Here is a 72,089-nt window from a genome sequence, read left to right on the forward strand (position 1 = left end):
ATATACGTGGGCAGTGTTATATACTGCGTGGCCTGTGTTATATACTATGTGGGCTGTGTTATATACTACGTGGGCTGTGCTATATACTACGTGGGCTGTGCTATATACTACGTGGGCTGTGCTATATACTACGTGGGCTGTGCTATATATTACGTGGGCTGTGTTATATACTGCCTGGCTGCTATATACTATGTGGGCAGTGTTATATACTACATGGCCTGTGTTATATACTGTGTGGGCTGTGCTATATATTACGTGGGCTGTGCTATATACTAAGTGGCTGCTATATACTACATTGCTGTGCTATATACTACGTGGCTGGCTGTGTTACGTGGGCTGTGCTATATACTATGTGACTGCTATATACTATGTGGCTGTGCTATATACTGCGTGGCTGTGCTATATACTACGTGGCTGTGCTATAAACTACGTGGCTGTGGTATATACTACGTGGCTGTGGTATATACTACGTGGCTGTATGTGTTATATACTACGTGGCTGTGCTATATACTACATGGCTGTGCTAAGCACGACGTACATACATATATACATACATATTCTAGAATACCTGATGCGTGTTATATACTACGTGGGCTATGCTATATATTACGTGGGCTGTGTTGTATACTGCCTGGCTGCTATATACTACGTGGGCAGTGTTATATACTGCGTGGGCTGTGTTATATACTACGTGGCCTGTTATATACTGCGTGGGCTGTGCTATATATTACGTGGGCTGTGCTATATACTATGTGGCTGCTATATACTATGTGGCTGCTATATACTATGTGGCTGTACTATATACTATGTGGCTGTGCTATATACTGTGTGGCTGTGCTATATACTGTGTGGCTGTGCTATATACTGTGTGGCTGTGCTATATACTGTGTGGCTGTGCTATATACTGTGTGGCTGTGCTATATACTATGTGGCTGTGCTATATACTATGTGGCTGTGCTAAGTGCGACGTACATACATACATACATATTCTAGAATACCCGATGCGTGTTATATACTACGTGGGCTGTGTTTATATACTGCCTGGCTGCTATATACTATGTGGGCAGTGTTATATACTGCGTGGGCTGTGCTATATATTATGTGGGCTGTGCTATATATTACGTGGGCTGCGCTATATACTATGTGGCTGTTCTATATACTATGTGGCTGTCTGTGGTATATACTACGTGGCTGTGCTATATACTACGTGGCTGTGCTAAGTGCGACGTACATACATACATACTCTAGAATACCGATGCGTTAGAATCGGGCCACCATCTAGTGTGCAGATAAAGCTATATTGAGGACCATGGGGGATGTATTATACTGTATATACAATGGGGGGATGCTTTGTACATGAGGGCGGATGCTTTACACTGTTTGGACAATGGGGGGATGCTTTATATTGTATGGACCATGGGGGGATGTTTTATACTGTATGGACCATGGGGGGGATGTATTATACTGTATGGACCATGGGGGATGCCATATACAGTATGGCCTATGTGGGGGATGTATTATACTTATGGACCAAGGAGGGGGATGTATTATACTGTATGAACCATGGGGGGGGATGCTTTATACTATATGGACCATGGGGGGGGGATGTATTATACTGTAAATACAATAGGGGATGCTTTATACTGTATGGACCATGGGGAGTTGTATTCTGCTGTATGGACCATGGGGGGGATGCATTATACTGTATGGATCATGTGGGGATGCATTATGCTGTATGAACCATGGGGGGATGCATTGTGCTGTGAGGACCAGAGGGGATGCATTATGCTGTATGGACCATGGGGGGAATGCATTATGCTGTATGAACCATGTGGGGATGCATTATGCTGTATGGACCATGTGGGGATGTATTATGCTGTATGGACCATGGGGGGATGCATTATGCTGTATGGACCATGAGGGGATGCATTATGCGGTATGGACCATGTGGGGATGTATTATGCTGTATGGACCATGGGGGGATGCATTATGCTGTATGGACCATGGGGGGGATGCATTATGTTTTGAGGACCAAGGGGGATGCACAATACTGTGTAGACCATGGGCGATGCATTATGCTGTATGGACAATGTGGGGATGCATTATGCTGTGAGGACCAATGGGATTCATTATGCTGTATAGACCATGTGGAGATGCATTATCCTGTGAGGACCGGGGGGGCTCATTATACTGTGTGGACACATTATACTGTATGGACCATGGGGGGATGCATTATACTGTATGGGACACAGGGTGCATTATGCTGTATGGAGGACTACGTAGGGCTATTAAAATTTTGGAGGCTTGCATGGGAGTCTTAAACTGTATGCAAACTATCATACAGTGTGAAAGTTTGTGCCTTGTCCATCATACTGTATGGGAGCAATATACAGTGTGAGGCCATTATACTACATGGAGGGATGTGTGGAGGTCACAGTCGAGCGATCATACTGTGTTCGGGTCACCATACTTTTCCGGGACAGTTGCGGGGTGGGGTACAGTAGCATCATCATGCTGAGTGTGTGGAGGGTACTGTGGAGGAATTCACTATGGGGGTATCTTAGTGTTTGTGGGGCCCTTTTGTTGCCATCTTACTTTACAAGTGCAATGAAAGGGAAATCTAGGACTTCAGTGGGAGGAAAATTAGAGGGCGCACAGTACCACACAGTCAGTGCAGGGACAAATATGGCAGCAGTGGCTCAGTATGGAGGTATCTGCAGGATGAGGAGTTTGTGGACAAATGGAGACAGAGCAGGAAATGTGAGAAGTCAGATGTGTCTTTGTTTTATTCTCTGCAGATGAGTCCTGGCTGGAGAAGTTGTCATGTCGGACTGGGCCAGATGGAAAAGATAGGAGAAGTGAACGACTCCATTAGAAAGAACGTCAGCGGTAAGTCATTATCTGTAACTGTGCTGTGATCTTTTATATGTTCTGTAGGGCTGGTATCTACCACTGACCATATGGCGGTAATATCCATGTTTGTCTTTATATAGAGATTATTTTCAGTAACAGCGCGGTCATCTGCTGAGGTTCTCCTCCAGTATTAGGGCGCTCCACCATAGCTGTAATCAGGGTTACATGGTTAGGGGCCCACTCAGAAGCTTCGGCCCCCTGAGCCAAACCCCTAGCTACGCCTCTGCTGGAATGAGATTAAATGCCCTTAATGCCAGTGTCCAAGTCTCTCTGTGACTCTGATTTACCAGTGTCCAGTTCTCTCAGTGCCAGGGTAGAGATCAAATGGAAGGTTCTGAATGCCAGTGATACATTATGCCCTGCATGCCAATATCCTTTTTTTCGGTGCCAATGTCCAGCTGAAACAAGATACTTTGATTTGTAAATGGTTAGTTTTCAGCTGAGAAGTGATGTCCTAAATGTCATTTCCCACTTCTCTCACTGCCAATGTCCATCAGGGAAGTGATGCCTTGAATTCCAGGGTCCAATTCCTTCAGTGCCAGGGTCCAGTACTTTTAGTGCCAGGGTCCAGTTCTATTGGTGACAGGGTCCAGTTCTATTGGTGCCAGGGTCCAGTTCTATTGGTGCCAGGGTCCAGTACTCTCAGGGCCAGGGTCCAGTTCTATTGGTGATAGGGTCCAGCATTCTCAGCGACAGGGTCCAGTAGTATTGGTGACAGGGTCCAGTCCTCAGTGCCAGGGTCCAGTTCTATTGGTGACAGGGTCCAGTTCTATTGGTGACAGGGTCCAGTACTCTTAGTGACAGGGTCCAGTTTTATTGGTGACAGGGTCCAGTACTCTCAGTGACAGCGTCCAGTTCTATTGGTGACAGAGACCAGCACTATTGGTACCAGTGTCCAGTACTCTCAGTGCCAGGGTCCAGTACTCAGTGCCAGGGTCCAGTTCTATTGGTGACAGGGTCCAGTTCTATTGGTGACAGGGTCCAGCACTCTCAGTGCCAGGGTCCAGTATTCTCAGTGACAGGGTCCAGTTCTATTGGTGACAGGGTCCAGTTCTATTGGTGACAGGGTCCAGTACTCTCAGTGCCAGCGTCCAGTTCTATTGGTGACAGAGACCAGCACTATTGGTACCAGTGTCCAGTACGCTCAGTGCCAGGGTCCAGTTCTATTGGTGACAGAGTCCCGTACTCTCAGTGCGAGGGTCCAGTTCTATTGGTGACAGGGTCCCGTACTCTCAGTGCCAAGGTCCAGTTCTATTGGTGACAGGGTCCCGTACTTTGTGATAGGGTCCAGCACTCTCAGTGCCAGGGTCCAGTTGTATTGGTGCCAGGGTCCAGTACTCTCAGTGACAGGGTCCAGTTCTATTGGTGACAGGGTCAGTACTCTCAGTGACAGGGTCCAGTTGTTTTGGTGCCAGGGTCAGTACTCTCAGTGCCAGAGTCCAGTTCTCTCAGTGCCAGAGTCCAGTTGTTTTGGTGCCAGGGTCAGTACTCTCAGTGCCAGGGTCCAGTTGTTTTGGTGCCAGGGTCAGTACTCTCAGTGCCAGAGTCCAGTTCTCTCAGTGCCAGAGTCCAGTTGTTTTGGTGCCAGGGTCAGTACTCTCAGTGACAGGGTCCAGTAGTTTTGGTGCCAGGGTCAGTACTCTCGGTGCCAGAGTCCAGTTGTTTTGGTGCCAGGGTCAGTACTCTCAGTGACAGGGTCCAGTAGTTTTGGTGCCAGGGTCCAGCACTCTCCGCACCATTGGTCATCCTGGATATGATGCCCACCTTGCCAGTGTCCAGCTGAGAGATGATGCCCTCAGTTCCCGAGTCTAGTCTATTTCCAGCGTCCATGTCTGTAGGTGCCAGTGCCCGGACCAGCTGTGACACGCCGAATACCAGAGTTGATGTCGCCCAGTGCCGGCGCCCGATGACAGCTGATGCCCAGAGCGGCAGCGCCCGGCGGAGAGGTGATGCCCGGGTGTCAGAACCGGTTCCGATGAGTCCAGGTGAGGTGTCAGATGCTGCGACCTCTCACTACTTTCTGACAGCTTCTACAGGAAACTCGATCCCTTTGGAACGTTGCGCGGCGGTCCCTCTGTCAGCGACCAATCACCGCCTTGTAAAGTGTCCCCGCCCCCTCTAAGGGGGAAGCCGCCAGCCTATCAGAAGTTTTGCAGTCAGTAAACCTCCCTCTCAATCACAGCCAAGCTCAAAAAGCGAGAAAAGCCGACTAAACCCGTTTGTGCGGCGCCCGGGCTCCCGTCCCCAGCGACAGATCTGTCCCAACTAGAAAGTCCAGTTCCACCGACACGGGCGACAGCATGACACAAGACTACGACAAGTAAGTGATCCGGGGCTGTGTGTGCCATGTGCTGTGCCAGCTGTGCGGTGCGCCCTCACCGGTGTCCGGCTGGCCGAATACCCGGCTGTAGGGATGGACCGGTGCACCTGCTGCATCCTCCACAGCACAGGCTGCTGTCCAATGGCGTCCGAGCAAGCGGGGATCCCGAAGATCGCCTAGATCCCTGCAGTCTCCTCCACGACAGTGGATGGGTGAGGAGGACTGCTGGTGGTGTGATCGGTGCAGGGTCAATTATTATTATTATTTATTATATATATTTTTTTATTTGTGATTTTTTTTTTCCTCTTGATCTCTTCTAATGTGTTACTTAGCTTTATAGATCTGTGTGTCCCCATAGTCCTGTGAGATGTGATCTATTATGCAGTAGATCTAACATATGTCTCAGGTCTGTACAAATTCTGTATGCTGTCTCCTCTCTGTAGTAAAGACTGTGGCTCTTTGGTCTATACTGATCTGTAGGACATGTCTGACCTCTATACTAATACCTGCACTAGGAGATCTATGCTGGTAGGTGGGATCTGTTGTATGGATCTATCTAGAAAAAAAAAAGAAAACTAGAAGCCGCAGCAGCCAAAAGAGACCAAAACCTCTAATATATAAAATAAGAAACTGGAGGCAGCCGCCTTGTAAATAAACTTGTGCTTTTATCCATCTTCCAACCCTTTCCTAGACCTTCCTGCCCATCTCCTCTGCCCGGGCCATATAACTGGCACCTGTAGTAAAGGGAAAGATTACTAGAACATATGTCAAACAGGTGAATTCCCTATAAAAGGAAACTCCATAACAGCCGCTATTGTGCAGAGGTCGCTCTACCTGCCGTCCTATGAGCAGTAAAACCACAGAAGACAATATTGTGAGCTCATCTGTGGGTATAGCAGGTGACGAGCTCGCGGATCTGTAGCGTGTTTTTTTTTTTTTTTTGCGTCTGTTTATTTACATAAAGTGCACGCCACATTAGTGATGTTTTACCAACCGAAGGCTCCCATGCGGAGCGGCACATCTGTGGTCGAAGGGACGTGGGGGGCACAGTCGTGAATCACAGATCAGAGACGCAGGATCCCCTTCCCCTTGTGAAAGTGTCTTCAAGGTTGGTAAAATTGGATGAAACCTGAGCCCTGCAAGGCGTTGGTCGCAGAAGAATAATAGTAAAACAATTAGTGTCTGCCATCAGTTCTTAGTCCCCCAAATCCGTAGAAACTGATACAAACAAAGACTTGGAGGGCGGCGTGTTTGTTTGTTTTTTTTTTTTAAATATATGATTTCCATGTAAGATCTTCCTCCACTTCTCTTGTTTGTTCTGCTTTCTAGTCAAGGATCTAATGCCGAAGAGGTGGATCCCAGTTCTCCTCCTAAAATCAAAGGCTTCCATAAAATTGTGTGAAATAGTCCTGAAGCTACACCCCCCGACTTATATTCCTCCCTGTCTATTTCATGAGTCACGGTTTAGGATTTATACTTAATAGGTTGCGTCAAATATGATAAATGATGACTTCTAGTAATGACTGTGAAACCTAATTTAATGGCAATTACAGCAGCTCAGGATAACAAATGTTATGTCATCCTCAAAACAGGAAGCTACGGTACTTTATAGTAAAAAATATATTTTTTGCGCGTGCAGGTAAATGTACACACATCTAAGGAAGAAAAAAATAAAATATAAATATATAAAAATATATATATATATATATATATATATATATATATATATATATATATATATATATATATATATATAGTATAATACAAATATGTATAAAAAAATAAAAGTGCAATACAAACAAATAATGTAATAATTAGTAAAACCCGTGAAAAATATAATATTTCACAAATGTGTAATATAAAATGTCCGCATTCTATTTTAGAGACTTTATTCTACATGGTTTGTTTTTGATCTGGATAAGTAAATTTTATCTTGATTTTTTTTTTTTATATAGCTGTTTTAGTAATCTATTCTTCAAGCCCATTAGTAGGTTACTGTTGCTTACAAAAATGTAAGGAAAAAAACTGACCGACCGTTTTCTTTTTGGATTTCTGTAATTTGGAGGAATTTAATGGATTACAGGAAAAATCGTTTGCGGTTCTTCCCATATTAATATCAGATGTGCCCCATGGACAAGAGTGGAGCTGTTTAGGAAGGAACAATTACTTTTATTTATTTATATATTTTTTTATAAAAGCATTCTAATCTCTGATTGTAATCCGTACCTATGTAGGGAGCACTGACCATACACAAGCAGAGTCCGCAAGTTTAACCACACAATATTTCATGTCAGTGCAGCTCCTGTTTTATGATTTTGTTTCATAAGCTTTTCTGCAAATGTGTGTGGGAAAGGACTTTCTGGCAAGTCCTCGCTATTGAAGTGATCATTCAGGCTTGGTGTACACCTTTTTAAGACAGCAGATTACCTCCAAGGCATTTTGGCGTTTCAACTGAATGTTGAAATGGGAGGGTGCGCAAGACAAAAACACCTGTTGTTGTTTTTTTTTTTTTTTCTTTTCTCATCAATATCTAGTTATCCCTTTCTCTTGCATTGTGCTGTTCTAAGGACTTGTGTATTGTAGGACTAGTAGATCTGATGGTTCTCTGCTACTAGTTTAAGTGGTATGTGAATTCCTGTAGGTTGGCACTTGTCATCTGTAAAAGAAAAACACTTTTTATTTTAAATCTACGCTAAAAGTAAATTTTTCATTTTTGTGGAGCCAGCAGGATGGATATAGACAGTGGTGTCCGAGGGGCCTCGAGGCAAAATTTGGACCTGCTCTTCCCCCCCACCTGCATATTGGTCAGATGTATGGGACCGTGTAGCATTCTATATCATATAAAGACATGTGTGTGTGAGTCCCTCATGTATTAATGTCCCCATTCTGGCTCCTTCCTGTTATATTCTTCCTCATCCTAGGCCCCAAGATATAACATTTTCCCCCATCCTGGTGTAATGTTCCCCATCCTGGGCCAATTCTATTTTTCTGCAGCCCATTTGAAAAAGAAACAAACAATTCAGCTCGCCTTCCTCCACTTCCATGACGTGCGGCATCCTCTTCCATAGCTGTCGCAGGAGCCGTGAGCTGACTTGTGTGCCGGTACGGGCAGTACATGAGATCACTGGCAAGCCGACATCTGCTGCTGCCCTCTGATTGGTTAACGGCATGTCTGGCAGCGCAGGGACCCGGTGGACACAAGGAATGTGACACTTGTAGCCCATGTCCTGGATACGTCTGTGTGTGGTGGCTCTTGAAGCAATGACTCCAGCAGAATGACCAGAATGACCTTTTCTTAGCAATCCTTTCAAGGCAGTGGTTATCCCGGTTGCTTGTGCACCTTTTTCTACCGCACTTTATCCTTCCACTCAACTTCCCATTAATATGCTTGGATACAGCACTCTGTGAACAGCCAGCTTCTTTAGCAATGACCTTTTGTGGCTTACCCTCCTTGTGGAGTGTGTCAGTGACTGCCTTCTGGGCATCTGTCAAGTCAGTAGTCTTTCCCATGATTGTGGATCCTACTGAAACAGACTAAGGGACCTTTTTAAACGCCTTTGCAGGTTTTGGTAATTATTCTAATTTACTGAGAAAATGACTTTTGGGTTTTCATTGTCTGTAAGCCATAATCATCAGCATTAACAGAAATAAATACGTGAAATAGATCACTCTGTGTGTAATGACTCCATATAATGATTTTCACTTTTTGTATTGAAGAACTGAAGTAAATTAACTTTTTGATGATATTCTAATTTAGTGAGAAGCACCTGTATATCTATCTCTCGGTATCTTTTAAGTAGTGATGACTGTGTAACATTAATCTATGGGTTTCCTGACCCCGGTTGTGTAGGATTCAGGGATTGCTCCCTTTGTAATGCTGATCTCGGTACAGTAGACCATGTGAATCGCTGCCTCTATTGTAAGACGAAATATTAAGTTTTCACTAGAAAAACTTAATTACATCAACATTGCCCAAGGTCATATCTCAAAACCCAGAATCCGAGCAGCATGGCATATTTAGACGGGGGATCACTTTACTTCACATGTAAGGTAAGCCAGCAGCTCCTAGCGGCATTCAATCTGCACTGTATTGTGTTGCTATTCTAGTCTTAGGGCTTGAATGCAGCATGTAGTGCAGGCTCCAGGACGGTGCGGGCGCAGGGTGCGCTCCTGTGGAATGGGGATACGCTAGTACCCCAATTTTCTGCCATAAATACCACAATCCACTTCTGATGGCATGGCTCATCCTGACTTTGCTGGTTTGGGATAATGAATTGTGTGTGGGAGGATCGGATTTGAAATTTTTAGGACACTCGGGGTCAGTACAAAGATTGGCAATCACTATGAGCGCTATAAGGGTATCGAGGTGGCCAACTTAACCTGTCCAGAGAAAATGTGTGTGTGTGTGTGTGTGTGTGTGTGTGTATATATAATAAAAAAAAAAAAAGTAATCAGAAAATCACAGGCAGATAATATTTTATAGACACATTGGAAAACAATAATAAATAATTATGATTACAAGTGATCCACGTCTACAGCCCATAATTCTGATATGAAGACATCAACTGCATTCACTGCAAACTATAAAATTGTGATAATACAAACAATTTTTGGCTTTGATTTTTTTTGAAGCTGAAAAAAAAAAAAAAATAGATGCCTCAAATCTTTTTTACGGATAGGACAATAAAAGTGCCTTAATTTTACAGACTTTCCTCTGATTTCAGACTGGTATGTCCACGTATAATGAAATTGACGTGTATTTTTGCAGGTTACAGTAAGTAGCAGGCTAGTGCATGAAAGTTCACAAATCTCATAGTATGCTGTAGACGACTTCTGCTTGGAAGTTGCCATGACATGTTGAATAGTTTTAAACAGTGGCGTATCCAGGGGGGGGCAGCCGGGGCATGTGCCCCGGGCGCAGCCCACAGGGGGGCGCCAGCGGGGCCGCCTGAATCCTGATGATGCGGCATTGCATTGCGGCGGTCACGGTATCCAAGCTGAGGCTCCTCGGCGCGGCGCCGCCCCCACAGTGACAGACTCAGTCTGACATAATCCCGACCCGGGCTGTTTGTTCTCTGAGCCGGCTGAAATTGACAGCCGGCTCTGAGACAGTGCAGCTTCTGCACGTCGCTACGGCGCGCCGCTACCAGACAGGTTTGACTTGGCCCCGCCCGCCGCAGCCACTTGCCTTGTTGTGAGACAGACGAGGAGTCCGTGTCCCTTCCCTTCTGCACCTGCTCCCTGCCCTGACAACCGCTGTCCACTGAGAGGCGCTGACCGCCGCTGGCACTTCCGCATCGGGGAAGCACCAGCAGCGGGTGACATCACTCGCTGAGCGAGCGTGTGACAGGCTGCTTCGTTGCGCCAGTGTGCTGTGCGGCCGGGTGTTCGGTGTTGTACTCGGACGGTGACGTCGGGCGGGGTGCGTGCCGGTGGTAAGTGCTCCAGACCGCGGCCGCGGGGACCCTGGTAATGGAGCTGAAGTCATCATGAAATGAGCCTGCCGGGCTGGCGCCTGCATGCATGGGGGGGGGGGGGGGGCGATGTAGCAGCGGCCAGCCCAGCCCAGCCAGGGGCAACGCAAAAATGGATATGTGTCACCACTTGACTTGTGAGTGAGTCTGAGGACTCAGGACTGTGAAGCAAAGCCTTAGCCAGGGCCCCAGGGGGCAGCAGGAGGCCCTGGATGAAAGGCTGAACATATCATGATATGGGGTGGATGCGGATGGGGGCAGCAGCACAAATCAGGACATTATGGGGGGCACAATTATCAGGACAGTATGGGGGCAGGGCACAAATGAGATCTGGACATTACGGGGACACAAATCAGGCACAAAGGAGATCTGGACATTAAATATGGGGGGCCCGAGCTGATCCTTTGCCCCGGGTGGAGGAAAGGCTAGATACGCCTCTGGTTTTAAATCCGTAGGATGTCAAGAAAAAAAAAAACTACTTTTTTTTATTTCCCCCCCCCCCCCCCCCCCGATTATTACTATAAATTTAGTCTTTTGCATGGGGGTAAAATTTCCAAGTATCGCAGCAAAACCATTGTACCCAATGAAAGAGGAATTGAGGATTATCAGTCGGTGGCACTCTAGTTTGCTGTGAAACTACAACTCCTAGCATGCCCCACGATCCGCAGGCTGTCGAGGCGTGCTAAGAGTAGCCGTTTCACATCGGGTTGGTGGTCCCCGGTCTACGACGTTCAGTAATCATCCAGTTGAAATGGATCTAGCATCAATCTTAGCAGGACCGTTGTGAAAACTCGCCAATTTTTGTCTGGCTGAAATAGAAATAATTTCAACTGGACCCTTCTTTTAATTTTTTTTTTTCTTTAAACATTGAGTTTTTTTTGGAAAATGGATCCATTAAATAACAATTCATTTTTCTTCCACTTGAAACTGATCCGTATTCTATAGTTTTCTTGTCTTGTTTCAAATGGATGATCATTAGACATGTGAACTTCACCTTAGACATGGCTTCACCCTCAAAGCTGTGAGTCTTGTGAATGGTCTGGCGGTTCCTGATCTTTGACTCTTTTTATATAAACTATTGTTGTACAGTTGGTATTCCACTTTTTTTTTTTTTTTTTGATAGCCCCATGATTCCAGTTAATATTTTGCAGTGACCTGTGGATAACCATACCTGACATTTGTAACTGTGGGACTGGTAACCAGTGAGGATTGCATGTTAATGTCCCTATCTTAGTTCAGCATCTTTCAGCTGGCTGCATTTTATTACTATGTTTTTGATGTGCAAATGACCTAAACCTCAAATGAACAGTAAACTGTGGCCACAGAGGAACATTACTAAAGTGAATGTACAATAAAGGCTCCGTACACAGCCCTGTACACCCATTCTATGAGTGCAGTCTGGAAACTCCAGGTTGCCCGACCATACAATGGCCACTATTGTCAATCGCCAGTTTACATGTTTTAGATTATCTTCTAAATGCTCTTGGTGACCTTCTAATTCCATCATGGCTACATCTGCATTGGGCGTTCATTGAATCTCCTATCTGGGCTTTAAAGTTTGGTGGAAGTTTTTACATTTTGTGTAAGTGGAATGAAACTTTTTATGCTGATTGTTATCAGTCCTTTGTTGGACCAACCCAAAACAATCCACCATTCTATGCAAATACAAGTCCTGGCATCTCAATGAACGCATTATTGGTGGCCACAGACTTTGGGGGGCCGTGCTTAGAGGCCTTTTGTAATGGGCAGGAGCTGAGTTTCACTGGTCATTGTTTTTCTCTTAAATATGTATAATTTGGCAGATGTTATGAAAAGGGACGCAACCAATTATGTTTTTTACATTCTAGGATAAGATACAGGTGGCGGGGAGGAGGTTAATTAATGTGGGACGCCGAACAATATTTATTTTAATATCTTTCCTGGAGCAAAGATGGCCACCTGTGCTGCCACTAATCTGATAACAGATTCTAGTTCTTTTAGAACAAAACAATATTATCAGACTATGTAAATGGTTGATGCATTTGCGATCCATCCACTGATCACTTCCGTAACCATTGATCATGGGCACAGTGTCATGTTGGCTCAGTGGTTAGCACTGGGGTACTGGTTCAAATCCCACCAAGGACAACATCTGCAAGGAGTTTTTTTCCCCGCATTTGCATGGGTTTCCTTCCACACTCCAAAGGGAAGTTAGATTGTGAGCCCCAATGGGGACCATGTTTGTAAAGTGCTGTGGAATATGATGGTGCTTAGTAAGCAAGCAAAATAAATACAAATTTGATGGCATGCTGATGTTGAATGTATTTCTTTAAACATTAGGTGGTTATCGCGTGTCGTCAAGTATTTCAGGTTTTGCTGGCTTGATTTGATCAGAGCAAACAAGACGGCGGTTTCTGGGGGTTTTTATGCTTTCACTATAACTCATTTCAGGACAGGTCATTCCCTTTTCAGAACTTTACATGTGTAAAATAACAATCGTAAGCGGTGCACGATTTGTACTTAGGTATAGCTGGTAACGGTATGTTCCCTATCCTTCCAGTAAACGGCCCGTGTTGGTGCTCCAGAATGACTCCCTGTATCAGCAGAGAGGTGGGTACAACAACAGCGAGGACGAGGCCTGGAAGAGTTTCCTGCAGAATCCCCTGACGGCAGCCACCAAGGCCATGATGAGCCTCAATGGAGATGAAGATAGTGCTGCCGCCCTTGGTCTTCTCTATGACTACTATAAGGTACTTCTATCACGATGCAGGGTTCTCTTTGTATATCCCTATAACCTATCTTGGAATATCTTTGTACATTATGTAGTCAATTATACGGTGCAAAAGATTAATCTACCATCATTACATGAAGTGTTTGCACCATTTTATCACCACCTTCATTTATTATCGAGCCATCATGGTTTTATGGAATAGTTGTAATATCTAGGTCTACAGACTCAATGGCTACAGCTAAGCTAGTTCTTTTCTTGGCCGTACACACTCAATATCTGTGGAGCAAACACTTGGTGGCCAACAGCTAGCGCGACCTACCCTCTCCTCATATAAATGCACTCTTGATTGAGCATGTGTTTATTCTCAATGAAGAAAGGGTTTTCCAGATGCCTCTGGTGGCAGCTCTTCTTCACAGATTAGGCATGTTGTAATTCAACCTGCTCAACCCCTGCTTGATATCTGCCGTAAGAGGAAGCATCAGGAGATCCCCATTTGTTGGTCGGTCACTTGCATAGAGATTGGCGGCTATGGCAGATGTTCATCTAATGTGTATGACCAACGTAAAAGGGTTTTCTTATGTCTTGAGGAGTGAACCACTCCTCATCATCCTAGCTTCTTATTTGCTGGGGGTGTCAGGCGCTCCTGATTGACAGTTTGGACCGTTGGCATGGTCGTGCTGCTGGCCTGAAATGTGTCCTCTCTAAGGTGAGTCTGCCACATCGAAGGAGCATCAGGGCACTGAAGCTGGCAAAAAAACAGCAATCTAACCAGCTTAAGAGCAGCACGTACAAGCTCTATAGCAGGGGTCCCCAACTTGTAGCTTGCGGGCCCATGATGTGTGTCTCGTGGTTGTATGCCAGCTTGGTGTATTAGCACCAGATGTAGCAAACACCTTTTATGTTGTTGCACTCAAAACACCAAATGCAAGACGCCTTTGTCATTGATTTCTGCAGACCTTACAGCAAGGAACAGTAGTGTTACAGCATGAAATGGGCTGAATTTTTTTATGTATTATTATAGTTGTCTCTTATTAACTATTTAACCCTGTATAAGATCGGTGGATATATTTTTGAGCCCCCATTAGATCTAGTAACGTTAGTGATGTGTGATTGACTCTTCGTGCAGCTATTCATAAAGGTCCGTGTCTATCTTACAGGTTCCCAGAGACCGGAGACATTCCTCGACCAAACAAGACCATGAACACACAGAGGCAGACCATAATAAAAGGTTGGTTAGGAAACTGGTCATGCTTTTACATTGTCTCTTTACAACAACCCCCATAGGCTTTCCCGTTCAATTTGGCCATGCTATTCAATAGGAACGTCCTATCTGCTGTGGAAATGTTGAGCGGTTGTCTGATAAATCATAACCATGCCTATAAGTTTGGCTAGGTTGGTGCTAGCTGGGGCACATATAGCACCTTTATCTGGTGGACCCCACACATCCGTGCTTCTCCTGGAATTCCTCACCCTGTTGTTACCTTTGGTGACCATTTGCTGCTCTGGAACGTCAAGACATAAAATTTATATATATTTTGTTTCCCTTTTCCCCAGGAATGGTCTGCCTCAAGTGAATGACTCCTCTTTGATTTGCAACGGTGAAAACAGAGTGCAAGTCTTGAAGACCAGCGTGCCATTTAATATCTTACTTCCTGTGACCAATCACCTGGACAAAAGAGGTCACCTGGCTCCAGACACCACTGCCACAGTCTCCATTACATCAATGCCAACTCATGCCATCAAAACAGAAATCCACAGCCATGGCTTCACAGTGGGCATGCCACCAAATGCGTACCATTCTGAGGCTGTGGAACGCATTGTGTCTTTCGATCGAAACGTCCCTTCCGACCACTATAACCCCAGCAACCAAGCACCCAACTCTCAGAGGAGGACTCCTGACTCCACATTCTCTGAAACCTTCAAAGAAGATGTTCAGGAGGTAAAGGGAGTCTTATTACCAATGAGTTTTGACTTATGAGCTTAAAACTTCTATAAAGGTAGACTTTTAAAGGTTTATTCCAGCCAGAATAATTTTTCACCTATCCGATGTGCTTGGCTATTACCATCAATACTATAGAGTTTTAATAGTGTGGACCTGCGCATGCTTTACTGGCACACCAGTCACGCTACTCCCTGCCATACGATACCTCCCCGTAGAATTGGGGTCCCCCATTATTGCAAATGAGCCCACCCAACCAACTACTTCTCACGGTTCCATTGGCTAAGTGATAAAAGCTTCTGGTTGAATTAATTGTCTATCATTTCCTGTATTATCTAAAGAAGTCTTCTCCTGACGGTAAAACAAGTAATGTTGTTTCTTAATGTGATTTTTATGTTTTGGGGCTTTCTTTGTGTGCTTTTTTTAACTGTTGCATTGCCTTTAATTTTATTTTTTCTTTATATTCAAGGTATTCTTTCCATCCGATCTTAACTTACGGATGGGCAGCGTGAGCTCCGACGATTATGTTTTTGATCCTGTTGCTGGGTGAGTTCAAGATTGGTAAAAAAAAAAAAAAATCTATATTGCTATGAGGACTATATAAATGTTTGTGTCAAAATATATATATATATTATATTATATTCTCTTTTTTTTGGGGGGGGGGGGGGTCAGAAACAGAAAAATCCAATAGCATTGATAATTGTATTATCAATTGCTCACCTCTCAAGTCAAACCCTTCCGGTCTCCATTACCTGTTCCCTAGTAATATACAGGAAATAACTGCGCAGCCAATCACTGTTTAGAGTGATGATGTGCTTTAGCCACTGATTGGCTGGGTGGTCATTTTGTGTGAATTGAGAGGGCCAGTAAGTAGAGACCAGCATGGCCTCCGGAAACTATAGAAGAGTTGCGTATCGTATATATAAATTGTTTTTCTTATTACTGTTTTATATTTTAATACAGGAATAATTTTGAATATACACTTGAAGCCTCAAAGTCTCTCCGACCGAAGCCGGGAGACAGCACTATGACCTATTTGAACAAGGGTCAGTTTTATCCAATCACATTGAAGGAAATTGGGAGTAACAAAGGGATCCACCATCCGATTAGCAAAGTCCGGGTAAGGTTATTATTGGGGCAAAGAAGAATGATATGCAAAAAGCTTATATAATTGCTTGCATCATTAATCTGTGTATGTAGAGGTAAATGTTACTGCATATATCGAATGTCAGATGGACAAGATGGCCATCTCCTTCACCCCCTTCCATAAAACATACGCTCTTCGCTCCGCATGAGATGCCTATGTGTTTCAATGGGGAGAAGGAGACAAATTGCTGCCAATCGCTCATTACAACATCTTCTCTTTTGGCATAGAGAAGGGTTGAGCAATTTGAACAGCACTTTAAAAGACTGTAGTCTCTAAGATACAAGAGGAGGGGTTCAGGTTCAATGTATTTTTCCAAAAAACAAAGACATTCTCGTCTATGGCCAGTTTCAGGTATTGTAGCTTTCCATTTAGGTGAAGGGAACAGAACTTTAATACTAGGCACCACCATGGGCTTTGTGTTTTGTTTGTTTTTGTTTTTTAATTAAAAAAACAAAAGACCACTTTTGTAATCCTAGAACACCTCTTTAGTTATTTGGGATGTATGTCTGTGTTAAGGCTTGAACTTATTATGGGTTCTGCTTGGGGGCATGCATAGAAATCTGAGGGGCCTCAAAGCAAAGGTTTAAATTGGGGACTCCTAGCTGCCATTAAAAAAAAAAAAAACTGTTTCGGTTCCTGTGATTGCATCATGGAGGAGACAGAGGTCTCTTTTGCTAAGATCTAACGGCTTAGATGCCACGGTGGCTGTTCACCACAGCATCTGAGGGGCTTATCTACTGCAATTAGAGCAGTGAGCGTCGGGTATCTGCTGTCTAAGGCCACATTCACACGGTCAGTATTTGGTCAGTATTTTACATCAAAATTTGTAAGTCAAAATTGGGAGTGGAACAATCAGAGGAAAGGTATAATAGAAACCTGTCACCACTTCTGTACTTATCACCCACTCCTGGTTTTGGCTACAAATACTGAGGTAAAATTCTGGCCAAATACTGAATGTGTGAATGTGGCTTAAAACAGATAACCACTGTCATTGAGCCTGGTCCATACAAATCCTCCTGTCGTACATATACGCTGGATGTTGAGAGGCACCAGGCAGAGGACAGGGCTTTTTGGCAACAGCCACACCTCTCCCCCAGCTCACAGGCCCCATAGCCGTTGCGTGGCCTCGTGCCATTGGTTCTGTTGTAACCACAAGATCAGAAAAATTAGATTACTCTGAGCCGCCTATATCACCTCTTCTTCCAGAGCGTCATTATGGTTGTGTTTGCTGATGATAAAAGCCGAGAAGACCAGCTTCGCCACTGGAAATATTGGCATTCTCGACAGCACACTGCTAAACAGAGGTGCATCGATATAGGTGAGATACATTACCTGTATAAATATATTGTTCTGTCTATTACTAATATTTCCCCAGTTTTTGACCTGTTTGCTTATTTTGCAGCCGACTATAAAGAAAGCTTCAATACAATCAGTAACATCGAGGAGATCGCCTACAACGCCATCTCCTTCACCTGGGACCTGAACGATGAAGGCAAGGTACGTGTCCTGCTTTAATTTTATATTGCTACATTTGTACCATAATTAAAAGGGTGTGTTGTGTTTATAATCGTCCTACGCCTTAATTACCTGCTGTGTTACGCCTTGATCGATTGTAATCTGATTTATTATGGTAGCTACCTGAGTGCAGGATGTACATTAACCTGCGAGTCTATGACAGCTGGGTCTTCCTGCTACAGACCGCAGATTTACTGTTCAGGAAGCTGGTGCAGTGGGGTGACGGCCCTCGGGGAAGCCATATTGTCTGCTCCCTGACCTGATACGGAACTGAAATCCAACCCGCACATGCAGGAAAAATGTCACCTTACATGGCGCCCCTTTATGTGAAGGAGTGACCAACATGGCTGCTCTTAAACAGCCATACATTTGTATTTAATGAATTTATCTTTTTTTTTTTTTTTTTTCATTTTATTTTTTTCCTATTGTAAATGCTACTGCAATCCGAAATCTGCCGCCCCTTTTGTTTGTTTGTTCCGGAGACATTACCTTCATCTTTGTATGTAAACTAGTCGTTAGGCAACTGGATGTGAACCTCAAGAAAACCACACCCACTTGGCTACAATACTAGATTTATATACAGGGAAGAGAGGGCTGTATATCAGGTGTGGAGGGGGCACAGGAGCAAAAAGAACAGCAGCCCCTCATATTTATGGCAAGTGATGGATACAATTTGACCTTCGCTTTGGGGTCTTATTAGCGCATATGGGACAACTGTGTATATTGGCGTAAAAGTCAATATACGTTAATCACCAGCTGCTGCACTCTGCAAAAGTGCTGTCCGAATCGAGACAGCTCTCAGTATGATGACGTGAGCTGTCCTCTTGTTTACTGCCTATGCACAGCAGCTGATGACTACCTCTTGTAACTATATATGCTCCGGGAATGAGGGGTTTAATATCCAGCTATTGGAAGCGACTGAGTGCTAACAGCCCATGGGCTACGGGAGCAAAATGCAAAATTCCCCAGGTGTCAGAATCCAACGCTGTGCCATTTTATGTAGTACCAGGAATCGACATGTGGGGCGCTGTAATTGGGAGGAAAAATAATAAATACAATATATGTTATTTTCTTCCCCTCATTCTGGGCAATCCCTTTCAATACACCTTTGCAATGTCCGGACCCTCCACCTTCTTCTTTCTCCGCCTAATGGAAAGTTTCTCAGGAGACATCTTTCAGAGTTGTTTGTTTTCTCTTTCAAGTTGAATTCATTTGTTTGTGGTGTAATCCAGTATATTATTCCATGCCGGCTATGTACACATGAGCTCGCCATCCACGAGCTGGAGTGGAAGGGAACTGCCGGCGCTGCAGCATGACAATGGCACCTACCTACATCTCCGAGGCTGATGCCTTGAAAGGAGACTTTTTTCTTTTTTTCTCCTTTCTTTCTTTCTCTCAATGATTCTCGGCACGCAGATGCTTGAGTATTGTTGGCGGCCGCTAACGTGAAGGGCCCGGCAGGTAAGAAGCCAGAGAGGTGAATGCCTGGGAGAGTTCATAAACAAACAGGGCAAGGATTGTTGAACTTTCTTTCCCATCAGTTTACCAAATACAAAGAGAGGGGGGAAAAAAGGAAAAGTTAATGCTATAGGCAGGTGGTTTAACCCCTTCTTGCAGTCATTTATAAGGTGCACCTGTCCCTTTTTAAGTTGAAACTATGGAAATGGTGTCCTCGCTCTCTCCTCTGCGCCACTGGCCATTTGACCATGGTCACACCTTGTGGACATTTTTTTGCTTCAGATTTGGTCAAAAAGCCACAGAAAAAATCTGCTTGTCTTATGTCTTGTTTGTAGATTTGGCTGCAGATTTCAAGCTATTCCAGTGCAGAACATTGAATATCAGATCCACAGAAGAATGAGTATGGTGGAGATTTGAAATCCGCCTCATATTTTATTTATTCATTGTCATGTGAATGGGATTTTGAAGACCACATTTACTGATACACTGTAAACTGCTGCGGATTCCGAAACGTGTGAACTTGGCTTTACAGTTCTGACGGGGTTGTCATTGTTCTCCCGCTCTTTACTCTAGTCATGATGGTCGATGTTGCTTACATTATTCTATTGTTTGTAAAAAAAAAAATTATTTATATATATATATATATATATATATATATATATATATATATATATATATATATATATATATATATATATATATATATATATATATATATATATATATATATAATTATATCATTTTTTTTATTTTTTTTTTATTTCTGCACTACATCATCCCGACTAAGTAACCACACTGGGCATAAATAACATCGCAGCAGTGAAATCTTCCGTTAACCTGTTCCTACTCAAAGGACTTGTTCTCACCCATGTCCCCATATTAGGATCCCCCTGAGTGATAACTCCATACTAGTACCCTAGATGTAATCATATGAAACTGTTCTTTTTGAAAACAATCAAATGTGTCTCTTCTAGAATAAAAATCTCTGATTACAGATCAATTTATGGAATTTTCAGAGAGAATCACTATGAATATGAGAAGACAACTACTGGTGTAGAAAGTCACTAGAATATCTATATGTTTACCGTACTTGAGATTTGATTACACCTCTATACCATTGTCCTTAAAGAGGACTGTGAGAATTGGTCAGTTTTTGCCCTTATCCAAAAAGCATTCTTCTTCATATATACATATATATCAATTATATCCTTTACCGAGAGGGAAGTTCTCACAGGGTCAGGCTAAAGACACACGCCCCCAAAGAGCAGAGCAGGCTAAAGACACACGCCCCCAAAGAGCAGAGCAGGCTAAAGACACACGCCCCCAAAGAGCAGAGCAGGCTAAAGACACATGCCCCCAAAGAGCAGAGCAGGCTAAAGACACATGCCCCCAAAGAGCAGAGCAGGCTAAAGACACACGCCCCCAAAGAGCAGAGCAGGCTAACGACACACGCCCCCAAAGAGCATTGCAGGCTAAAGACACTACCCCCAAAGAACCCTGTGAGCCACAACCTTTTGGTAAAAACCATAAATGGTAGTACTAATTAAACAGGTCTTTTTAATATTAACAGATGTGATGTTAAATCTTGGGGTACACCACTGGAATCTGCAAACACTGTCAACCCAATAGCCGGAGACCTGTTATATATTATCTAGCGGCTTCCTGTACACCACATGAATATCATTGTGTTTTACCCAAATTATTATCGTGACCCGCATAGGAATAAAGCTATAAATGTAGAGTAATGCTTGGATGATAGATACTTTATTTTTAATGTAAATCTTATTAGGTCATGCTTTACTTATCTGAGTGACACGGGGTCACCCATCACCTGGTGCTGCACCGTTTTTATGTTGCGGTGCCACCTTGCCTGTTGGATATACCGTCCTTGAAATGCGTCGACTGAGTATCTCTTAATAAGAAACGTTTTGGATACAAAGAAATTCATCGAGCTTTTGATTATGTCCCAAGACCCCCGAGTGTCACATGTACTCGGCCTGCGGGTGCGGATCCCAGCTGTCAGACCCCAACCGATCAGGAAGTTAGGTGATAACTTGTTTTTTGTTTTTTTTCCTCAGAGATCCCTTTTAATTATAAAATGGATCATTATTAGGTAGTTTGTTTTCTATTGGGCCATTATTGGGCACTGAGCTCTTTACCATCGCTGCTGTCGTCTTGCCGTTGACACACATTATTGGGATTTGTGACCCGTCTTCTTAGGACACTACGCATTATAATTACCCGTCCATCAATAATTTCCAGAGTTGCACCACAAGTAATTTTGGGAATATCTTTAGCACCTACATATAATTTTTGTAATGCTTCGATCCTTTGTCATCCATCCCGAGAACCTGTAGACGAAGCGGTTAACCGCTGTAAATGTGTCGTCGTCAGATGCATCACCCGGTATTCATTGCTTTTCATTAGCCACTAATTGGCTTGGTCCTGTGACTCGGGAACATCAAGGTATGTAATTTAAAGCAATGCCGAACCGATGAGACGCCCTTTCTTAAAACAAGGCGTTGCCTGTTTTTTTTAGTGATCTTATAAAAGGCTGTTTTGTGAAACTGAGAGGGAGAGGCAGCATATGGGTGACTGTACCTAATGGGAGGGAAATGGCGATGTATGTGGTGTGACATTTTGTATGTATAGTACGACGACAACATTTAAAGCAACCCTCCACCCTGACTCTGAAAAGTAATTCTACATTGGTCAATGTGTAGTCGATGCTCTCCCATACTGAGGCCGGCATTCTGGTCCTCCAAGATGGCTGCCTCCTTAGCATGGGGGATGTGGTGGTAGGTCTGAACTACTCCTTCCCTGTCTGTCTTCTGCTCAGGAGGCATGGATCAGTGATCATACTTCACTCAGTGGCCATCCTGGATGTTTGAGGTCTGGTGCACCGGTCTTGGTGGTAGGAAAATAAATGGAGGGCGCCAAGAAAGGTGACTGTACATGGCAAATATTAAGTCCACTCTGAGTCCCAGGGTGGAGGGTGGTTTTAATTTTTCGATCCATTGTGAGTCTAACACTTTGGGGCTACTTCTCTTCCCCAATGTGAAAAAAAAACTTTGCATAGTAAAACTCCAGAGGGACCCTTCCCATTTGGGCCCTTACCATTGGGGCAGCCTCTGTGATGTTGACATTATTTTGGGTTGGGTGATGGCAACTAAGTGTGGAACCTGATTGGCTAGTACTATCCAATGATTTTCATGTTCATTTATTCTGCATCTTGATATTTTTGCCCTTAATATGAACAGGTTAATGTTGATAGCGTGGGCCGTATATGGAGCATTGGGTCCCAAAATGAAAATTAAATTGAAGTGTTTTAGTACTTATCCCCAACTGTCAAACTTCCTTTCCTTTCTGGAGGAGAAATAAGGTGTGGCTTTCACCCATGTTCGCTAAAGTTACTTAGGAGATGTGAGATTTTTGTGAGCTCATACTGACTTTCATGGTCATGATTACAAGAAATTCACCCACATGTAGTGTCTCTGAGATATGCAGGTAGCAATATACTGACATAGATGATCAATTATGCTGTAAATATACAAATGACCAAAAGAATGACTGGCACTTCCAAGCTAGTGTGAACAGGTGCATACTAGGGGCTGCCACTTCCATGTATAATAAACAAAAAATGTTGCCCGCTGTAGTGCTAAAGCCTGTCAGTATGAAATATGAATAGCATTACTGCTTCTGGATACTAGGAAAAAAACTGAGACACTTGGCACATAATTTGGCCAATTCATGAATGCCCAGCAACCAACGACAAGGCGGCCTCAGATCTTTTGGGAACCTACGTGTCTAGTGTGAATACCTCTTGGAGGTATTTTTTCCTGGTATCCAGAATCAGTATTGCTATTCATATTGACATGCTTTAGCAGAACAGAGGGCGCCTTTATTTTTTTTTGCTGTCAATCTAGTAGGGGTGGCACTTTTTGCTTCACTAACATGTTTATGGACAGTCTACATCTACCGTGTTGGTCCAATGGTTTTCTAAGCCATTGTTAGTTGCTGGGAATCTCCAGACCACATTTATTAATACGGTATTTGTATAGGTAGTAAGAGACATTTTGTACACGGATAAACTCCTCTCACTCGATTTGACAGATTACTATGTTTATTTCACTATGCCTGAGGAATGAAGATGAACCAGGTTATTGTGTTTTTTGCTGTGTTCTTTGCTTTTGTTAAACCTCTATGGAAGAATCTTGCCAAACAAGCTGGAGATACTTTGAGGATTGTTTCTTGGGGTTGGGCCTATACTAGGGCAATGGCTTATAGCCTATAAATGTCACTTACGGATGACTTCACTAACCAGTTTTACCACTTTTTTTTTTTTTTTTTAAATCTGTCCAGTGTACAGGTTAGTTTTATCTCAATACTCCTCCTAATTTGTATTTTTTTTTTCCGAAGCCTCAGAGATGCCTACTACTCTTCTGCTTCTCACTTCACTTTCTACTAAGTCTATATACCTGTAACCCAAGAATGGTCCACAGAAGGCTTGCCACCTGTAATCCTATGGTCTGGTATATCCCATGTTAAAGGACATATTCATACATATTGTCTGTATATTTAAGCGTTGTGTGCCTGTAATATTGAGGTCACTAAATGTCATGTTTATGGACCGGTCCATTGTCAGTTGTTTTATAGATGCTTTTCTGCCCAGAGTCAGGAAAGGGTGTCCTTTCTCTGGAGGATCAAGCACACCATTCCTGTGTATTTCTCTGTGACCTGTGGTGTAATACCTCATATCCCCTGTGGGGGTGCTGCAGGCTAATGCAACACTTATTGACAGACTCCCCCCGCAGATTACAGCTGATCCCTGTAGTTTATTTTTCGAAGATACTTCTAATGAAAATAAAAAGGGGTTGTCCACCGTGGACCATTATTAAGACTTTATTTTAGGTCACTTTGAGGGCCTGTACAAAAGTTCAAGGCAGATGTGGAAAGATGATGCAAAATTAAGAATGCTTTAAAAAATAGAAGTGTAATGAATCCAAAGAGAAATGTAAATCAAATCAATAATTGGTGGGACTGTCCTTTTACCTTCCAAATGGCACCGATTCGAGAAGGAACTTGGCAGGGAGGTTGTTCCAAACATCTTGAAGAACTAACCACAGATCTTCTGTGTATGAGTCTTCCTCAGATCGTTCTCTCTTCATGTAATCCCAGATAGACTGGATGATGATGAGATCAGAGCTGTGATGGTCTGGCCCCCACAGAGCCATGATCTCACCATTTTCCAGTCTGTGTGACCTTGCTTTTTTTTTTTTTTTTTCTTTCTCACACCTGCCTAAAACTTTTGCACAATACTGTAAATATGAGGATCCGTGCGATTTTAGGTGCTACTTGAGATGGGGCTATGGCAATTTCTAATGCTTCTTTGTTCCAATGGATTTCACTATTTGCTGCTGAAGTTGCTGTTACTGCAGGGTCTCAGTGTCGCCTGCAGGGTCTGTTTGCGTGTGGGATGCAGGCAGTGTCGGACTGGGGTGACAAGGGCCCACCAGTAACATTGACTTTGGGGGCCCACTTTTAACCTGCATTCAAATATTACCCTGCCCTCGTTCACAAATTTACCTATATCTCTATATAATAATAATAATAATAATAATAAACCGGGTAGTTTGGTTAATGAATGATGAGATGCTGCTTTTTTCTGTACAGTGAATCAATTGAATTATGCCAAATAATGCCCATATAGTGGGGTTGAGGGCCCAGATTTGCGCTGGGGCCCACTGGGGGATTCCCCAGTTACCCTTTGGGCCAGTCCGAGCTTGGCTACAGGGGTCTGTGTGTGCGTGGTACGCTGTGGAGGTCTGTCTGTGTGCGTGGTACGCTGTGGAGGTCTGTCTGGGTGCGCGCGTGGTACGCTGCGGGGCCTGGGTGCGCGCGTGGTACGCTGCGGGGCCCGGGTGCGCGCGTGGTACGCTGCGGGGCCCGGGTGCGCGCGTGGTACGCTGCGGGGCCCGGGTGCGCGCGTGGTACGCTGTGGGGCCCGGGTGCGCGCGTGGTACGCTGCGGGGCCCGGGTGCGCGCGTGGTACGCTGCGGGGCCCGGGTGCGCGCGTGGTACGCTGCGGGGCCCGGGTGCGCGCGTGGTACGCTGCGGGGCCCGGGTGCGCGCGCGGTACGCTGCGGGGCCCGTGTGCGCGCGCGGTACGCTGCGGGGCCCGTGTGCGCGCGTGGTACGCTGCGGGGCCCGTGTGCGCGCGTGGTACGCTGCGGGGCCCGTGTGTGCTGCATCTCCTGACATGTAGTAATCTAAGATGTGAATCTCCTGCTTGGCAATCGTTGGCTACAGATGGGAGTCTCCCTGACGTAGAGCATTGAGGCCATTCTCTGCAGTTGTGTAAGTCCCATCATTATTCCAGCTTTATCTGCATCGTGCACCTTGTGTTCTCAGGAAAGAGATTATTCTATGGAAAGTAGGAAGGGAATGCAATTATTTTTCCTTTCAGTGTCGGCTGTGAAATTGAGGGCAATTTAGGTGATTAGGGAGGAGGTAAAGGATAATCGTGCTTGTAGAATTCTGATGGTGTCATCGGCTGTAATTGGAGAAGGATGTTTGATCTGAACTGCACCAAATATTAAAGTACATTTACAGCCCCCATGCCAATTATCGAGATCCCGTATATTTATTTTTATTTTTTCTAATTTGAGCCCTGGTCTGCAATGTTACAAATGACAGAACAGCAGGTGGCGCTCTAGTGCAAAACTTCCTGACAACCAAATCCTAAATATTTATAATATATTCTAAATATGTATTGCACGCATGTTGTTGCTTTATTTATTCTATAATTGTATGTAACCTGTATAATGCTTTTTTTTTTTTTTTAGTTTGTACCTGTTTCTAATGGCTTTTTTTTTCTGTTCCCCCAGGTCTTTATATCTGTGAACTGCCTAAGTACAGATTTCTCCTCTCAGAAAGGGGTAAAGGGGCTGCCTCTGAACATTCAGATTGACACCTACAGCTACAATAATAGAAGTAACAAGCCAATTCACAGGGCCTATTGCCAAATTAAAGTCTTCTGTGATAAGGTGAGTACCAAAAATAATGGCAGAAATTTCACTTGTAACTCGAGTGCACCATCAAGTGGCCAGAACCAATATATACTTTTTTTTTTTTTTTTTGTGGTCCGCACAGTGTTATGTCCACTGTCCTGAAACCATACTATATTAGGAGACTTGTCTTCATTCCTGTGTTTACAAAAAAAAAAAAAAAAGTATGGAAACCCCTCCTTTTCTCCAGTTTATTTCCTGGCCTTTAGCTGCACTGATATCAAGAAAGAGGAACGGTCACCAGGTTTTTGCTACTTCATCTGAGAGCAGCATAATGTAGCAGAGACCCTGATTCCCGCTATACATCACGTTGTTCACTGGGTGCAGCAGTTGTGAGTTTTTACATGTAGGAGAGCTCAGAAAGCTGCTTCCGCCCTTACCAGGCTCTCTATGCACATTGTCTAGTGACGGTGGCGGAGAGGAGGATACGTGGTCGGACCAAGGCTCGCGTGCCTTGTACTCCAGGCAGTGGTAATCGCCTGGTGATAAAATATTCATTGTATGGAAACAGCACACAGTCTAATAAGTGAGATATCGCTGAAATCTGTCTCAGCCCCTACCTCACGCTGCCATCAAATTACAAAAGCCTGCTGACTGGTTCCCTTTGAGAAGTTCACATTGACCAAGATCCACCCCACACTGTGTGCTGTATAGGAGCATATAGACATGTGCATCATCACTACATTCCTCCCCCTTCTTTAGGCAAAGCATCTCCCACCTAGGAGGGCTTCAGCCCTGTCATACAAAGACATGGTTTCCTATTTAGTCAATGCTCCTGAGGAAATTTATGGTCCTCCTCCGAATGTGTGAAGGCAAAAAAACCCTCCTGAGGTTGTGAATGGGTTAAGCAATAGTGTATCTTCTCACTGGACCAAAAGTGAACGTGTATTTATAAGCTGAGCCTAAAATGAACGAGGCTTTAGTCCATTGTTGCGCACACAGGAGGAGGTCCTGCTTCTTCTGTGCTCCTCGTCCACATCCTCCCACCACTTGTGTGTCAGTTGTTTGTATCTGATTCCATTATTTTTTTTTCTGTCTGATTTTCCAGGGTGCGGAACGTAAAATAAGAGATGAAGAACGTAAGCAGAGCAAGAGAAAAGGCAAGTGTACTGAGCCCAGCTCCCAGATGAACTGTAAGTAAGAATGATACGGGCACCAGAAGCCATTCACCCCCCCTTATCACCTCCTTAAGATGCTCCCTCACACTGGACTTGTGGACTTGGGTCTCACTCACCTCCCTCCATCTTTTTTAAGTTAAAAAAAAATATCTCTTGTATGTTTTTCCTTTGTTATCAAGGAAGATAAAGACATTGTCCGACATCTCTGACAGAATCATAAGGGGTTGGATTTTGTTTGAAAAAAACGTACCTGCTTTTTCCCCAATTACTGCCTTCAGGCTGCACGTGGTATTTCAGCTCCTCCCCATTCACCTCAATTAATCTTGGCTGCAATACCCAGACACAACTTGTAGACTGAGGTGGCGCTATTATTGGAAGAAATTGGTTTTCTAATCCTGGACAACCCTTCTCACCAATGTTGACATATGCATGCTCGGCCCAACCGAGCATGCATGCAACAGCTATTGAGTGTATAACCAGTTTTACCCCCTGATATGAGAACCCGTCCACGTCTTTATAATATTGAGCTTTCCAACACCATGAGAATCACATTTACAAGAATGTTAAATCTTTAGCATTTCAGTAGAATGTCTGTGTCTTCCGCTGGCTCCTCCCCCTTCATAAAATTTTAAAAATACCAACTGTCATCTCGTATCTCAGTATGGCCGGAGTCACACTACCGTAGAATATGGACAAGAGCTATGTGAGAAAATATCACATAGCACTTGGACCAGTGTTAATCTATGGGGCAGCGTTTTTTTTTGTTTTTTTCTCCACAGTATTCGGCGTTTGTGTAATATAGCAGCATGCTGCGATTATCACAGAGACTCGGCCAAGACGCCCCAATGCAAGCATATGGGTGCGAGAAAAAAATTGCGCAGCGCTTGGACCATGCAAGTTCTGTCCAATTTTTATGCACCGCTGTCCTTTGAAAAGCCGGCAATTCATCTGCCATGTTCTGTAAAATCGCTGCAGAAGCTGACAGGATGGAAGAGATGGATTACATACAGTATATACACATAGAATAGATAGATATACAGATGTCTGTGACAAATACAATTAGTGCAGTGTGTGTGCAGCTGACACATGTAGGGTCCCTCTATAATTAATAACCAGCAAAGGCTATGCAGACAGCTTCAGGCTGATATTAATAGCCTAGGAAGGAGACATGGATACTGGGGCCCCATCCCAGGCTAAAAACATCAGCTCTCAGCTGCCCCAGAAGAGGCGAATCTGTAAGATGCATCAATTCTGGCTGGCACTTAGCCTCTTCCCACTTGCCCTGTAGTGGTGGCAAGTGGAGTGATAGCTGGGGGGGTTGATGTCACCTGACAATACAAAAGGTGACATCAAACCCCGAGATGAGGCGTCAATAATACGCCCCCATTACTAACCCTGTAGTCACATTGTATGAAAACAGACACCCAGAATAAAGTCATTTAATTGAGAATGACACAGACTCCTTTAATAAATTTTAATTAAACCAAACTTATGACCTCACCCATTCCCTCGACGCCCTTGTCATCTGCAAAAGAGTTAAAAATAAAAAAAACAATATTCCTCATCTTTCTGCAGAAATGCTGCTAATCCATTTGTCCCACGACGGGTCTAGCTCCTCTACATCTAGATGGCAGGCTGCATGGTTGCATGATGCAACCATACAGCCTGTCATCCAGCAGAGACATTGAGCACCATGTGCTCAGTGTCTCCCTGTGAACTCCTATTCCCTGTCTGAGGGCACCGCGAACGTGAGAAAGTCCTCCTTCTCGCAGTGTCGTCAGACAGGTCCTGCGAGTTCACAGCTAATGAACTCGCTTCACCTTTCTGACGTCAATTTGAGCACCGTGGGAAATTTTCCCACCGCACTCGCGCTGACGTCACATAGGTGAAGAGAGACACTTATGACACTCGTGTGACTCTCAGCAGGGAGACTCTGACCGATTTTTTTTTTTTTTTTTTTTTTTTTTTTTTTCTTTTTCATACGTTTAGTGTGACTACGGCCTAATGGGTAAAATCTGTCTTCACTGAATACAGCTTTTACCCATGAATTGAAAGTGAGTGACCAGTCCTGGTGGAGAAAAAAAGCAGAGTTCTGATCAGATATACTATAAAGTGTCATATTTTCATGTGTACTATTGCTTTATGGAATTAAAAAAAAAACAAAAAAAAACTGTCACTTTTTAAAGGGAATCTCTGTTTTACCATCTGCTTTAGGTCCCAAACACTGTATTGCTTATTTTCTATACATATCTTAATAGTGCTCTGAGCTCCAAGTACTCCACATAAACCAATTCTGAGGGAACGTGTCATCGGGAAATAACTTGGTCTTTAAATCGGGTTTTTGTGTTTTTTGTTTTTAAACTTTTTCAAAACTTAAAAAAAAATACTCCATGTTACTATATTGAAAATGAGAAATCTTGTAATTTTCACATTGGCATCTGGAGATTTTTTTTTAGGCTGTTTCAGGATATTCACATCCGCAGACTGACATAGACCCCATCTTTTATATTGAAGCATCTAATGAGCATATGCCAAGGTCATTGTGAAGGGAGGAGGAGCTGTAACGCTGCCTTTTTTATAGTTGGTTGATCCTGTTCTCAGCTGTGTATACAGGTGTTGCCTATCATTGTATTCTATATAGTATATTTATATTCTAATCTCTGATTAAACAGGTAATTTATCTTCTGACAAATTTAATTTAAAAAAATTCTGTCACCACTAGGGGGAGTTTTCAGTAATTTCCTCAGCGCCCCACAGTGGTGGCTGTGGGCAGTTAGAGTATAGTGAATAAAAATGTAGCTTTAGATAAAGTTGTGATATCGGTGTTTGGAATATGGAGCTCTGATTGCTGAAAATATGTACTAAGAAAGTAATTCCTGTAGAACGGTGTAATTATTTATTTATTATTTAAGAAGAAAAAAACATGGGGGAACACCAGGAATAAAAAAAGAGGAAAAAAATGGCCAATGTTGACAAGTCCTCTTTCATCAGGTTCTCCAGGATACTGACAAATCTTTCCTCCAGGCCAGGGCTGTAAATTAAAGAAAACATTAGTATACTTATGGCCCCCATACACATAAGGGCACTCTCCTGTGTGTATGGGGGGTGTGGGGTGGTCCTGACTCCCAGCATAATATGACCTAGGAAATAGAAGGATCGGATATGTTGAATTTTGACTCCAGATCCTTATTGTTATCAGGGGAACTAACCCACAGCTGCGACTCACTGGCCGCAGCCTACTAGCCTCTCCTATTAAAACGCATGTGTGACTGAGCAGTGTGTATGGGGGGGATTAGGGGAAATTGGGCTATTGAAAATTTATGTGCACCCTGATAATGAGCATCACATCATTTTTTTTTTTATTATTTTTTTTATTTTTTGTAATTTTACAAGGTTTGGTATATTTGTGAGACTTGTCAGAATCTCGGGCAACTCGTTTAACCCGAAATTGCACATCATGAACTCCGGGCGACATCCATATACGGTTTTACAGTGTAAATTGTAAGCAGCACTGTGTGTGTACACGTATACACACACCCAAAAAATGTTTGCACCCTTGAAATTGTTCCAGAAAATTATTGTATTTACGCGTTTATTTCCTCTTTTTTGTGGTGTTCCAATACACACCGGGAAGGGTAAATTGGACATAATTTCACACAATCCCAAAAATGAGCCAGAGAAAATTGTTTGCGCCCTCAACTTAATATTTGGTTGCAAAACCTTTTGGAATAAATAACTGTAATTAATCATGTCCTATAACAATCAACAAGATTCTTACATCTCTCAACTGGAATTTTGGACCTCTCTTCTTTTGCAAACTGCTCCTGGTCTCTCACATTTGAAGGCGCCTTCTCCCAACAGCAGTTTTAAGATCTCTCTACATGTGCTCAATGGGATTTAGATCTGGACTTTATTGCTGGCCACTTCAGAACTCTCCAGTGCTTTGTTTCCATCCATGGGTGCTTTTTGAAGTATGTTTGAGGTAATTTGTCCTGCTGGAAGACCCATGACTTAGGACGCAAACCCAGCCTTCTGACTCTGGGCATTACATTGCAACCCAAAATTATTCAGTAATCTTCAGATTTCATGAGGTCTTGTCCACACAGTCAAGGGACTCAGTGCCAGAGGCAGCAAACCCCAAAATCCAAAACACCTTTAAACCTCCACCATATTTGACTGTAGGTAGTTATTTTCTTTGGAGGAATCATTCCGTTTTCGGTAAACAATAGAATGATGTGCTTTACCAAAAAAACTCTATCTTGGTCTCATCTGTTCACAAGACTATTTCCCAGAAGGATTTTGCTCACGTACATTTTGTCAAATCGGAGTCTAGCTTTTTTTATGTCTCTGATCCTGCAGGACAACTTGAATGTCTTTGGACTGCTTATCCACTATCCGGACTATCCTGCACTGCAACCTTACATCAGTTTTTATCTGTTGTTCACATCCATAGAGATTAACTACAGTGCCGCAGGCTGTAAAGTTCTTGAATACATTGTGCACCATGGACAAAAGAACATCAAGATTTCTGAAGATGGACTTCTAACTTTGAGAGCGTTGATATTTTTCAACAATTTTGGTGCTCAAATCCTCAGACAGTTCTCTTATCCTCTTTCTGTTCTCCATGCTTAGTGTGGCACACAGACACGTAATGTAAAGATTGAGTCTCACCTTCTCCCCTTTTATCTGGTTTCAGGTGTGATTTTCATATTGCCTACACCTGTTGCTTGCTACAGCTGACTTTGAACGAGCATCGCATGCTTAAAACAAAGTTGTTTACCCACATTTTGGAAAGGTGCAAACAATTTTGTCTGGCCTATTTTTGTGGTTTTGTGAAATTATGGCCAATTTGCTGTGGTTTTTTTTTTTTGGTTGTTGTTCCAATATACACACAGGAAATAAATTGTATAACAGAACATGTGCAGTTTGTTTTCTGAGAGAAATGCTTAACTTTCTGGAACAATTTCAAGTGTGCCAACACTTTTTTGCTCATGACTATATCTATGTGTGTGTATATATAGACCTTCCTACTGACTAAGGGGTCAAACCTTTTTAAAAAGGATACTTGCAAAGTGTGCAATAAAGGGTTAAGGAGGACTATACGTGTTGGGTATAGGCAGACTTTTCTTTGCTGCCATGAGACTGTCACGTGGAGGAATTTCTAAGGTTTATCACAAGAATGCTTCTCCTTATGACCAGGAGCTATTCTGGTGATAGGATTTGTCATTGCTCGGCCTCCTTATTTCCTGGCATCATCTGCCGGAGAGCAGTTGTCGGTGGTCTGATCATCACGTCTTTGTTTTCCACAGTTACTGATGTGAAAGGGGCTCTTCTTCCATCCCACAAAAGGACGGACATCACCGTGTTCAAACCCATGCAGGACCTGGACACACAACCTGTCCTGTTCATCCCGGATGTGCACTTTGCCAATCTCCAGCGCACCACTCACGTAAGTGCCCTGACCCCATGATGATACGTTATACCCACATACAGAAGTTCTCCTAGAAATGGAAGACCATATATTCCCTTAAATAATTCTATATTTTCCCTCTTCAGGTTCTCCCGCTGTCTTCAGATGAAATGGAAGGTGAAAGGTGAGCTACAACTTTTGTAGGATATCCTAAAACAGAAGTCAGAAATTACAAAATCTGCACTTCTTCCCCATACACATGCACGCTCAGTTTGACTGAATGTGCATTTAATCTGAATGGGGAGGAGGGAGTAAGTCAAGTCGCTACAAAAATCTCTGGCAGCCGCTTTTCTCCCCCAGGGTACAAGAAGAATCCGCCATGCTACAATTGAGCTTCCCCCAATATGTGATGTAGATTGTACTGTTAGCGCTATAAAAAAAAAAAAAAAGATACTGGGAAGTCCATAACAAACCCTTACAGATCTCCTGGCTCATGTGAGTAGAGCCTCTCCTCTTAGAGGGGTTCTCCAGCATAGAAAAAAAAAGTTGTCATGAATAAATTCCTAGATGGCTTTGATTAGCCGATCACTGATTGTGTCTAGCGAGGTAATGGCTCACTTTAATTTCTCGTTACACTTCTCTAAGCCTATCCTAGAGTATTAGAAAGACAGGAGCTCATGAGCTTGTCACCTAGGTGACCTTCCTACTGCACATGCTCTTGAGCTCCTGTCCTACTAACATTTTAGGACCGGAATCTGTTAGTGTAACGAGACCGAGGGCCATTTTAATGTCCAATTATAATTATTACCTCGCTAGAAAACACAAATGTGATTTTGCTAATGAAAGATATGTATAATTGTATTCACAATGTCATTTATTTATTTTCCTTTTTTTTCTTCTTCATGGAGAACCCCTTTAAATGGAGTACGGTAATTCTAATAGTGATGTAGATTTTATAACAAATTTTGGGGATTTTTTTTTTTTTTTTTTTACTGTTTATATTCTGTAAATGTTTTACACTCTGTTACATCGTGTTCATTATATTTTCTGGTTTCAGCTCAGGGATGAAGAGAGTACCTTTCTCACAAGAAGAAGACTACACCGCACCCCCCGCCAAGATGCCAAGAGTGGACGAACCAAAGAGAGGTAGTTATACAGTTGTTTGTCTCTTCCTTCTGTCTGTCCAATTAGAAAGCTGAGATTTACCTGCTGTTTAAAGGTGGATCCCAGTGATCAACAATGATGGCATTCTCCCTTTTTTCTTCTATTAGATTTTTTTTTATATTAGGGATGAGCGGACCCATAGAAGTTCAGGTTCTGGTACCCGGCCCGAACTTTAGTCCAAAGCTCGGTTCAGGTACCAGAATTGAACCAAAACCCCATTGAAAACATGGCGACCCGAACTTTGGATCTTGGGGGAGTACAGTAGACTTCCAGGAGATGTCCATGTTCGACGTTTAGCACCAGAACTTTTAAGTTCGGGTTCGTTCCTCTTTAGTCTTTATCTTTATGATGTTGTGATTTTTTTTTTTTCCCCATGAATACATATTCTTTCTGCTTTCCCCTTTTCAGTGCTGTTGTATGTGAGGAGAGAAGCCGAAGAAGTCTTTGATGCCCTTATGTTGAAGGCTCCATCTCTAAAAGGGTTGATGGAAGCGGTAAGTGATGTAGCTAGATACAATTTAATTCTTATAAAAAGTCCTTTAACTTTTACGGCCGTTAACTTTTAGTTGTGTGTTTTGGTTTTTTTTTTCTCTCCCTCATTCAACTTTTGCTACATACTTTAAAGCAGAGGTGTCAAACTGCATTCCTCGAGGGCCGCCAACAGGTCATGTTTTCAGGATTTCCTTGTATTGCACAGGTGATAATTTAATCACCTGCACAGAATGATTCCAGCACCTTGTGGAATGCTAAGGAAATCCTGAAAACATGACCTGTTGGCGGCCCTCGAGGAATGCAGTTTGACACCCCTGCTTTAAAGGGAATCCGCTTGTAAGATCTACCACCCCACATATGGGGGCATGCAAGTCTCTGAAATGTAAATTCATCGACCCTTCCTTTACATTTCAATCTGATTCTGAATTCACTAGTGATTTTAATTTAGCATTTTACTTAATATGCAAATGAGATGCTAAGTGCACTGGGCTTCTGTATCTTGGTTGATAGCTTGCTGTCCTTGCTTGACATCTGAGACCTGAAATTGGACAGTAAGCTAACAAGTTAAGAAGGCTGGTTCTGGGTGGGGTAACACTCACTCAGGAGGCACAGACTAGTTAAGTGCTCTGTCACTCCCAAAGCACATAATCCTTGATTTGCATATAAATGCAAAAGCTAATTACTTGAGAATGTAGCAACAGATAGAAGACCTAAAGGTGTCAAAGGATTAACATTCCAAAGATCTTCATGTCCATATAAATAGTTTGGGTGAGGTGGGTTGGTCTTATTGTCAGATTTCCTTCAAAGAGATTCTGTCAGAACAATTCACCCTCCAAAAACTGTTTTATATGATCTTGTTGATCTCAGGAACATAATGTCACCTAAACCTTTACTGATACTATCTGTTGCTGGCCATTTTAAAGATAATCTATCAGTAGGATCAACCCTCCTAAGCCGTCTATATGGGCATGTACCTCATAGGTGTATAAAACGATATCTTGATATCTGCGATCCGATATCTTATTTCAGAGAGTTCCATATTTTTCTTAAGATCTATGGGTCGGGCATAGATCTCCCCAAGAATCTGTCTCCAGAGCTTATTATAAATGAAAGGGGGTGTTACCAGTGTGGGACATGTAATGACTGACAGTCTGCTCTCCTGATCTACACGTCTCACACTGGTAATGTCTCCTTTCATTTATAATAAGCTCTGGAGGCAGATTCTCAGGGAGATCTATGTCCGGCCCATAGATCCTAACAGCTCAACTTACACATTAAGAAAAACGTGGATTTCTCTGGAATAAGATGACAGATTGCAGATATCAAGGTATCATTTTAGTCAACTTTCTATGATCTACATGCCCATATAGATGACATAGGAGGGTTGTTTCTACTGATAGCTTTACTTTAAGTCATCGGAGCATTTTCCAAGCCTCTTCATTCGTGGCCCTATTTCTTGCCAAGTCCATCATCTTCTGCCTGACTATAAGCTCGTGACTTACTTTTGTCTAGCTAAGGGGACCTTTTTTATTTTATTTTTTTATTTCAATAACTTTTTTTTTCCCTCTGTTCCAGATCTCTGAAAAATATGAAGTTCCTTTTGAGAAAATCGGAAAAATCTTTAAGAAATGTAAAAAGGGGTAAGTGTCCCAGTGTGCTTGAGGAGATTTGAGATGGTCGGAGATGCTGTTTGCTCTGGTATAACATTTGTTCAACATTTCTTTTGTGAATTAATTGGGAGAGTTATTTTTGGAGAAAGGTGATGGTTGAATAATAAAAGCGTTCAGAATCCTGATCCTTTCCCATGTTATAATATAACTTGAGATTAATGTGTTCTGAGCTACACACAACCTTGTATACATGTTATGCAAGTATGTAATACCTTATTTCTCCTGTGGGGGCGCTGCTGATAAATCAAACACTTGCTGCTGAGTTATTGGGACCTCAGCAGTTTGGGCACTTAAGAACCTCCATAATAAAAAGCGATTTTTCCAAAAAAGACAAACTCCTATGACAATAAGGAATATGCAGTTTAGATCCTGTTTGCTTAAAAAGATCCCGTCCTATTGAAAGTATTGTCCAATGTGCAGGTAACATGTGTTAGAACAAGAAAAGCTGAGCAGCTTGATGTACATATTTGTGGGAAAAGATTCAGGACAACTCGTATGTATTCATACAAACACCTGATCATTCTCAGCTCAGAAGTCAAGTGGGCGGTCTTAAACCTCGTCTCATTCTTGGCTTCTAGTCCAGTGGGCGGTGCATAGTTTAGCTGCTCATCACAGTTTATGAAAATTAACAGGTAGAATAAATAATTTTCTCCAAAGAAATGTATATCCATCTGCTCTAAAATATAGCTGGACTTAATTACTTAAAGAAAACCTTCAAAATGTAAAGTTCACATTTTTATCGTTTCAATAGGCAATGACTTTTCGAATAAATTGAGGTGTTCACGATTTTGTACTTGATATCACTTTCACGTATAATTATTTATCGTCCTCACTTTTGTTTCCCACCCAGAATCTTGGTTAACATGGATGACAACATAATTCGACATTATTCAAATGAAGACACGTTCCAGCTCCAGATCGAAGAGTCCGGAGGATCGTACAAGCTGACGCTCACTGAAATCTAACCTTTTACCCCATTCCACCCCGGTGCCCTTAGACTGGACATGAAGGCGTGATGTTCACCTCTAGAATGGGTCGGCTTCTCTTGTAGGAAACTAGACGCATCTACAAAATGTCCGCCCTCGCCCCACCTTCCTTAGTTTGGACTTCACCAGCAATGAGCCAGACCTGTCAATCTCGGCAAATGTTAGAAGACCAAAAGAAAAGATGTTTTTGTGTAACCTGATCCAAGACTGAGCCACATGACTATATCAAGATGTGACCGTTTCGTACAGGTTTGAGGTGTTCCGTCAAGGACAAGGTCAAATTGGGCAGAGAAGAGCCTACGGCAAAAAAAAGGGGCTTTACGTCCTTTAAGAAAATACCCTAAAAGTGCCCTTGTATGTGAAGAACAAAAATTGGGATTTGTCTGGAAAACCCAACGACTATGTATATAAGAAGTGCAATATATATATATTTTTTGTAACTTGTTTGTATAGGTGTATATACACATGAGCGGATTACATATATAATATATAGAAGTCTAGTATGCATGTGGATATTGGTGAGGTTTTATTTTTTTGTTCTCTAGATGTGTGGTGCCAAATGAAGGGACCATAATTTATATAACAAAAGACACCACTGGATGAAGGGTCCATGATTAGAAAATGGCTGCTTGCCTAGGGATACCACAGATGCCACGTTGCTTCCATGGGCCAGTACGTTTTTTTATTTTTATTTAATTTTTAGGCAGGAAATCTGTGCTAGGCTCAGCAATTACGCACATTGTACAAAAGGAAAATGATTTTCTATGTAAGCTATTTGCCATATATTTTTTTTTTTGTGTGAAAAATGTTGAAACCTCAAAAGAAAAAAAAAAAGTCTGAGCACATACAAGTAATTGGTGTCCCCCAGTAACCAGATCTATACTTTCATTGTGATCTCATCTATCGATTTTGCTCAAAGCCTTTGTATTAACCGTTTCCTCGGTCGAGTTCACACATCGCATCTGCAAATCCTATTTTATTTTTATTTTTTTGTTTAATAACTGAAACTATTTTGCACTAGATGTGTGAAATTTGCCGATCCGCCACCTAGAAGTCATCAGTCAGTGATTTTTATATTTTTTGCCAGTGGCAGCATTGAGCGGTGTCCATGTTAAAATCCAAAAATTCACATTATGAAATGGTTGTATGTCATTAGATAATTATATATATATATATATATATATATATATATATATATATATATATATATATATATATATATATATATATATATATATATATATATATATATCTTTTTTTTTTTTTCTTTTTTATAGAATGCAGTACCAGACATGGCCATGGCGGGGCGATGCTTCTCTTCCTAATCTCATACAATCTTTTTAAACCCCAATCTTAACATCATGGAGTGGTGGGATTTTTTCCATTAAAATGCCCGGCCAGCAAACCTCGCTCTCCCAGCACTCCTCCACTGTCTGTATATATTTCTGAATGTATAGATCCCGGAACTCTTTGTAAATACATTTTATATATTTAGATATTTTAAAAAGTGCCTTTTTTGTATTGACACAGAAGAGAATAATAGAGAAAGGGTTTACGTTTCTGCTTCAGGGATATTGTTTTAAAAATCATGTGTAAAAGTAAAAATCTTATTTGTTACAGTGTAATGTGGGAAATGTATGTGGTTTATAGGTAAGTTGGTACAAGTCTGACTTCTAGGCTCCATTTCTGATACGTCTGCTATGTATGATTTGTATCTACATTATACATTTTATATACATTTTCTGAAATGTTGGTGTGTTTTTGTTTGGTTTTTTTTGAGCTGCGTAAAACCTCAAATTTCAGGAAATTTGACTTTAACTATCTCGTCTTTACAGTGAGCGTTTTCATGTTCGATTCTTGGTCTGCATAAAAAAAATCCTACCCTCACTGGTTTGGAGGACAAAACTTGCCAACTAAAGAGGTTGTCCACTCTTGGGGTACACGTCTGCAGTCACTCTATGCGCTGTTAGGATTTGCCGGCTACGAAAGACGATTTACATACATGTGGTCATGTGCCGACTAGAATCATGCATTGAGCAAGGCTGCACACGTCTAGTTGGAATGTGGCCGGAAGTATGCACGTCACATGCTTGTATCCCAATTCTGGACAAACCTCTTTTAAATTAATGAGTTGGTGGAGGAAAAAAAATGGACTGCACAAAGAAATGAACAGCGTGCTGTCAGGAAATACTTGGGGTACCTAAGAGTTGACATACGGATGGTAACAAAACAGAGACACGCAGCAAAGAGATGAAAGTGGATCCAGCTCACTGATAAAAACTGCTCCATAATTTGCAGACATGGAAAAATAAAAATCATTGATGTGTGATTATGGCCTTAGACCAAAATATTTGGTGCCAATGACTCGCCATCTTGAGTGACCAACTTACAACTTCGTTGAATAAATCTCAAACCGGAATGGAAAAGATTGGTACTTGCCAACACCGCCACCTTAGATAACCGGTGACTGCATCTGTCTGTTCACTGCTTTTACTGTCCACATGTGAACATGTACTGTGAACATGCTGGGGTACGGTGTTATCCAAGCATGCTTGGGTGCTAACTCAGTGACTTCGGCATGATTACAAACCATGTTGGAGTCCCTGCAGCTGCATGTTTCATGGCTGCTCAACAGCCGCAACACATGCAGGGACTGCCTAACAGCCGCGAGACATGCAGCCGCGGGGACTCGAGCATATTTTTTAAGACACTCGCTTAGCACCCGAGCATTCTCCGATAACACCTTATCCCAGCACATTTGTTCATCACTATCACCAAGGAGCTGTGGTGGTTACACAGATGACCATAAGCTTTCATTATTTATTTTAAAACCTTCCTGGCTGTCAAAATAATCCAGCAAAATAATGTCTGGCTTCCAACCATTTTGCTGAAATTTTAGGGAAATTAACAGCAAATTTGTTCTTCTCTAATCTGCAAATAATATTTGGGTCAAATATTGAAGGATGTTTTCCATCAAATACATTAACGATCTACAGAATAGGAGATTAAATCTATTTCTAGGAGTGCCACACCTGGAACTCGCCTCTGTTACTCCTCACATTCACGACCGCGGTGATAACGTGTTAGGTTACATTCCCATGATGAATTCTTGAAATTACATATTTTTTCTGAGTAAAAGATGCAGCGTCTCACAGTCCCAGCAAAGTGGATAGGATTTATAGAAATCTCCTGCCCACTGTGCACACGCTGACCTGTGATGCATTTTTTAAATCCACATGTCAATTTCTTTTGCAGTAAATATTTATTTTATTTCTGGATTTTTTCCCATAGACTTGAATGACATAAGGAAAATCTGCAGGTTAAAAAAAAAAAAAAAAAAAAAAAAAAACATCCGAGCATGACTTTGATAAAACTTCGATAAAGTCAAATGCAAGGAAATAGCCAAACTTTACTTACCAACAAGAGACAAAAACGTAATAATAAAAAAAAAAAAATCATGTGAAGAAAACACTCAAAAATGTAATGAGAAGGCACAAGTGACCTACTGGAATTGAACTAATTGGTGCAGAAATTCTGCAACTTCAAAAACTCACAAAGCACACATCGTGGGAACCTAGCCTTATATAGCAGTCACTGTACATTTGCAGCCCCATGTAAACTCTACAGGAGTAATGGAAGCATCCTCGCTCCCTGTATTTAGCGGAAAACTAACCTGAAATTCCTTTGTAAACTATTTAATACAAGATTAAAATCTACAAAAGTCTGGTAGAATTTTACAAAACTGTTCAGTGCAAAAAAATAAAATACCGGTAACAGCAGGAATCCTTAATAACTGTCAGCGTCATAGAAGTTGGGGAAGCAATGTGCTCGTGGGGAGACACGATGGCTCTCATAAGAGTAGTTCACTCTATATTGAATTTTGTTTTATGAAACCTTCCGTCTACAAGAACTAAGATGCTCCTTGTGATACAGTATAGATAGATATTACTACTCCGCTGCGGGGGCCTGGATATACTGTAGTGTGGTACATGTAGGCATCGATAGAGCTGAAACTTAATGGGAGCTGAAGAACAGTGCTATCATGACCTGCTGTCACCCTACACCTTGTCCTGACATCGCTGACTCCCTGTCTAAGGGCTCTTGCCCACTTGCGATGAAATCGGACGAATTCAATCCGATAAAAAATCAGATTGAATTCGGACCATTGTTTATGATGGTGTGTTCATCTGCGTTTTTTTTTTTTTTTTCAGATCGGATCACGATCGGACAGGAAAAAAAATCTCAGCATGCTGCCATTGTCATCAAAAATCGGATCACATCCCGCAATAGAAATCAATGGGTGCGAGAAAAAAAATCGCACAGCAATTGTACCATGCGAGTGCTGTGCGATTTTTTTTTTTCTCACCGGTGTCCTTTGAAAAGCCGGCAATTCATATCCGGCTGCAGTAAAATCCCACTGACATATTATAATACAAAAGCTAGAATACATGTATACACATAGAATACATATCCGTATATATACATGTCAGTGACACACATACATATATATGTATTAATATTGCACAGAAAGATAGAAGAAAAGCTGGTAATTCATTTCCTGGCTTCTGTAAAATCACTGCAGGAGCCGACAGGAGAGAAGACATGGTTTACATACACTAAATAGATGCAGAATAGGTAGATCTACAGATGTCAGTGACCAATACAATTAGTACAGTGTGTGTGCAAATTAATGATTCTTTTTGGGGGAAAAATGGTGTGGGCTCCCACGCAATGTTTGGAACCAGCAGAGGGAAAGCCAGTGAGTGGGGGCAGATATATAGCCTGGGAAGGGGGTAATACCAATGGAGCTTCCCAGGCTATTAATATCAGCTCACAGCTGTATACTTAGCCTTTACTGGCTATTAAAATGGGTGACCCCTCCAAAAAGAAATGATGTGGGGGTCCCCCATAATTAATAACCAGCAAAGGCTATGCAGACAGCTGCGGGCTGATATTCATCGCATAGGAAGGGGCCATTGATATTGCCCTCCCCTGGCTAGAAACATCAGGACTCAGCCGCCCCAGAAAAGTCGCATCTCTAAGATGCGCCAATTCCGGCACTTAGATTTGCTCTTCCCACTTGCCCAGTAGCTGTGGAAAGTGGAGTAATACTTTGAGGGCTGATGTCACCTTTGTATTGTAAGGTGACATCAAGCCCGGCTTAGTAATGGAGAGGTGTCAATAAGACACCTATCCATTACTAATCCTATAGTTGTTATAGGCTAAATAAAAACACAGCCAGAATAAAGTATTTTAATGAAAAAAACACTAAACACAGTTTGCCATCCCTAACTCTAATCCCAAACGTAAATGTGATCCAAACCCTAACCCTAACTTTAGCCCCATCCCTAACTTTAGCCCCACCCCTAACTTTAGCTACAACCCTAACCCTAACTTTAGCCCTAACCCTAACTTTAGCCCCTAATCCTAATGAGAAAATGGAAATAAATAAATTTTTTTATTTTATTATTTTTCCCTATCTATGGGGGTGATGAAGGGGGGTTTGATTTACTTTTTATAGCGGGTTTTTAGCAGATTTTTATGATTGCCAGCTGTCATACACTAAAAGACGCTTTTTATTGCAAAAAATTGTTTTTGCGTTTCCACATTTTGAGAGCTATAATTTTTCCATATTTTGGTTCACAGAGTCATGTGAGGTCATGTTTTTTTGCGGGATGAGTTGACGTTTTTATTGGTACCATTTTCAGGCACGTGACATTTTTGATCGCTTTTTATTCCAATTTTTGTGAGGCAGAATGACCAAAAACCAGCAATTCAAGAATTTCTTTGGGGGGGGGACGTTTATACCGTTCCACGTTTGGTAAAATTGATGAAGCAGTTTTATTTTTCAGGTCAGTACGATTACAGTGATACCTCATTTATATCATTTTTTATGTTTTGGCGCTTTTATACGATAAAAGCTATTTTATATAAAAAATTATTTTTGCATCACTTTATTCTGAGGACTATAACTTTTTTATTTTTCCGCTGATGATGCTGTATGGCAGTTCGTTCTTTGCGGGACAAGATGACGTTTTCAGCGGTACCATGGTTATTTATATTCATATTTATGATCATGTGTTATTCCACAGTTTGTTCGGCGGTATGATAATAAAGCGTTGTTTTTTGCCTCTTTTTTTTTTTTTTTTTTTTTACGTGTTCACTGAAGGGGTTAACTAGTGGGACAGTTTTATAGGTCGGGTCATTACGGACGTGGCGATACTAAGTATGTGTACTTTTATTGTTTTTTGCTTTTTTATTTAGCTAAAGAAATGTATTTATTGGAACAATATTTTTTTTTCTTTATTTAGGATTTTTTTTTTTTTTTTACACATGTAAATATTTTTTTTTTGCTTTGTCCCAGGGGGGACATCACTGTATAGTGTCAGATCGCTGATCTGACACTTTGCAGTGCACTGTGTCAGATCAGCGATCTGACAGGCACTGCAGGGAGGCTTGCTGGTGCCTGCTCTGAGCAAGCGCTTGCAAGCCGCCTCCCTGCAGGCCCCGGATCCAAAATGGCCGCGGGGATCCTTCCGGGTCCTGCAGGGAGGCGGCTTGCCTAGGCAGCACACGGGAGCCCTAGCCAGCGCTTAGGATCCCAGGCAGCACACAGTGGCCCCAGGCAGCACATGGGGGACAGAGACAGCGAACAAGGTCCCAGGCAGCACACAGAGGCCCCAGGCAGCAAACAGGGGCCCCAGGCAGCACACGGGGCCCCAGGCAGCGCACAGGGCCCCAGGCAGCACACAGTGGCACCAAGAAGCACATGGGGCAGAGACAGCGAATGGGGTCCCAGGCAGCACATAGGGCCCCAGGCAGCACACCAGGGCGCCAGGCAGCACACAAGGGCCCCAGACAGCAAACGGGGGCCCCAGGCAGCACACAGAGACCTCAGGAAGCACATGTGGGGCAGAGATAGCGAACGGGGCCCCAGGCAGCGAACGGGGCCCCAGGCAGCGAACGGGGCCCCAGGCAGCGAACGGGGCCCCAGGCAGCGAACGGGGCCCCAGGCAGCGCACGGGGCCCCAGGCAGCACACAGGGCCCCAGGCAGCACACAGGGGCCCCAGGCAGCGCACAGGGTGCCAGGCAGCACACGGGGCCTCAGGCAGCGCACAGGGCCCTAGGCAGCACACAGTGGCACCAAGAAGCACATGGGGGGCAGAGACAGCGAATGGGGCCCCAGGCAGCACACAGAGGCCTCAGGAAGCACATGGGGGCAGAGATAGCGAATGGGGCCCCAGGCAGCATACAGGGGCCCCTGGCAGCGCATAGGACCCCAGGCAGCACACAGTGGCCCCAGGCAGCACATGGGGGTGCAGATACAGCGAAAGGGGTCCCAGGCAGCGCACAGGGCCCCAGACAGCATACGGGGCCACAGGCAGCGCACAGGGCCCATGGCAGTGCACGAGGCCCCAGGCAGCTCACAGGGCCGCAGGCAGAACACAGGGTGTCAGCAGCACATGGGGGTGCAGATACAGCGAACGGGGTCCCAGGCAGCGCACAGGGCCCCTGGCAGTGCACGGGGGCCCCAGGCAGCACACAGGGGCCCCAGGCAGCACACAGTGGCCCCAGGCAGCATACAGGGGCCCCTGGCAGCACACGGGGGCCCTAAGCAGCGCATAGGATCCCAGGCAGCACACAGTGGCCCCAGGCAGCACATGGGGGCAGATACAGCGAACAGGGTCCCAGGCAGCACACAGTGGCCCCAGGAAACACATTGGGGTAGAGACAGCAGATTACAGGGCCCATGGCAGCGCACAGGGCCCCAGGGAGCACATGGGGGCCCCAGGCATAACTAGGTCACCTAGTTACCTGTGACAGGAGTACATGGCGGAGCCCCGAGGAGCACTTTAAAACTCGCACGTGACGTTCCACCAGAAGTGACTTGCTGGAAGCTGACTGGAAATAAGGTAATTTCGGGAGGAGATTGTGACTGAACCATGGAGGCACTTCAGAGAATGCTTCAGATCATCACCGTGTCATCTCCGACAGCGCAGACAGCGGGATCACCTTGGAATCGGGGATGCCGGCCATGTGAGTGGATCATGATATGTCTTGTAACGGGAGGCTCAGGTGGGCATTACAATGGGAGCCGCGCTGCTGTAGTATCTTTATAGAATCTTTCTTTCTCTCTCTGTTTCTTTCTCTCTCTCTCTGTTCTTTTTTTACCTCTCTAATCTTTCTCTGTTCTTTCTTTCTATCTGTTCTTTCTTTCTCTCTCTGTTCTTTCTTTCTCTGTTCTTTCTTTCTATCTCTGTTCTCTTTCTTTTTCTTTCTCTCTCCTTTCTTTTTTTTCTCTCTGTTTTTTCTATCTCTCTGTTGTTTCTTTCCCCGCATTCTTTCTCGCTCTCTCTGTTTTTTCTTTCTCTTTCTTTCTTTCTCTTTCTTTTCTTTCTTTCCCCTCTTTCTTTCTCTCTCTTTTCTTTCTTTCTCACTCCTTTCTTTCTTTCTCTCTCTCTCTCTCTCTCTCTCTCTCTCTCTCTCCCTCTCTGTTCTTCCTTTCCCTATAACCAACGAACAGAAAAAGGGGGTGGGGGTGTTAAAAATGTACTACTGGCCTCTCAGATCCTCAATATTAATCTGACCTGATAGCAAAAATGACTATAGTTGCGATGAATAGTATATACATGATCTCATTTATATGGTACAAATAAGTGGTGCTTATAAGAAAAGGATGTTATACCCATACATACATGTTAATGTGACTTACTTGGGCAAGTGGAGGACATATCCTATGGGCAACTATAGTCATTTTGCTATCAGGTCAGATTAATATTGAGGATCTGAGAGGCCAGTAGTATCTTTTTAACAACCCCCCTTTTTCTGTTTGTTGGTTATAGTGCACTTTCTTCACTGTGGTACCCCTTTGTTTTTGTTTGACTAATTTGGCGTTTTACAATTTTACCTAATAAAGGATAAGTTTTAATATCCACCTTTCTACACAGATAATCTATTTTGTGGATTGTTTAATTCCTGATTTATATGCTAATTAAGGGATATTATTACTGCAGTGATGTATTTTTTTTTTTTTTGGGAGGATGCTGTTTTAAATGGGGGGCGGTCTTGTTTGTGTGCAGAGCAACACTGTCGCTTTTTTTCTTCATCTGGTGTAGTTTAGAATTTGGGATAAAATTAAGTAATGTGTTCTGGAAGTGGTGCTCTAGAGAACTTTATTATTTCCTGCAGAGATGAGCCTTGGCTGGAAGATGTGATGTTGGTCTGTGCTGGATGAAGATTGAGGGTATGTGCACGTCAGGATTTCTTCAGGAATTTTTGCGGTTTTTTTGCGGATTTCCCCGATAAAAGCACTATAATTCTGCACAAAAAACGCATACATTATGAATCCTATCATTTAGAATGCATTCCGCATTTTTTGTGCAAATGTTGCGTTTTTTTCCGCAAAAAAAAAACGCAATCCGGAAAAAGAAGCAACATGTTCATTATTTTTGCAGATTTTTTGCGGATTTCCCATGATTTTGGAGCGTCAGGAGAAAAACTCAAAAATTCCGCAAAAAAAAAACGCACAAAAAAAAACGCAAAAAAAAAAACCCGCATGCGGATGTCCGGATTTTGTCAGGAAAATTTCTGCAAGAAATCCTGACGTGTGCACATACCCTAAAAGCGAAGATGAAGGACTTCACCTAGAGACGTCACTGGTGAGTTAGTGTATTACATGTACACGCACACTATACAATGCATACTGTATACAGTGGTCCGGTGTATAATGTCACCGATGATCACTGTATTACCTATACATTATATACAGAGCTTCTGTGTATAATGTCACCGGTGATCACTGTATTACCTGTACACTGACACTATATACAGTGCTCCTGTGTATGTCACTGGTGATCACTGTATTACCTGTACACTATACACTATATACAGAGCTCCTGTGTATAATGTTACTGGCGATCACTATATTACCTGTACACTGACACTATATACAGAGTTCCTGTGTATAATGTCACTGGTGATCACTGTATTACCTGTACACTGACACTATATACAGAACTCCTGTGTATAATGTCACAGGTGATCACTGTATTACCTGCACACTGACACTATATACAGAGCTCCTGTGTATAATGTCACCGGTGATTACTGTATTACCTGTACACTGACACTATATACAGAGCTCCTGTGTATAATGTCACAGGTGATCACTGTATTACCTGCACACTGACACTATATACAGAGCTCCTGTGTATAATGTCACCGGTGATTACTGTATTACCTGTACACTGACACTATATACAGAGCTCCTGTGCATAATGTCACAGGTGATCACTGTATTACCTGCACACTGACACTATATACAGAGCTCCTGTGTATAATGTCACCGGTGATCACTATATTACCTGTACACTATATACAGAGCTCCTGTGTATAATATCACCGGTGATCACTATATTACCTGTACACTGACACTGTATACAGAGCTCCTGAGTATAATGTCACCGGTGATCACTATATTACCTGTACACCGACACAATAGACAGAGCTCCTGTGTATAATGTCACCGGTGATCACTATATTACCTGTACACCGACACAATAGACAGAGCTCCTGTGTATAATGTCACCGGTGATCACTGTATTACCTGTACACAGACACTGCATTCTAAGTACAGATCTCCTGTGTATAACGGCACTTAAGGTGATATTAGTATTGTGGGTTTTTTTTGTTAATGATCAGTATTGTAGTATTCAGTCACTATGTGGTGGTAATATGTTGTCCAGCCATGGTGTGGTGATATTTGTTCCTTGTATGTGCTATTATTTGGTCACCATCTGGTGGTAATATGTGGTCTGGTCATGGTGTGGTATTATTTGGTCATTATGTGGTGGTAATATGTGGTCTGGTCATGGTGTGGTGGTAGTTATCCCTTGTATGTGGTATTATTCGGTCACCATGTGGTGGTAATATGTGGTCTGGTCATGGTGTGGTGGTAGTTATCCCTTGTATTATTATTATTATTTATTGTTATAGCGCCATTTATTCCATGGCGCTTTACATGTGAGGAGGGGTATACATAATAAAACCAAGTACAATAATCTTAAACAATACAAGTCATAACTGGTACAGGAGGAGAGAGGACCCTGCCCGCGAAGGCTCACAATCTACAAGATGTGGTATTATTCGGTCACTGAAGTGGTAATATGGTGTCTGGACATGGTGTGTTGGTATTTGTTCCTTGTATGTGGTTTTATAGGTCTCTATGTGGTGTTAATATGTTGTCTGGACATGGTGTGATGGTATTTGTTCCTTTGTATGTGGTATTATATGTCACTATGTGGTGGTAATATATGGTTTGGTCATGGTGAGATGGTATTTGTCCCCTGTATGTGATATTATTGATCATTTTAAAAATTGGAAAATAAAAATATACCTAAATTGTATTGGATATTTTAACAAATGTTTAATACGATAGAGTAGAGTAGAGCTGGCCCAAAAGAGTTTACCTTGTCGTGGTGGAGGTTTAAAAAATCTTTCTTATTTCCTAAGTATAGTCCTATTTAAAAGTGTATGTATTTTACATGTGCGTCAGGTTAGGCTAGAAAAGAGTAAACCAGATTTATTTGTACTAATTTTACAACGATGGGGGGGGCGCCATTTTGCAGTTCGCCTCAGGCAGCAGAGAAGCTAGGTTCACCCCTTACCATACTGAAAACAGTATCTTCAAAAATAATATCCTTTGATTAGCCTCTACAGTAATAATATCCCACATTCTGGACCCCACACGTCATCCTATTCTGGACCTCACATGTTCTCCCATTCTGGACCCCACGTGTCCATCCACTCTGCCTCATGTCTCTCCATATTGCCCCCATAGTCATACATAATAGTGTAATGCATCCCATAGTCATATATAGTAGTATAATGCAGCCCCATTGCAGTATACTGCAGCCCCATAGCAGTATAATGCAGCCCCATAGTCATATATAGCAGTATAATGCAGTCCGATAGCGGTATAATGCAGCCCCACAGCGGTATATTGCAGCCCCATAGCAGTAAAATGCACCCCATAATATAATGCACCCCCCTAGTGGTATAATGCTCCCCCATAGGGGTATAATGCACCCCATACTATAATGCTCTCCCCATAGGGGTATAATGCTTCCCCATAGGAGTATAATGCAACCCGTTACCACGGCTTTACAAAAAGATAAAAAAGGTTCTCCTTACCTGGCCGAGATCCAGCGATGTCCTCGACTCGATACATCTAAGGTACTCAGCATCATTCCAGCGTATGATAGTGACGTCATATGCCGGCGACCTGCCCGGTGACGTCAGCTGCCGGCGTGTGATTGGCTGGCGGTTGTTAACTGTTGCAGTTAATCTCCCACACGGCAGCAAATTTTAACTGCCAGTGCGTCTGAGGACCCACGGGCAGTTACTAAGCCGACAGAATCCTGCCGCTGGAGCCCGCTGAGCAGAAGAGAGCCCCCTCTGCTCATTGGGCCCCATACGCCAGTAATGGCAGTAATGCCCTGATGGCTGCCCTGATCACCCACCACCACCCTAAATAAATGAATGAAAAAACCTGGAGCGGGTTCCCCTCTATTTTCTATTACCAGCCAGGCAAAACTGACAACCCTCAGCTGTCAGCTTCAGCAAGGCTAGTTATCAAGAACAGAGGGGTCCCCACGCTGTTTTTTTTTAGTTATTTAAATAAATAATTTTACAAAATGGCGTGGGGTCGCCCCCATTTTTGACAACTAGTCTTGCTAATGCTGACAGCTGGGGGCTGGTATTCTCAGGCTGGTGAGGGGCCATTGATATAGGCCCCCCAGCCTAAAAATAGCAGCCTACAGTCGCCCAGAAAAGGCACATCTATTACATGCGCCAATTCTGGCCCTTTGCCCGGCTCTTCCCACTTGCCCTGTAGTGGTGGCAAATGGGGTTCTTATTTGTGGGGTTGATATCACCTTTGTATTGTCAGGTGACATCAAGTCCACGGCTTTTCCATTGTTATTTAAAAATAATAAACAGTTAGGTGAGTATAACGCCTAATTCCACCAAAGCCCTCATCTTCTGTAACAAAACTGTCACAACTAATTTTTGGAGTCATGACAGCTCTTGTTCTGCTTTAATTTAAACGTGGTTTTTACTTTTGGTCCAGCAAGGGTTAATGTCAGTTTTCTTGCTGGCAGCTGCTGTGTGATGTGGGTGGTGATCACTCCCACCATCCGATAAATAGCCACATGACACATCAGCTGACTGTTGGTAATAGAGTTTTCTATGTAGACCAGCCTTGGAATTGCAGCTCTCTAATGTCAGAGCTGAATCTTCTACTTATGTGGAGTTTGGGATCCTGTTTCCATATCCTCTGCGGTGAGGAGCTTGGCAGTGGAGCCTGGAGCCAAGTTATTTGTGTATTTACCTTGTCTGTCTTGTCACTATCCCCTGTGTTTGTACCATCTGCAGTGGCGAGGCTAGCTTCCTTGCTGACCAGTGCACTAGCCAGGGTATTGTGAGGTGACAGTTAGGGACTAGGCACGTGACGGCGGCGGGGGGTAGGACCCACATAGGGCATTAGGGAGCTTAGGGAGGGACAGGTTGTTGTTTAGGAGGTGCCATATCCCTCGTTCCCTATTGTTAGTGTCTTCTCCCCTTTACCATCCTGTTGTGTGTGTGTTGTGCCGTCCACTGGACCGACCCCTGTTGGGTCGTGACAAAAACTCTCACAGAGATCTGCTGTGAAGATACTAGGCTTAAACTGCCGTGACCTCAGGACTGACTTTTTCCCACGGTGCTGAAGTCACCGCAGGATGGCCCGGCTGGGAACGCAGCTTCACTGACCGGCGGTAACTACGATGATGTCACTGCTTGTCAATGATGCTGCGCTCGCAGCAGCTCATTCTTCTATAGACGCCTCTCCATTACTAATGCTTGATGTCACCTGACAATACAAAGGTGACATCAACCCCACAAATATGAACCCAACTTGCCACCACAACAGGACAAGTTGGAAGAGGTGGGCAAATCGCCAGACTTGGTGCATGTAATAGATGCACCTTTTCTGGGCAGCTGCGAGCTGTTATTTTTAGGCTGGGGGTCTATATCAATGGCCCTTTACCAGCATGAGAATACCAGCCCCCAGCTATCAGCTTTAGCAAAGCTGGTTGTCAAAAATGGAGTTGACCCCACGCCGTTTTTTTTACTTATTTAAATAATTTAAAAAACTGCGTGGGGACTTGTCTATTCTTGATAACTAGCCTTGTTGAAGCTGACAGCTGAGGGTTGCAGCCCCCCAGCTGTGAGTTTTGCCTGGCTGGTTATAGAAATTAGAGGGGAACGCACACCATTTTTTTAAAATTATATATTTATAGCGCATGAGCCGGCTGATGAATACTCCCATCAGCAGCTCCTGCTGTCACTGTTATTAGTGGCAACAGGTGTAGTCTGATGGGAGTAATAGTCCCATCTGTTGCTTGCTGTCTCTTATCACTTGAATATAACTCTCCTCATTCTCCCCTGCTTGCGCTGATCGCCGGCAGAGCAGGGGAGAATGATGAGAGCATCTTAAGCGTTCGGCGCCAGAGAACAGTGCTTACTGTATCTTCCGTAGCACCATGTGTGTTCTAAGTGTGCACATGTGCGGGACATTTTGCAGCCCGTGCTGACTGTAAAAAACGGACATGTTAGCGTGTTTTGCCCACGGACACACTGTCCGTGGAAACAAACTGACACAGACCCTGGGTCTATGTGTGTGTGTCTCCGGTACGTGTGAAAACTGTCACCACTCGACCTGGAGACAGGGACATGTGAAAGAGCCCCAAGTAGCGGATGAAGACTACATGGAGTAACAAATGCATGGCTTAATGTGAACGCAGTGTTATACTGTAACATTCTCATAGTTTAATTTGTGTTATTGTAAGGTGTGTCCAGAGTAAAAGGGAAAGTAATTTTAATTAATGCAGTGTCAAATTGCCACACCTGTGCAAGATCTCTGCCTTAATTTATGTACATGTAAAGATAATGATTGATGTTGCAGTTCAGTACTTTTGTGTTTGCACAAGCCGCGTTGTAGACACTTATAACATGGGCAAATGATTTTTTGTTTGCATACATTAGTGTTTACCTTAAGTTGATAAAAAGTTAATAAAATTGCACTAAGCAATCTTCATTTCTTTCTTTATTTTCCATCCAACTCCCTGATAAGTAGTTTGTAGACTTATACAAGTTTCAGATTTTGTTCATGAAGGAGTATCCCTTCCTGTAATTCAGAGTGTCTTCTTTAGCTCCTGTATCAGCACATCTTCTATCCTGCACTTATTTCCTCCTCATGTGCATTCTTCTTTCTCTACAACATGTTTTATCTGCTCTCCCTGAGACTGTAGATGCTTTCTCCACTTTCCAAATTGTGGAGATCTGTTTACAATCCCTTCTTCTCCATTCTGCTATCTCTAACACTAAGGCTATGTGCACACGTTGCGGATTTGGCTGCGGATCCACAGCAGTTTTCCATGCATTGTACAGTACCATGTAAACCTATGGAAAACCAAATCCGCAGTGCACATGCTGCGGAAAATTCCGGGCAGAAACGCAGCGTTTATTTTCCGCAGCATGTCAATTCTTTGTGGGGATTCTACAGCGTTGTACAACTATTCCATAATAGGAATCCGCAGGTGTAAAAACGCAGGCGAAATCTGCAGAAAATCTGCAGGGAATCCGCAGGTAAAACGCAGGCGAAATCTGCACTAAAACTGCAGGGAATCCGCAACGTCTGCACATACCCTAAAAATGATGCGGGAGCAGTGAAAGCCACCAGAACTAAAATGAACAGGAGCTTTGACAGATTTGTAACATTTAAAAAAAAAAAACCTCAGCTACAGTATATAAAGGACTTCCAGACACGGTGCAGTAGCCAAATTCTGTAAAGAAGACTATTTTGGCCTCTAATGGAGCCATGAGTGCGACGGATGGACTTCGACCATTGTACTCGCAGTGCTCATCTTCTTTCAGTAGTGCAGAAAAGTGTGGTCTACCATATTTTTCTTCACATCTGAAAAGACAAACGCTGTCAAAGTTTCCTTTGAAATCATGTTTTTTGGGGATTTTCAAGGAAACCCGTAACACAGAGTTCAAATGAGGGGACTATCTGTGTGAGCCTAGCCTTGGAAAGATGCTTTACCTTGCAAATAAGCAATAAAAACAGTTCTGTGTGAGGGTGTCCAAAGCGTTTAATGATGATTAATACTGCACTATTATGATTTGTGCCTGTAGAAAGGACTGTGATAGAGGGAACTGAAGTATTGATGCATTATAATATTAAATTCTCCCACTAGATGGCTCCATAGGCCGTAGGAGTGCCATGATTTCTGTACACGGCTCTGGTGTGTACGGTGGCTTAACTGTTCACAATAACAGTAATTTTGACTAAACTTGCTGTATTTGATTTATATATTTGTTAGTGACATTTTGTCAGTTTCTGCATTATATATAATTGAAGTTCTAATCTATTGCGTGATTTATGCTGATTACAGTCACGGGGCAGCACTGGTATTTTAAGTATATACATAAACTATGAGTCAGCACTGCGATTAATTAACACATATACATTTTTTGTGGAAGGCTAAAGGTACCTTCACACGAAGCGACGCTGCAGCGATAGCGACAACGATGCCGATCGCTGCAGCGTCGCTGTTTGATCGCTGGAGAGCTGTCACACAGACCGCTCTCCAGCGACCAACGATGCCGAGGTCCCCGGGTAACCAGGGTAAACATCGGGTTGCTAAGCGCAGGGCCGCGCTTAGTAACCCGATGTTTACCCTGGTTACCAGCGTAAAAGTAAAAAAAACAAACAGTACATACTCACCTGCGCGTCCCCCAGCGTCTGCTTCCTGACACTGACTGAGCTCCGGCCCTAACAGCACAGCGGTGACGTCACCGCTGTGCTTTCACTTTCACTTTAGGGCCGGAGCTCAGTCAGTGCAGGAAGTGGACGCCGGGGGACGCACATGTAAGTATGTACTGTTTGTTTTTTTTACTTTTACGCTGGTAACCAGGGTAAACATCGGGTTACTAAGTGCGGCCCTGCGCTTGGTAACTCGATGTTTACCCTGGTTACCAGTGTAAAACATCGCTGGTATCGTTGCTTTTGCTTTCAAACACAACGATACACAGCGATCTGACGACCAAATAAAGTTCTGGACTTTATTCAGCGACCAGCGACATCACAGCAGGATCCTGATCGCTGCTGCGTGTCAAACGAAACGATATCGCTAGCCAGGACGCTGCAACGTCACGGATCGCTAGCGATGTCGTTTCGTGTGAAGGTACCTTAAGTTGTCATGCAGTCCAGTCTTCCAATCCTCCCTGTGCCACCATGTCCCAGACCAGACGCACCATTGCTTGGACTCTCCGCTGCTGTGCAGTGCCTAGGCTGCTGGCCTTCATCACTGTATCATACATGTATTCCTATTTTATTTGTATATTTTATTGTGTATACTATGTGTGTATATATTGTAATTCCATGTCTCCTCCCACATGTCACTTTTTATTAAGTTTATTTTTTGTATCTGTTTTATTTTTCAACAAAGCCATGAGTTTATTTTTTTGTGGTACACTATGATTACAGCAATATATACTGTATTTTATGTAGATTTTTCATACTTTACTGCTTTACAAAAAAAAAAAACTAAAATGTGATTGCGTTGCGATATTCTGAGACCCAGAACTTTTTTTGGGGATGCAAGGTGAAATTTGTATTAATTCTAATTTAGGGTGTAGTACACACAACCTTTTTAAAGGGGTTCTCTGGGCAAATGACATAGATGACTCATCCATATCTGATCACTAGTGGTCTGACACTCTGGACCCCTGTGGATCAGTTTTATTAGTCTCTGACAGAGGTCAGACAGAAGGAAGCATTTATGGAGCTACACTGTACAGCTCTCACCAGTGTATCACTTTGCATTCTCATTAAATGTAATTTCTCAGCACGTTTTTGCTATTTAATCTGAGAGCAGCATGATGTAGGGGCAGAGAGCCTGCTTCAAGGAATGTGTCACTTGCTCAGAACTTTGCTGTAGTTTCAATACAATCAGTGTTTTATCAGCAGGAGATTATCACTGAAGGACTAGGTTTAGAGTGCCAAGCAGTCCAGCAAATCTGTCTAACCACGCCCTCATTACTGATTGGTAGCTTGCTGACAATCAGGTGTGTGGGCGGGGTTATACACAGCTCAGCATTCTGACCATTTCTACATTAACAGAAGAGAAAACAGGGATTCTTTCAATACTACATCAAGCAGTCCAGTAAGTGACACGTCGCTGGAATCAGAATCTCTGTCCCTACATTATGCTACTCTCAGATTCCATAGAAAAAAAACCTGCTGACAGATTCCCTTTAAAGTAGTTTTCTAGGTCAGGGCTAATCTTCTTCAGCCACAGTATCGTGTCGAATCCTGTGTAGCATACTCATTGTGTGGCTGGGGTCACACGGTAGTATATTCTCTCATGCGAGAGAATTGAGGCCAATTATGCTAAGAACACACAGCTCAAACTCTGTCAGAGTCTGAGCTCAGTGCCGTATTAGTGTTATCTGATTCTCTCGCATGAGAAAATCATATCACTGCGGAGAAGACGGAGAACTTAGTTTCTCCATCTTCTCCATTGTGTAAGTCCGTGGATGTTGGACTGCACTCGGATGACACACCCATAGGCTCATATGGGTGTGCATGATCAGATTATCGGAGCCACTCGCAGCATACTGCAATTATTTTTTGATGCAAGCAGAGACGAATCCTAACATTATTCATCTGATAGCAATAGTATAAGACGCAGTGCCTTACAAAAATTAACCCTGGTATAAAAAAGACCCGTTAACCCCTTTCTGACATCTGACGTACTATCCCGTCGAGGTGGGGTGGGCCCGTATAACCACCGACAGGATAGTACGTCATATGCGATCGGCCGCGCTCACGGGTGGAGCGCGGCCGATCTCGGCCGGGTGTCAGCTGACTATCGCAGCTGACATCCGGCACTATGTGCCAGGAGCGGTCACGGACCGCCCCCGGCACATTAACCCCCGGCACACTGCGATCAAACATGATCGCGGTGTGCCGGCGGTACAGGGAAGCATCGCGCAGGGAGGGGGCTCCCTGCGTGCTTCCCTGACACGATCGGTACAAGGCGATGTACTCACCTTGTACTGAGCGTCTCCTCCCTGCAGTCCCCGGATCCAAAATGGCCGCGGGGCTGCATCCGGGTCCTGCAGGGAGTACTTCCGGGTCCACACCAGGCGCTGGTAAGCCTGCATGGCTGTATGTCAGATTGCTGATCTGACTGAGTGCTGTGCAAACTGTCAGATCAGCGATCTGTGATGTCCCCCCCTGGGACAAAGTAAAAAAAAAAATTTCCACATGTGTAAAAAAAAAAAAAAAAAAAAAATAATCCTAAATAAAGTAAAAAAAAATCTATTATTCCCATAAATACATTTCTTTATCTAAAAAAAAACAAAAGTACACATATTTAGTATCGCCGCGTCTGTAATGACCCAACCTATAAAACTGTCCCACTAGTTAACCCTTTCAGTGAACACCGTAAGAAAAAAAAAAAAAACGAGCCAAAAAACAACGCTTTATTATCATACCGCCAAACAAAAAGTGGAATAACACGCGATCAAAAAGATGGATATAAATAACCATGGTACCGCTGAAAACATCATCTTGTCCCGCAAAAAACGAGCTACCATATAGCATCATAAGCTAAAAAAATAAAAAAGTTATAGTCCTCGGAATAAAGCGATGCCAAAATAATTATTTTTTCTATAAATTAGCTTTTATCTTAAAAATGATATAAATGAGATATCGCTGTAATCATACTGACCCTAAGAATAAAACTGCTTTATCAATTTTACCAAACGTGGAATGGTATGAACGCCTCCCCCAAAAGAAATTCATGAATAGCTGGTTTTTGGTCATTCTGCCTCACAAAAATCGGAATAAAAAGTGATCAAAAACTGTCACGTGTCCGAAAATGTTACCAATAAAAACGTCAACTTGTCCCGCAAAAAACAAGACCTCACATGACTCTGTGGACCAAAATATGGAAAAATTATAGCTCTCAAAATGTGGTAACACAAAAAATATTTTTTGCAATAAAAAGCGTCTTTCAGTGTGTGACGGCTGCCAATCATAAACATCCGCTAAAAAACACACTATAAAAGTAAATCAAACCCCCCTTCATCACCCCCTTAGTTAGCGAAATAAACAAATTAAAAAAATGTATTTATTTCCATTTTCCCATTAGGGCTAGGGTTAGGGTTAGGGCTAGGGTTAGGGTTAGAGCTAGGGTTAGTGCTAGGATTAGGGTTAGGGCTAGGGTTGGGGCTAAAGTTAGGGTTAGGGTTGGGGCTAAAGTTAGGGTTGGGGCTAAAGTTAGGGTTTGGATTACATTTACGGTTGGGATTAGGGTTGGGATTAGAGTTAGGGGTGTGTCTGGGTTAGGGGTGTGGTTAGGGTTGCCGTTGGGATTAGGGTTAGGGGTGTGTTTGAATTAGGGTTTCAGGTAGAATTGGGGAGTTTCCACTGTTCAGGCACATCAGAGGCTCTCCAAACGCGACATGGCGTCCGATCTCAATTCCAGCCAATTCTGCGTTGAAAAAGTAAAACAGTGCTCCTTCCCTTCCATGCTCTCCAGTGCGCCCAAACAGGGGTTTACCCCAACATATGGGGTATCAGCGTACTCGGGACAAATTGGACAACAACTTTTGGGGTCGAAGTTCTCTTGTGATCCTTGGGAAAATAAAAATTTGGGGGGCTAAAAATCATTTTTGTGGGAAAAAAAGATTTTTTATCTTCACGGCTCTGCGTTGTAAACTGTAGTGAAACACTTGGGGGTTCAAAGTTCTCACAACACATCTAGATAAGTTCCTTGGGAGGTCTAGTTTCCAATATGGGGTCACTTGTGGGGGGTTTCTACTGTTTGGGTACATCAGGGGCTCTGCAAATGCAACGTGACGCCTGCAGACCAATCCATCTAAGTCTGCATTCCAAATGGCGCTCCTTCCCTTCCGAGCTCTGCCATGCGCCCAAATAGTGATTCCTCCCCACATATGGGGCATTACCGTACTCAGGACAAATTGGACAACAACTTTTGGGGTCCAATTTATCCTGTTACCCTTGTGAAAATACAAAACTGGGGGCTAAAAAAAAAATCATTTTTCTGAAAAAAAAAGAATTTTTATTTTCACGGCTCTGCGTTATAAACTGTAGTGAAACACTTGGGGGTTCAAAGCTCTCAAAACACATCTAGATAAGTTAGTTAGGGGATCTACTTTCCAAAATGGTGTCAGTTGTGGGGTTTTTAATGTTTAGGCACATCAGGGGCTGTCACGGGGAGACTAGGTGGGCGAGAGCTAATAACCCAGGCCCCTGCAATTTCCCTCAGACTAGGGAAATCCTGACTGACCCTCTACCTGGAGTTTACACTGATGGTGTGTATGTCCAGGCCTCGAACCTCACCCTGTCTCCTGTTTCAACCCTAGGCTGAAACCTCCGCCCACCACCCAGTGAAGAGGTAATACACCAATACCCACAGTTAGCACAGACAAGGATAAAGGAAAATATACACCACGCCGCAGTCACTCAGGAATACACTATAAATGTGCAGGGCAAAATAAATACAAATATAGGAAGGAGTAAATAAGACAAAGGAAAATACACCACCAGCAACGAATCTTTAACAACCAGCTCACCACACCAGACCGAGATAACAACGCACAAGACAGAAGCTATAATCGGCGACGCCCAATGATCAGGAGATCTATTTAAAGGCAATGGGCATGGCCCAGCTTCCAATCCGAGGATCAGGTAAATTAACCCCGGAACAGCTAGATAAAATCTAGCCGTCGCCAATGAGCAAATAGTGGTCAAAAGCGGAATTACAGCTGTCTGTCGAACGACCTGGTCTGAACAGCCTCCAGTAGATGAACAGCGCTCCAGTCAGGTGTAATCATGAAAGTGAAAAATTTATTGAGCCATGGTACAGCCGCTGTACCATGGCTCAATAAATTTTTCACTTTGATGATTACACCTGACTGGAGCGCTGTTCATCTACTGGAGTCTGTTTGGATATCCGGGATGGTTCCCTGGACATAGAACGGGCGCCCCATGAATTGAGTGCTGTCAGACCCTTTTCTCTTTGCTTCTACTGGTCTGAACAGCGTCCGACATGACAGTACCCCGCCTTCTACGAGGGACCCCAGGGCTTTCACGGCTTATAGGACACGGCTTCTCTGGATGGCGACGATGAAAAAACCTGACCAGCCGATCCGCATGAATGTCCGAGGCTGGTACCCAGGACCACTCCTCAGGCCCATAACCACGCCAGTGTACCAAGTACTGTAAAGTGCGATGCACTACACGAGAGTCAACCACCTTGGAGACTTCAAACTCCAAATTACCATCCACCAAGACTGGAGGTGGCATAGGCGCCGCATCCACAGAACCCACCACCTTCTTTAGAAGAAACCTGTGGAACACATTGTGTATCTTATACACCATAGGGAGCTCCAATCGGTACGCTACTGGGTTAATGACGGCGGTGACCCTAAATGGACCAATAAACCGTGGACCCAATTTAAGGGACGGTATTTTGAGTCTTATGTTTTTTGTGGATAACCACACCCAGTCATCCACACTCAGGTCCGGACCTGGCACACGCCTACTGTCAGCCACACGTTTGTACCTAGCACCCACACTCAACAGGCGCTGTTTAACTCTCTTCCAGACTGATAACAATTGTGCTCCTAACTGATCCTCCTCCGGAACGCCGGAAGAGCCCCTCTGACTCAAGGTACAAAATTGAGGATGCAGCCCGTAAACACAAAAAAACGGAGACTCCCCAGACGACTCCTGGCGGTGATTATTGATGGCAAACTCAGCCAAAGGAAGAAAGGTAGACCACTCCTCCTGGTTATCAGAGACAAAGCAGCGTAGGTACTGTTCCAAATTTTAGTTCATACGCTCAGTCTAACCATTTGACTGAGGATGGAACGCCGAAGAATGAGACAACTTGATCCCCAGCCGGGAGCAAAATGCTTTCCAAAATTTTGCCACAAACTGAGACCCCCTATCAGACACGATGTCAGATGGAACCCAATGAAGTCTGACCACCTCCTGCACAAATACCTGAGCCAGAGTCTTAGCGTTAGGCAACGAAGGCAAAGACACAAAGTGCGACATTTTAGAAAACCGATGAACAATCACCAAGATTGTGTTCCCAGCTGATGAGGGCAAATCAGTGATGAAATCCATGGAGATTTCCGTCCATGGCTTACTAGGTACTTCAAGAGAAAGTAGTGTGCCAACAGGACAGGAGCGGGGCGTCTTAGCCCTACCGCACGTGGTACAAGCTGACACGTATGAGACCACGTCCTGTCGGATCTTGGGCCACCAAAACCGACGTGACACCAACTCCAAGGTACCTCTAACCCCTGGGTGGCCAGCCAGGACAGCATCATGATGCTCCGCCAAAACCTTTAAGCGGAGATGAAGCTGTACAAAAGATTTGTTGATGGGAAGCTCCGATGGTACCTCCTCCTGAGCCTCGGCAATCTCAGCCTCAACCTCGGTAGTGAGAGCCGAAACCACAACACCCTTTGGGAGGATGGGTACTGGATCTTCCCGAGGTTCTCCCCCCGGAAAACACCTGGACAGAGCATCCGCCTTAGTGTTTTTAGACCCCGGTCTGTAAGTGACAACAAAATTGAACCGCGTGAAAAACAATGCCCAGCGAGCCTGCCTGGGGGACAGATGCTTGGCTGACTCCAAATACAGCAGATTCTTATGATCGGTAATAACAGTAACCTGATGTACCAGCCCCTCCAAGAAGTGTCGCCATTCCTCAAAGGCCAACTTGATTGCCAACAACTCCCTGTTGCCGATATCGTAGTTACGTTCGGCGGACGACAGTTTCTTGGAGAAATAGGCGCACGGACGCAAACCACTCAAAGATGAGCCTTGAGATAGTACCGCCCCCACACCAACCTCAGACGCATCGACTTCCAAAACAAAGGGTTTTGATACGTCTGGCTGCACAAGAATGGGGGCTGAAACAAAACTGTTCTTAAGAAATTCAAATGCGCGCACAGCAGCCTCAGGCCAAACGGAGAAATTGGTACCCTTTTTAGTCATGTCAGTTAGCAGTTTAGCAATGATGGAAAAATCCTTGATAAATTTCCTATAGTAGTTATGTAGCGCCCCAGAGTCCTGGTCGTTGCAGTACTGATGCTCCGCCGCTAAGGGGAGTGTTGGTACGTCTGATGGCACTGAAGGAGTTCACCTGACCAGGTATCACAGACACCAATACACTTCACAGTCTGGCCTCCAGGGGGAGCTAAGGGTGCTATGTATTAGGCCACTCCTCACAGTCTGGTAAAACTGGGGGTTAGATAGGAAGTTAGACAGAAAGCTGACTGGGTTGGAACCAGGCAACATCCTGTGGCAGAGGGTGTTGCAGGGGAAGATTCAGGGGGGTCCCTGTCAGGGGTGGGATCCTGACAGAGGCCTAGCGAACAGAAAGAACGTTACGGGACCGCGCCTGCACTTCATTGCGGCGGTACCCCAAGAAAGGACAAGAAGCGAGGTTTATTGTGAAGAGTGAGAAACGAGATCAACGCAACAAGGAGATAACACCAGTAGGAGTCGTGCTGTAAGACGAGGCAACATCCTACTGAGGCGCGTAGCCGGTGGCCGGAACGCCGAGGAAGTATTGAGCTCCAAGCCTTACTTCAAACCAACGGCAGGTCAGTCTGTTATAGGCGGGCTGTCTCACCTAAATCACCTAAGCAGACATAGGGGGCAACAGTGGGAGAGGGGCGACTCTAGGGTCCCGGAAGAACTCCAGGCCTACCCGTCATACGGGTGCGTCCTAGCCATATCATCTGGGGGACGGAGAAGAACATCAGAATCAGTTGTGAGGGAACATCAGAAACAGACACAACAGTTGTGAGGACTATCCCGTGGTGCTCAGCAGGGAAGGACTACAACACACAAGCGCTAGAAGGAAGGCACAGATTTCCACCTGCAAAGGGAACTCTGGAGGTGCCATCGGACCGGCCAGTCTCAGACAGCCCTGTTAACCGTACTCCGGATTGAGGATCCTGAAGCCTTCAGTAAAGAGGTAAAGAGACTGCAACCCTGTGTCCTCGTTATTCATCGCACCCTGCACCACATATCATCCTTCTCAAGTTTTATTGGACGCCCCTCAGCAGGGTCACGGACCGGGTCTAGCCACCGTGACGATCCCAGAATCGAGACAGAGAGGCCCGGTACCGGGTACCCCTCGGCCCTGCGACAGTGGGGGCGCTTCAGTTAGAAAACCCAAGGAACCGCTGAAGTGCTTTCAGGTTATCAGGACGTTCCCAATGCAGCACCGCTTGCACCTTAGCGGCGTCCATTTTAAAACCAGAAGCAGACACAATATAACCCAAGAAAGGCAACTCTTGAACAGAAAATACACATTTCTCAAGTTTAGCATACAGCTTATTCTCTCTGAGAAGCTGTAACACCTGCCTGACATGATCTAAATGAGCATCACGGTCACAAGAATATATGAGGATGTCATCTAGGTACACGATAACGAATTTCCCCAAAACATGCGAGAACACATCATTGATGAAATGTTGGAACACTGCAGGTGCGTTAGTCAACCCAAAAGGCATCACGAAATTTTCAAAATGACCCTCAGGGGTATTAAAAGCCGTCTTCCACTCATCACCTTGACGGACTCTTATGAGGTTGTACGCCCCCCCTGAGGTCAAGCTTGGTAAACCACTTAGCCCCTGCCACCTGGTTGAACAAATCTGGTATCAGTGGCATAGGGTATGGATCACGAACCGTTATCTGGTTCAACTCCCTGAAATCCAAACACGGGCGTAATCCGCCATCTTTCTTCTTCACGAAGAAGAACCCTGCTGCCACCGGCGAGGATGACGGCCTGATGTGCCCTTTGCTCAAGCTTTCAGCAATGTAATCTTTTAACGCTTGTCTCTCCGGACCGGAGATGTTAAACATCCTTGCTTTAGGCAATTTGGCCCCTGGTTTAAACCTGATAGAACAGTCATAGGGACGATGTGGCGGCAACTCTGAGCAACCCTTCTCAGAGAACACATCCACAAAATCCAGAAGTGACTCCGGAACGCTTGAAGTCACCGCAGCCACACATGTGGCCAGGCAATTCTCCTGGCAGAACTCGCTCCACTGAATTATGTCCTGAGTTTTCCAGTCCATTACCGGGTTGTGCATAGACAACCAAGGAAAACCCAAAACCACCTGAGCAGGAAGATTCCTGAGCACCTTACATGTAACCCGCTCGGAATGTAGAACTCCAATGTGGAGTTTCACCTCAGCCACAAATTCAGTAATCTCCCCCTCAGAGAGAGGAGCAGCATTGATGGTGACCACGCGGATAGGATGCAACAGTTTTTCAATCCTAAAACCTGCTGTGCGCGCAAACTCCTCATCAATGAGATTTGTGGCTGAACCACTATCCACAAAAACAGTAATTGGCAGCTCACTGCCAGCGATAAAAACCTTAGCAGGGAGCATGCATTGAGAAACCACCATGGAGGATATACATAAGCTCAGATTGGTCTCCTCCACACCCTCTGAGCTTAGAAGTTTTCCGCCGTTGCGTTTTTCTTAGACAGCAGAGGACAGATGTTAATGAAATGACCAGTTTTACCACAGTAAAAACAGGCTCCCTGCTTCCTGAGCTCAGGGGTTTCGACGCTTCACATGTGACACCCCTGTGATTTGCATATGTAGCGCCCCCACTGCCGCAGGGCCGAGGGGTACCCGGTACCGGGCCTCTGAGTCTCTGTTCTGGGGTTGTCACGGTGGCTAGACCCGGTCCGTGACCCTGCTGAGGGGCATACAATGAAGGTGGAGGTATGGTGATGATGTTATGATGTGGTGCAGGTCGCAGTAAATAACGAGGACACCAGGTTGCAGTCTCTTTACCTCTTTACTGAAGGCTTCAGGATCCTCAGTCCAGAATACGGTTAACCAGGCTGCGCAAGTCCGGCCGGTCCGATGGCACCTCCAGAGTTCCCTTTGCAGGTGGAAATCTGTGCCTACCTTCTAGCGCCTGTGTGTTGTGGTCCTCCCCTGCTGTGCTTACGGGATAGTCCCCACAACTGTTGTGTCTGTTTCTGAAGTTCCCTCACAACTCGATTATGATGTTCTGCTTCGTCCCCCAGATGATATGGCTAGGACGCACCCGTATGACGGGTAGGCTCGGAGGTCTTCCGGGACCCTAGAGTCGCCCCTCTCCAAATGTTGCCCCCTATGTCTTCTTAGGTGATTTGAGTGAGACAGCCCGCCTATAACTGACTGCCCTGCCGTAGGTTTGAAGTAAGGCCTGGAGCTCAATACTTCCTCGGCGTTCCGGCCACCGGCTACGCGCCTCAGTAGGATGTTGCCTTGTCTTACAGCACGACTCCTACTGGTGTTTCTCCTTGTTGCGTTGATCTCGTTTCTCACTCTTCACAATAAACCTCGCTTCTTGTCCTTTCTTGGGGTACCGCCGCAACGGAGTGCAGGCGCGGTCCCGTAATGTTCTTTCTGTTCGCTAGGCCTCTGTCAGGATCCCACCCCTGACAGGGACCCCCCTGAATCTTCCCCTGCAACACCCTCTGCCACAGGATGTTGCCTGGTTCCAACCCAGTCAGCTTCCAGCTTACTTCCTACCTAACCCCCAGTTTTACCAGATTGTGAGGAGTGGCCTAATACATAGCACCCTTATTTCCCCCTGGAGGCCAGACTGTGAAATGTATTGGTGTCTGTGATACCTGGTCAGGTGAACTCCTTCAGTGCCATCAGACGTACCATAGCCCCCCTTAGCGGCGGAGCATCAGTACTGCAACGACCAGGACTCTGGGGCGCTGCACTCCCCCCCAGTTAAATCCAGTACTCCTGGACTGGGAAGAAAACAACAATACATGTCAGCAAAAAGACATACAATTTTGAAATGCAATAACAATAAGCAGATTTGAACAGAGCTTCCCTTTATGGGAGGTGAGGACACTTGCACGTTACAAACATGGTTAAATACTTTAAATAACATACTATAAATAACTTTTCTGACCCAACCGGGTATTCTACTAAGTGCAAATTTTTGAACAATAATTTAACGTTGCCTTTAAGGACGTACACGCTGAATCCAGTAAAGACCTTCTTATAAAACACTATAAGGCTAATCAACTTTTCTTCATTTTCCATCTTTACATCTGCAGGACCGCCTGTCTATCTGCCCCAAGCCTACTGCCTCTCGTTCTGTTGCAGGACCGCCCCTTTTCGCCCGGGCCTACTGCCTTTCTGCTACTATACACAGTATAGAACTTATCTTCCTTCTCTTAGTTCAGGATCACCGAGCCATCTCTGTATGGCTCCTAGGAGGACTCACCGACTAACCCCATCCGGGTTGTAGCAGCAAGACAGCAGGGAACAAACAGTTAACTATTTACAATCTTCGGTTCTCCGAGGTTTAGTTGGACGGCTTCCAGGGCTGCACCTGGCACTTAACCCTTCTTGGCCTGGGAATGGTGAGGTCCAGGGTTACACCCAGTGCTGGACAAACGCCGTTAATCCGTCTTCCATGTATGGTTAAATCATGCTCAGCGATGGAGGTCTGCGCAGCTTGAGTATGGGCATTTGCTGCAGCAGAGGTAGCGGCCGCTGTAAGATCAGTCACTGGAACGGAGTCAGCAGCTGTGGCACTAGCAGTCACTGGAGTGGTGTCGGTCGTCAGGGCAGGGTCGTCCTTCATACCTGCTTCAGATGCGGTCCCTCCGATGCCGATCTGCTCCGTCCCCGCTGGGATCTGGAACGCTGGTTGCAGGGCCTTGCTTCCTGGCTTCGGAGCGCTGGAACTTCTTTCCTGCTCCGGACCAGACGAGGCTGCCGACAGATGTCTGGTGAGGCTCCCGATGAAGGTCTTCTCCCACCCGGCCTCAGTGCTCAGCTGAGTCCGCCGGAGTTGGTCGCTGAGCTCATCCACTCCGGCCTGCAGGAAGTCAATGTCAGCGGTGGAGGCCTGGTTGCGGTGCCCCTCCGGGTAGCTGGGGGAGTCCTCTGCGCCTACCCCACGCTCCGGCTCCGGGTGGCTGGCCATGGCATCCTCCATGTCGCTGACTTCTTCTTCCTGGTCCTTTTCCCGCTCTCTCCTTCGTGGGCGGTTTCGCTTTCTTTGTCTCTGCCCACCATTGAGGATCAGGAGGCGGATCTCGGCTGCTGACGGACACGTCCTCAAAGGGCCGAAATATTTAGACTGGGCGGCCATTGTCTTTCGCGCTCTTCAGCTTGTCTACGCCCACTCCACGCCCCTCTTCTTCTCCTGCGCTCTCCTCAGCGCTGTAATGGCGGCGGTTTTGGTGGGAACTTCTGGCGGCAAGTGGCAATACACATTCTTTGCAATAAGTCACAGTCCAAGCACAATAAATCACAGTTCCAAGGCACACATGACCTGATTCTTCAGGCTTAAGTAGATCCTGTTCGTGATGCCAAGTTGTAGCGCCCCCACTGCCGCAGGGCCGAGGGGTACCTGTTACCGGGCCTCTGAGTCTGTTCTGGGGTTGTCACGGTGGCTAGACCCGGCCAGTGACCCTGCTGAGGGGCGTACAATGAAGGTGGAGGTATGGTGATGATGTTATGATGTGGTGCAGGTCGCAGTAAATAACGAGGACACCAGGTTGCAGTCCCTTTACCTCTTTACTGAAGGCTTCAGGATCCTCAGTCCGGAATACGGTTAACCAGGCTGCGCAAGTCCGGCCGGTCCGATGGCACCTCCAGAGTTCCCTTTGCAGGTAGAAATCTGTGCCTACCTTCTAGCGCTTGTGTGTTGTGGTCCTCCCCTGCTGTGCTTACGGGATAGTCCCCACAACTGTTGTGTCTGTTTCTGAAGTTCCCTCACAACTCGATTATGATGTTCTGCTTCGTCCCCCAGATGATATGGCTAGGACGCACCCGTATGACGGGTAGGCTCGGAGGTCTTCCGGGACCCTAGAGTCGCCCCTCTCCAAATGTTGCCCCCTATGTCTTCTTAGGTGATTTGAGTGAGACAGCCCGCCTATAACTGACTGTCCTGCTGTAGGTTTGAAGTAAGGCCTGGAGCTCAATACTTCCTCGGCGTTCCGGCCACCGGCTACGCGCCTCAGTAGGATGTTGCCTCGTCTTACAGCATGACTCCTACTGGTGTTTCTCCTTGTTGCGTTGATCTCGTTTCTCACTCAGCACAATAAACCTCGCTTCTTGTCCTTTCTTGGGGTACCGCCGCAACGGAATGCAGGCGCGGTCTCGTAACATTCTTTCTGTTCGCTAGGCCTCTGTCAGGATCCCACCCCTGACAGGGACCCCCCTGAATCTTCCCCTGCAACACCCTCTGCCACAGGATGTTGCCTGGTTCCAACCCAGTCAGCTTCCAACTAACTTCCTACCTAACCCCCAGTTTTACCAGATTGTGAGGAGTGGCCTAATACATAGCACCCTCAGCTCCCCCTGGAGGCCAGACAGTGAAGTGTATTGGTGTCTGTGATACCTGGTCAGGTGAACTCCTTCAGTGCCATCAGACGTACCATAGCCCCCCTTAGCGGCGGAGCATCAGTACTGCAACGACCAGGACTCTGGGGCGCTGCACATAGGCTCCGTGGGCTCACCTGCAGCAACCTCACGTGAACCTAAACCCTCTCCCATAGGCAGTGTCCCATGCTCCCCCTGACGCAAACGGCGATCAATGCGGACAACCAGACTCATAGCGGAATCTAGTGAAGTAGGAGTCTCGTACATCAGAAGGGCTTTTTTAACCCTTCCAGAAATCCCATGTATAAACTGACTCCGCAGCGCTGCATCATTCCACTGTGTATCGATCGCCCAGCGACGAAATTCAGAACAGTAATCCTCTGCAACTCGCTCCTATTTAGTTCACCTGGATACTCAGTTCCTTGCCTGCTCTCAATGTATTCAGTGCTCTTCAGATTCCTTGTGACTACCTTGCTCCCAGTCTCTCCAAGACAAGCTAAGTTTTTGTTTGATCATTTTTTGATTATCAGCATTTATTATGTTTTTAGTCCAGCTCGCTAAAATGTGATTTCCTCGCTTGCTGGTTGCTCTAGGGGACTGAGTTTCTCCCCCCACACCGTTAGTTGGTGCGGGGGTTCTTGAAATCTCAGTGTGGATATTTTGTAAGGGTTTTTTACTGACCGCACAGACCCCTTTACTATTTTCTGCTATCTAGTATTAGTGGGCCTCATTTGCTAAATCTGTTTTCACCCCTGTGTATGTGCCTTCCTCTTACCTCACCGTTATTATATGTTGGGGGCTTCTATATCTTTGGGGATTATTTCTCTGGAGGCAAGAGAGGTCTTTCTTTCTCTCTAGGGGTAGTTAGTTCCTCAGGCTGGCTCGAGACGTCTAGGATTTTTAGACACGTTCACCGGCTACTTCTAGTGTGTTTGGATAGGTTCAGATTTGCGGTCAGTCCAGTTTGCCATCTCCCTAGAGCTTGTCCTATGTATGTTACTTAGCTGGAGTAATTTGTGATCCTCAACCACTAAGGATCATAACAGTAGAGCAGGCCTCAAAAGTGTTTAATGCATCGCAGAAGTGGGATAAAAAGAAGACCTGAGTACATTTTTTTTTTTCCTCCCGCTTTTCCTTTGCTGCAGTCTGTTTAGCTTCTTTCATCCCCTTGAACTCTGGGTGGTTTTGAGCTCAGCTGCAGACGTGAATGTTCAGACTCTGACTTCTAGTGTGGATCATCTGACTGCACGGGTGCAAAGTATTCAGGATTTTGTTATTCATAGCCCTATGTCAGAACCAAAGATACCCATTCCGGAGTTGTTTTCTGGTGATAGATCTAGGTTTCTAAACTTTAAGAATAATTGTAAGTTATTTCTATCTCTGAGACCTCGTTCCTCTGGTGATTCCGCTCAGCAAGTTAAAATTGTTATCTCCTTGTTGCGTGGCGACCCTCAAGATTGGGCTTTCTCTTTGGCGCCAGGAGATCCTGCATTGCTTAATGTAGATGCATTTTTTCTGGCTCTTGGATTGCTTTATGAGGAGCCTAATCTTGAGAATCAGGCAGAAAAAGCGTTGCTGGCTATCTCACAAGGTCAGGATGAAGCAGAGGTGTATTGTCAAAAATTTCGGAAATGGTCGGTGCTTACTCAATGGAATGAGTGTGCCCTGGCTGCAAATTTCAGAGAAGGTCTTTCTGAGGCCATTAAGAATGTTATGGTGGGGTTTCCCACCCCTACAAGTCTGAGTGATTCTATGGCTTTAGCCATTCAGGTTGATCGGCGTTTGCGGGAGCGCAAATCTGCTCATCCTTTGGCGGTGTTTTCTGAACAGAGACCTGAGTCTATGCAATGTGACCGAACTCTGACCAGAATTGAGCGACAAAGTCATAGACGTCAAAATGGGTTGTGCTTTTACTGTGGTGATTCTACTCATGTCATCCTACCCTGTTATGGCTTTTGTGGATTCGGGTGCTGCCCTGAATCTGATGGATTTGTCGTTTGCCAGGCGCTGTGGTTTTGTCCTGGAGCCTTTGGAATTTCCTATTCCTCTGAGGGGAATTGATGCTACGCCATTGGCTGAGAATAAGCCTCAGTATTGGACGCAAATGACCATGTGCATGACTCCCGTACATCAGGAGGTGATTCGCTTTCTTGTTCTGCATAATTTGCATGATGTTGTCGTTTTGGGTCTGCCATGGCTGCAGGCTCATAATCCAGTTTTAGATTGGAAAGCTATGTCTGTGTCAAGTTGGGGTTGTCAGGGAATTCATGGCGATGCTCCGTTGGTGTCTATTGCTTCTTCCACTCCTTCTGAGGTCCCTGAGTTTTTGTCTGACTACCAGGATGTATTTGATGAACCCAGGTCCAGTGCCCTGCCTCCTCATAGGGATTGTGACTGTGCTATAAATTTAATTCCTGGTAGTAAATTCCCTAAGGGACGACTTTTTAATCTGTCTATACCAGAGCATGCCGCGATGCGGAGTTATATAAAGGAGTCTTTGGAGAAGGGACATATTCGCCCATCCTCTTCCCCTCTTGGTGCAGGATTTTTTTTTGTGGCCAAGAAGGACGGTTCTTTGAGACCTTGTATAGATTATCGTCTTCTGAATAAAATCACAGTCAAATTTCAGTATCCTTTACCACTATTGTCTGATTTGTTTGCTCGGATTAAGGGTGCCAGTTGGTTCACCAAGATAGATCTCCGTGGTGCGTATAACCTTGTGCGCATTAAGCAGGGAGATGAATGGAAAACAGCATTTAATACGCCTGAAGGCCATTTTGAGTACTTGGTGATGCCTTTTGGACTCTCTAATGCTCCTTCTGTGTTTCAGTCTTTCATGCATGACATCTTCTGAGAATATCTGGATAAATTTATGATTGTTTATCTGGATGACATTTTGGTCTTTTCTGATGATTGGGAGTCCCATGTGAAGCAGGTCAGGATGGTGTTTCAGGTCCTGCGTGCTAATGCTTTATTTGTGAAGGGCTCAAAATGCCTCTTCGGAGTACAGAAGGTCTCCTTTTTGGGTTTTATTTTTTCTCCTTCTACTGTGGAGATGGACCCAGTCAAGGTCCAGGCTATTCATGACTGGACTCAGCCCACGTCTGTTAAGAGTCTTCAGAAGTTCTTGGGTTTTGCTAATTTTTACCGTCGTTTCATCGCTAATTTTTCTAGCGTGGTTAAACCTTTGATGGATATGACCAAGAAGGGTTCTGATGTGACTAATTGGTCTCCTGCGGCCGTGGAGGCCTTTCGGGAGCTGAAGCACCGGTTTTCTTCAGCTCCAGTCTTATGTCAGCCAGATGTCTCTCTCCCCTTCCAGGTCGAGGTTGATGCTTCTGAGATTGGAGCAGGGGCTGTTTTGTCGCAGAGAAGCTCTGATGGCTCTGTGATGAAACCATGTGCTTTCTTTTCAAGAAAGTTTTCGCCTGCCGAGCGGAATTATGATGTTGGTAATCGGGAGTTGTTGGCTATGAAGTGGGCATTTGAGGAGTGGCGACATTGGCTCGAAGGAGCTAAACATCGTGTGGTGGTCTTGACTGATCACAAAAATCTGATTTACCTTGAATCTGCCAAGCGCCTGAATCCTAGACAGGCTCGTTGGTCGTTGTTTTTCTCCCGTTTCAACTTCGTGGTCTCATATCTGCTTGGTTCTGTGCCTGACTCTCCGGGAGTTTCTGAGCCGGCTGGTATTCTCAGAGAGGGAGTGATTTTGTCTGCCATTTCCCCAGATTTGCAACGAGTGCTGCAGAAATTTCAGGCGGATAGACCTGACCGTTGTCCACCAGAGAGACTGTTTGTCCCGGATAGATGGACCAGCAGAGTTATTTCCGAGGTTCATTCTTTGGTGTTGGCGGGTCATCCTGGGATTTTTGGTACCAGAGATTTGGTGGCTAGGTCCTTCTGGTGGCCTTCCTTGTCGCGGGATGTGCGTTCCTTTGTGCAGTCTTGTGGGATTTGTGCTCGGGCTAAGCCTTGCTGTTCTCGTGCCAGCGGTTTGCTTTTGCCTTTACCTATTCCGAAAAGGCCTTGGACGCACATTTCCATGGATTTTATTTCGGATCTTCCGGTATCTCAGAAAATGTCTGTCATCTGGGTGGTGTGTGATCGTTTTTCCAAGATGGTCCATTTGGTGCCCTTGCCTAAGTTGCCTTCTTCCTCCGATTTGGT

General features: G+C 44.4%; 1 protein-coding gene across 3 annotated transcripts; it reads left to right on the top strand.

Moving 5' to 3' along the window:
- Positions 1 to 5,080: 5,080 nt before the first annotated feature.
- GRHL1 (grainyhead like transcription factor 1) lies at positions 5,081 to 38,199 on the top strand. 3 transcript variants are annotated; one of them, XM_077291420.1, is made up of 16 exons: positions 5,081 to 5,233; positions 13,247 to 13,436; positions 14,575 to 14,645; positions 14,972 to 15,356; positions 15,826 to 15,902; positions 16,320 to 16,476; positions 17,710 to 17,821; positions 17,906 to 18,000; positions 26,364 to 26,522; positions 27,592 to 27,643; positions 32,971 to 33,110; positions 33,218 to 33,255; positions 34,129 to 34,217; positions 34,644 to 34,729; positions 36,303 to 36,367; positions 37,248 to 38,199. In XM_077291420.1, exons 1-16 carry the CDS (start codon positions 5,214 to 5,216, stop codon positions 37,360 to 37,362), a joined length of 1,851 nt encoding a protein of 616 aa, XP_077147535.1. In that variant the 5' UTR covers positions 5,081 to 5,213; the 3' UTR covers positions 37,363 to 38,199. The 3 variants fall into 3 exon arrangements, with proteins under 3 accessions (XP_077147535.1, XP_077147534.1, XP_077147536.1); XM_077291419.1 differs by having other exon boundaries at positions 27,592 to 27,676; positions 37,248 to 38,182; XM_077291421.1 differs by lacking the exon at positions 5,081 to 5,233 and adding an exon at positions 5,262 to 5,445 and having other exon boundaries at positions 37,248 to 38,182.
- Positions 38,200 to 72,089: the final 33,890 nt, after the last annotated feature.

The sequence above is a fragment of the Ranitomeya variabilis genome, chromosome 2 (genome assembly GCF_051348905.1).
Source record: "Ranitomeya variabilis isolate aRanVar5 chromosome 2, aRanVar5.hap1, whole genome shotgun sequence".
NCBI classification, from domain to species: Eukaryota; Metazoa; Chordata; class Amphibia; order Anura; family Dendrobatidae; genus Ranitomeya; species Ranitomeya variabilis.

Bases quoted from the DNA above. Each gene is read 5' to 3' on its own strand.
- GRHL1 (XM_077291419.1), top strand. From the start codon at position 5,214: ATGACACAAGACTACGACAA. The intron at 17,822-17,905 runs GTGAGATACATT...CTTATTTTGCAG, and splicing joins ACAGAGGTGCATCGATATAG to CCGACTATAAAGAAAGCTTC. The intron at 26,523-27,591 runs GTGAGTACCAAA...CTGATTTTCCAG, and splicing joins TTAAAGTCTTCTGTGATAAG to GGTGCGGAACGTAAAATAAG.